At 40.9% G+C, this 61,603-nt stretch overlaps 1 protein-coding gene across 2 annotated transcripts; it reads left to right on the top strand.

Moving 5' to 3' along the window:
* Window positions 1–30,446: 30,446 nt before the first annotated feature.
* On the top strand, window positions 30,447–58,085 carry ANKRD29 (ankyrin repeat domain 29). Of its 2 annotated transcripts, XM_083873795.1 has the most exons (10): window positions 30,447–30,628; window positions 36,325–36,435; window positions 38,156–38,254; window positions 40,064–40,162; window positions 46,358–46,456; window positions 49,322–49,420; window positions 54,897–54,995; window positions 55,465–55,560; window positions 56,600–56,698; window positions 57,894–58,085. In XM_083873795.1, the coding sequence occupies exons 1-10, from the start codon at window positions 30,608–30,610 to the stop codon at window positions 57,975–57,977; spliced, it is 906 nt and encodes a 301-aa protein (XP_083729921.1). In that variant the 5' UTR covers window positions 30,447–30,607; the 3' UTR covers window positions 57,978–58,085. The 2 variants fall into 2 exon arrangements, with proteins under 2 accessions (XP_083729921.1, XP_083729922.1); XM_083873796.1 differs by lacking the exon at window positions 56,600–56,698.
* Window positions 58,086–61,603: the final 3,518 nt, after the last annotated feature.

Genomic DNA, 61,603 nt, shown 5'->3' with positions numbered 1-61,603 from the left:
TACTCAAGTGAAGCTGCACTGGAATTTCCCCCTCAACAACCTCAATTGAGAATCATCTGCTGGCAGGAGATTCTTACTTTCATGGGGGAGACTGCAGTCAGCAGTTTGTCAAGTAACTGCTACCACAGCCCCCACATCAAATACACCCTAACAGTTTATCTTTGCTCATACCTCATAAATGTCATAACCCTGGAGCTAATACTTTGCGAAGTTTATTAGACTCCAAACCACAAGTGCATACAAGCTCTCAACCACTAACTGGGAGCAGCATCTTTTGGCATGCCTGGCCCATTCAGCGGTCAGCTAGGAATAATTCAATAGCTGTCACACCAGCTGGGACCACCAAGAGGCAGATGCAAATGGTGAATAATGCAGTGAAACAGATACCTGGAAATACTTGTCCCTAACTAGCTCTGCACATGACAATCCCATGGCTACATGCAGCCTCCATGCTCACACACCTATTCCAGACATCAGCTTCTGAATATCTGTATACTGTATTCACTTTCTACTGTATTCACACTAGAAAGTAAAACCTTCTCATGGAAAAATGGGAGGAACTCAGGGACTTCATGGAGCATGTTCTCTTGATATACCTCACATCTCAGAAGAAAAAAAACCTGAAACTTTTTTGTTGTGCATTCATTTAATGTAGTATGTACAACCATTCTCCAGGGCAAGCCCCTGTTTTACACAAACACCAAGGTACCACTGCAGCAGGTATGATACCTCACAACCTACTTCAGAAACCTTTGCTTTGCTGAATGTTGCTGACTTAGGTCAGTGCAGAGAGAACCTGGAGGAAAATAACCCACCTTTTCTGTTAGTATTGAAATTTATCCTGCTATTTAACACAGCCTGACAAGCACCAGCTCCACTACCAGAGATACTAAATTAGGTACCTCAGCAAACAGACATTATCTCTATAGGAAAAATTACTTACTAAACAACAATACTGGCCACAGTACATGGCAGTCATTCTGTTGACAGAGCCATGGCAAACCCCAAACTTTTGCTCTATGACTGCACAGGGGGAGTTATGCCCTAAAATTGCTGATGGAGAGTCTGGTTTTAGCCATTGTCAGAAATAGGTGAATACTTTGGGGACAGCAGCAAGATTTGCCTTTACTGAGTTTCTGATACTCTTTGTCTGAGTAACTTCTGCTACTCCACTGTCAGGTTTCAGAGTAGAGATTCTGGCCATTCAGACATTACATGTCACCTGGTATAGCCACTCAGTGCAAAGATTAGAATCCTTCTAGGAAAGCATAATAGCTCTGAAACTCAAAAAAAAAAAAAAAAAAAAAAAAAAAAAAAAAAAAAAAAAAAGCTTCATGTTCTCATTTTTGGTCAGCAGAATCTCTCAAGGGTCATTTACCTGTTCAAACCAGGCAGGCAACATTAATATTTTGCCCTTCTTCCCCAATGTCTTAAGATTTTTGGAAGTCCTATCTTGACATGCATGTTTAGCAAGTGCTGATAACACTCCATGTGTTGACTGATACAGATTTAATCAAGACAAGTGGTTTAGAAAGCTCAAGAGGAAATAAAGGAATCATATAGACAATGTCCTGCCTTTTCCAGGGCTCCACTGCTTGTAGTCACGTTGTGGAGTGATTACAACAATGACCTTATTACCTACTCTTAAAAATACATATTTATCAGGAGTCAAGTCTCTGCAATGCTTGAAGAACTGCCACCCAGCACCACTCCTTGCATATTTCCATGCAAATAAAAAACAGAAAGGAAAAAACCCCAGTATTTCATATACTGTTGTATACGAAAACCTTCTATTCACATGATGCTCTCCTTACATGTCTAAGTTTGAAATACTGCTCAGGTTTGTACAGGCACATTCAGAAAGTCACAGGTCTGATAAAAATTAAATTAGTGTTAGTTAATGGCAACATATCACCAAAAGATAGTAACCAAGCCTATAATCTGTCCTGCTTCTGACTTCACAGGAATGCCTATGATTTGCTTTTGGCCTGGATCAGGGATGTAGAATGGCACTTGAACATCTAAACTTCCACAAAGATTAAATACTGACCAAGTTGATGAATGGTCTCTCTCCAGATCTGATGAGACAACAACAGAAGAAAAATAATCCTTGGCTTAGCAAATAAATCCCATCTGAAGATAAAAAGAATAACCTTGCTGACATAAGACCTAGAAAAGCAACCATTAAAGCCAATTTTAATCACATACTCTAAGCTGGCATTTCACTACTTTAAATCTTGATCCTGACCAAAGACCTACCCTGAAAAAAACACAGACTAAACTCAAAGCAATGTTTTCCTTCAGCCATTTAGTTCTGAGAGAAAAAAAGAAAGTGCCTTAATTGTTGAAAAAAATGTTTATTTGGTTGCTTTTAAGCCAAATTTGTTTCATAAAAACCCAACCATCTCTCGAAAGGATTGCTAAAACTCTAAGTAAGTGTTTTGGTATAATTATATAATAGTAAAATTTTTTCACAAAAAATAGCCCACAAATACTACTTAATCAAAATTCTGACCATTTTATTGTATGAGTAAAGAACTGTGGAAACAGCATTTTGTTTCCAGTAATGGAAACAATGCACTCTGGAAATGCATGCTTGAAATAAGATTTATTACTGTAAGAGTCGAACATCATATCCTGCTGTAATCCAGCACCACAGGTCAAACCTGATTGATTATCAACAGCTGGAATTTAATCAATTCCACATCGATGTGGCCTTTTTCCTGTTCACTCAGGTTTGCTCAGATTTAAAATGTTCTAGCAGCTAATGCCTTAAAGATTCACAAAAACCCAGAAAAAGATTTTTTTTAAATCATCCAGTAGAATGAACAAAATGCCCTCCTCATCTGAGAATGAAAATTAAAATTCAGTGTTATGCATTAACAATATTACATTCTACAGAGAGAGATTTCTATAAAAGCTCTTTCAGGTGAATTTAAGATGATATTAAAGGGTCATTTAAATTGAGAGCTATACTGCACCATTATTCTTAACAATATTCATAATTTCTAACAGCACGCACGCTACTTATTTTAAACCAACAGAAAGAAAACTTCTTGTTACCCATTGCATTCTCATGAGAATGCTAAAATTCTCAATAATATTATTTTAAAATCTTTTCCCTATTTTCTCCTTAAGAGTTTAAACAACTCTTTACATAGAGAAATTTCCAAGGTTTTTTTGAATCCTAGAAAGCATTAAAAATGGATAAAAGTTAGATATGCATATATAAAGGTATAGCAGATTTTCCTCCATTCCTGACACCAATAAACTCAAACCAGAATACTAAAATACCAAAATGACTTGATAGATGAATGCTGGACATAAACCAGCACAAAAGAAAAAACACACTATGTTCCAAACAATCATGATGTTGTGTGTGCTGCTTCTGTAGCAAAAGACTGTTCTTCTTTTTTGGCTCATGGAAGATTAAAAAGCCCTGGAATGTGGTAGTAGCAAGAACCCAACTAAATCCAGGTAGACCATCTATCTGAGGCATTCTGTAGATACCACAGCAATCTTTCTTCATGTAATTTGAATGTTTCCAGCAGGGTGAAATTTCCTCAGACTGTTATTGGCAGATACAGCTGCACCACCAGAATTTCCCTCAGCATGGTATGGTTGTTGTTTTAGATATCTTTGATTATCTTGAATAATGTGGTTGGTGTTGCAGATTGCTCAGAAGAGACAGAAATCTGATATGATTCAGTACACAAATTAAACTTTTCAAAGGGAGACTGATGCAAGAGAGGGATTCAAGGAGTGTGAACTGTGCTTAGCACCTGCTCCACAACACACCTCAGTGCCACTGACTGCATAGGGTTGGCGTGTGCATGCCCATTGGTTTCTTGGTCTAATGAAGCCTGAAGGTCTTGAGCATTGTTTCCTCTCAGAGACCAAGCCACAAAAGCATAAATCTGTTCAAATGAAACAAAAATCCCACATATTCTGGCTAAAATTAAAGGCTTTGATTTCTTGATGCTGCAAAGAGGGAAGCAGTCCTTTTATTCAAATATTCCAGTAGGACTTGAGGCACCCTGGCAGATCCAGGTACTGTATAAAGCACTCATGACAGCCAGTATTTGTCAATTCTCAACAATATATTTTGTAACATAAACAGTAATATAAAAAATGCCAACTAGAGAGGGCTGAGCCAGCATTTCTGGAGTTGCCAGCTACTCTTCTGAGTGTGTGGAAAAATGGCTGTAGCAGAAGTGCAGAGAAAATCGTGTGTGGGTAGTACATAAGAGGCACCAGACCTCCTGAGTGTGCTCCATCCAGCTTAATTGAGTACAGCAATGATTACACTGCATAAACAGTGCCAGCAGCTGCAGAGGTTCCCACTGCACAGCATGCTGAAGTCATTCCTTGTGTTCTGGCTTCCCAATCTAGGGTGCAGAAGCCAGGAAGAAGCACAGGATTTTCAATGTTGTTCAGTTATCCCTGCCCATGATGTATTCACATCATGCTTTCCTTCAACCAGCCACTGATGCCGAAAAACATCTTTAGTTACGTGAGTGCCTGTGAACAGGCCTCATAGACACATCTAGACATCTTTTTTCTGTTCCAGTTGATGGCAGCACCAGAAGGGAGAAGCTCTCCCTACACAGCATGGGCAGTACTCTGGAAGGAAGAACTGCATCTAGAAATGAAAGGGTAGTCCATTCTCCACATTCAACCAGTCTTTGGTCTTTTTGCCAAGGCTGCAGGCAGCTACATCAATGAGTCTTGGTCAGTTTCCTGAAATTTCTCATGCAGCCACTTTTCCATTAGAATTTGGACAAAGACCAAGTCAATTCTTGTAATTATTTCTTACATATGGCCTATTTCTTCACAGAACACTGAAGCTATTGATATGGGAAAAGATTTGTACGATTCAGCCCTCAGTTGTCCAGAAGAAAAATGTCTCCTTATAAGGGCTGCAGTCCAAAGTAGAAGGAACACAATAGGACTGTCAGCACTGGGAAGAAACCCAGGGAAGCGCAAAAGGTAAGAGGCAACCAGCAAAGGTTCTGCTTTTACTACACTGGGTTGAAACTGAGGTATTTGAAACAACGTATTACAAAATTAAAGTAACATGTAGGAATGAGCATAGAAAGGAAGATGAGGGAAGCAGAAGTACAGACATGAAGGGAGGGAAGTGAGATCAATGAATGGGAACCAAGACCTTCCTAAAGAGATGCTAAGGAAGAGCCAGAGGAAGACAGAGTCAGAAAAGCAAAGGAGAACAAGACTTGTGAGGTTTTCTCCTGTATATTTTCAGAATAACATCAAATTAGTATCAGAAATGCATTTTTAAACAATGACATACAACTACTAATGCAAACACAAGACAAAAATGCTTAGCCATTGAAATGGTCTTTAATGGTCTTAACTTAAAGGAAAACATATGAGCAAGAAAGAATGTATTTTAAGGTATTTCCCTTATTAAGGGTGGTAGCTCAACTCTGAATGAGTTGCTTGTAGTGTGACTCAGGAATAAATGAAACTTATGTTACCTGATACAACTTTTAGAAGATTCTATCACACAGGTGCTACTTCACCAGCTGAAGTGGTGTTACTCTAGAGTTCACAACTAGATGCACGTTCCTGTGATATGAGCCAAAAATCACAACTAACTTCAAAGCATACTGTTCTGTGGCATGATGCCAAATCAGCTTCCTAAACAAACTAAAATACTCAAAACCAGAGTTCTCTAATACAAAGGAACACTTTTGTGCAGTTAACATCCCCATTTTTGTCTGCTGTAGGAACAATATTGCACCTTCCCCAGACTTGAGCCCCTTTCTTCCCAATGGGAACCAAAACAGCAGAGTAGGGCTTGGTGCTGCTGTGGATTCAGAGCTGTGAAGAGGTTCCAGAGAAAGGGCTTTGTCTCACTGCAGGTAGAGCTCTGTAACACTGCAGAAGCCTCATGCACTGGTTCTCATGCCCTAATCTGTAGGACTTCCCAGTGTTATTACAGAGGTTATGCAACTTCGTGCTAGAGCTGGGTCTGATTCAGGGTCAGTGATAACAGAAAGTCTTCAAAAGCCAAGCACAATGAGTGCAAGGACTATTTTTGGAAGCCCAGTTCAATGCAGTTTGTGATAAATCTCCCACCACCTTGAGAGTTTCTCTCTACAGAAGTGAGCACAAGACACTTTATATTTTAGACACTTTATATTTTACAGAATGACACTTAAATTAACTGTAACTTCAGAAACATTTAACGTTATCATGTCAATCTTTTGTAAGTTAAGAACAATTGGTTTTAGTTCTCAACAATTAACCAAAGCTGAATAATATTCCAAACAACAAATATTGTTTGTAAAACAAAGGATTGCTACCAAATATAAAAATTAGACCTTTACCATATAAAAGCAACTCAGAAGATTTGCCAAACTGTGAGGCTATTTACAAAATTATTATAGGCTTTAACTGGTAGAAAACATAAAAGCATGAAGTCCTCCACAGGCCAAATCACTTAGCTTAAATTTATGGTTGAGTTGCCCTCCCTTCCTAATAAAAGAACTAATTTGGACATTACATTCCACTGTGTACCTTTAATTTACAACAGTTACTAATAATATCACTACATAAAAACTATTCAACATACTAGTGCACAAGACTTCACTGAGTTTAAGCCTTTCAGCACTGTACTATTGCCAAAAAGCACAGGAAAAGTAAAAAAAAAAACAAAAAAAAAAAAAAAACAAAAAAAAAAACACACAAAAAAACAAACAAACAAACAAAAAAACATAACTAAAAGCAACAATAAAATATATGGGCTATAGTTCTTTGAACAACTTTTTGTAGTTGGACATTTCTTTGTCATCATATGCTATCATGCTATCCTGAACTTTCATTTCTTCTGAAAAGAGAGTTCAGAAAAATACCTGGGGGGGTGTTACAGTAATATCTGCTGAGTACTAAGCAAGCCAAAGGTGAGGACACACCTGCTGAAATTAGGCAATCCAAAAAGTCAGGGGAAGGGCAATGAAATTCAGTCAGACATTCTGGATTCAGAAGTTTAAAATATGTTGAAAACTACATTGGGAAAAACATAACCAATTAGAGGAATAACTGAGATTTCATTTGATCCAAATATTTCAAACAAGTCAGGAACAGCCACTCTGTAAGCAGGTATGTTAACAGAATGGAGAATCTGCCTCAGGGATAAACATTATAATTGTTACTCGGAAGGGCTGTGATTGATTAGAAATGTAACTATAATACAGAAAGTCAGAAAGGGAAGTAAAGCAGGGGGTTTGCTTTAAGGTTTTTGCTTTTTCTCATATTACGAACTACAGCAAAATGAGCATTCTTCTTGCAAACAGATTTAACAGCCTGAAGGCATTTTGATTTTCAAAATCACCCAAGCCCTTATGAAACAGAAACAGCACCAGGTGGGTGTTCTGTTCCAACTCCATTGTAGTGAGCACTAAAACTTCCATCGTGGTGCAACTATTCAATTAAATATTGCCGTGAGACCATGGTAAGAGGCTCCGCTGGGACTCTGCTCTCAATGATAAAGATATAATGGCAGGAATGCAGAAAATTAAAAGCTTTTGACTTTGCACTACGTCCTTCTTCCTCCAATTGTGGATACTTGATGACCAGCTTACACTCAGTCATTGCTTCTCTGCACGCATTTGTATCTTACTCTTTGTCATGTTCTGCACACCCAAAAACTTTTCCATTTTTTGTTTGCAGAGAAAAAGTGCCTTGCATTAAAAAGAAACAAAACAACAAAACAAAAAAAAGGACAAATAATTAGTGAGGAAAACTACATTCCTGCTATCTTTTCAATATTACAGTATGTGATTCTGTATTCAGATACACGTCTAACTTTAAGAACATTTGTTTTTCCTTAAAACCCAAAACCTTAATTTCAGCTAAGTTGAGGGAGAATTGCACTCTGAAAATCTGTCTCTGTCAATTACTAAGAAAGTCTGCATCATTAAGACACACCAAGCTCTTAATATTTAGGACCATGAAATAAGGTAAGGCGAACTGAGATTTCAATGTTTACCTGTTCATTTGAGTAGACTTACTCTGTCACAGTACTTATGTTTTAAGTACTTATAATGTTTTTCATTATTAGTATTGTGTGCTATTGTATGAGTCTGGGAGTGAAAATAAAGCAAAATATCAAAAGTGAATCTCAAGTTGAAACAAATCCTGAGGTTAAGGTTTAACTGGATAAAATCAGATATGAGACAATGTCTGTGAAGTGGGAAAAAAAAATCATATGAATCTTACCAAACCCTCATCCATCCACCAGCTAAATTATTCACTCCTGATCAGAGGACATGGAGTAATTTTCACCTTCTTCTTGGATTACCTTCATTTCCAAGAAAGAGGATTCAGAGTCATCTTTCCAAGTAGTACCACAGTAATGAGAAACACGCAACCTCACTCTAAGAAATCCTTTAACTACAGAAATCTTAGCACATAGCTGCTGGTGTCCATGAAAACAGGGCACTTAAGTTCATATCCCTCCTCTCAAGGAAAGAGGCTTCTAAGAAGTTTACTCAACATATAAAAAGTAAGGTGTCTGTTAGTAGGCTCTCCAAAGAAGGTAAAAAGTTCATAGCAGGAAAAGAAGTTTAGTATGGCCTTTCTACACTGCGGCTCTACTGGATACAGAAATGCTGAATAAAGATATCCTCAAAATGACAACCATTCCAGCCATGGGAGGAACAAAGAGTATTAGAACACCATGTAAGACAAGAGGTAAAATAAGTTGCACCTGAATCTCCACCAAAAATGGCAGCTAAGTCTCACAGAGAAATACTTTCTTAGTTATCCCTCACAGAGAAATACTTTCTTAGTTATCCCTCACCTTGCTGTCAACTAAATTGAAGGTCTACTCAAAAAATCCTGTCCTATATAATCAGTCAATAAACAATTACTGCAGTCCAAAATATATATGCATGTGTATACATATATTTTGTAGGCCTACACATATATTTATAAATGTGTTTTCACGAGGTGTGAACTTGCATAGTGTAACTGACAGGATGAGCACCTAATTATGGCAGCTGAGAATCCATCCCTGTGACTTAAGAAACAGATACAGAAGCTTTACTCTTAGCTTGCCTATCACTTGCAGGGGAAATATGTGTGTTCTTGTTACTGTCTCATTACCAACTCATATTACACTGGTTTTGCTGTCCCTTCCCTTTTAGACCATTTTATCAGTATTTTTCTGTCTATCTTGAAGATCTTGCTGGATGACAGAGAAACCAGAAGGACCCCTGAGGCAAAAGCAGACTCCAAACATTATTCTCAAAACGTGTGCATGAACAGAGATCGTGAAAGCCTCTCTCTCTGAGCTCATGGAAAAGGGGAATATTAAACAGAACGCAGACCTTGAGTTTCAACTAAGAGGTCCTCCCATGTCACTTCAAATTAATGAGTTACAGTGTCTGTGCAAGAAAGAACACCATCACTAAATCTGTGTGGTCCCAGTGGCAAGAACCATCATCAAAATTCCTAAAGGAAAATAATAACTTTAAACAGTATACAGTCAACTTGGTAAAAAAATACAGAACATAAACCAGACAAAAAAGCTGTGATGTCAGGGAGTAAAAATCATCAGCTCAAAAGTCTCTCCCAACTTAAAGCATGATCACACCTCACCCCATACATAACTCAGGCACTTACCTGTCCCAGATCTAAGGTGACATTGACTTCATTGTACTTCAAGCCCAAGGAAAGAGGGGGACTTTGCCACCAGCGCTCGGTGCCATCAATGGCATTGGTTATCGGGTGAGCTTTGCTGGGATCAGCAGCATTGCAGTAATCACAAAACTGGCCCTGAAACACAATCCATCAAAAATATGGTCTCAGACAACATCTTAGGCATTGATGACACATATGGTTGTTAATGGAGATTCTGAACTAGAGTGTTGACTAAAAGCATGGATAATTTTTGTTCCTTTATACACCATAAGTTTTAATGTATAAATTATTCCCCTGGTAATGAAATTACACACTGAAACACACTAACTTTTATGTTACAAACTAAAACTTCAGAAATCTCAGTAAGGGAACTAGAGTAAATCTTTAGTAACTTATTGATACTTTGGTGAAATTACCTATATTATGTCTACAGTGGTGTCTGCAGGAAATCTGCAGAAAAATAATGCAATAACAATTCTTGGAACTGGATTAGGAACAACAAGCAATTTATCCTCAATTCTTCTAAAACACCATGAAATATCCACATATGCACACAGCCTGGTATAAATAAAACCATAACAAAAAAAAGCACTGTTACTTGGCCATAAGTTTGGTATTAGAATTTTATAACAGTGTTTCCATTTTTTTTTGTACCATTATAATACACTCTGAATCAGAGTTTTCTAAACAATATGTGTTTGTGGAAAATACAAGACTGTTCTCTTTAAGCTTCCCTTTAAAGAATGCCATTATATCTCCATTTCAAGAAATTATTGCCCAATGTCCAGTCCACAACTAAAGCCACAATCCAGAGATGCCCTTTGAAAGTCTCTTAAGCTCTTTGTATAATAATGATGAATAAACTTCAGGAAAATTGTCTTTTGATTTCATATCTTGGCTTGCCCCACAAGCTATTTTTATATCCAAGAAAAGAGATTTTACAGTCTACTAAGATTAGTGCTGAACTACTGAAATTCGTTATTAAGGGATCTTTTTAGTGTCCCATTCACTTCTTATTCCAATCACTAGGTGGAGATAATCAGTGAAAATGTTAAACTCTGCCAGCTACAGATCTTTGTAGAAAAATAACATTTTCATTGAATGGCAGCACATCCGCCACGGCTACTGGGACAGTTGCTTAATCCATCAGTCTGTGAACTGTGCTGGATTCCTGTTTAAAATAAAGGGAATGGGGCAACTGTTACCTTGTCAACTGAGCGTATGTTACCATCAAAAGCCTGTGACAAATCTTTTGTTGTTTCCACAATCCACACTGCCTGGCATGAAGCACATTCCTACCCTTTAAGAATTAAGAGACTCCTATCTAAGTGCCATCATTTGGTTCGTTGCTGCCGTCAGACTAACCAGAGTAAAGTAACTGGAGCAATCATAGTTGTCTGCTTTTTACAGAGAAGTAACAGAAGAGCTCTCACACTCTTGCTGGGTGCAGTCTTGCAAGCCTGGTGAGTTTAAGAATTTTAGCAAAATTTATTTAACATCTACTGTAGTTACTAACGGATTGGAAAATACTTAATCAATCTCACGTGATATGAATATACCATCCTGTGCCTTTCAAACACAAACCACAGATGTTCACTGAATTGAATATTTCTGCAGTATCAATAGCAGTAATTTCAGCATCTGCATCTAGCAATAGTTCCATCCTCATCCTCCTCTTCTAGAAAGCCCAGAATATGATGCAGTTTCCAGAAGACATGACTACCATTAGCTGCTCTGATTCAGCGCAGCCGATGCCAATCTGGCTGGGGGTTAACTCTTGACAATTCAAAGAGACTAAATACATACACAAGTTGGTTAACTACAGCTGGGGTCATGTTATAACACGATTCTCCTCCATCTCTGTTAGAGGAGATGGTTTGGCTGACTTTAATACAAACTACAATATGCCAGGGCTCTGCCTGACTCAGGTGGTTTGCTGCAGCAGATACACATCAGCCCATGTTAGCTACAGGCAACGCTGCCCGTTTGTGCAGTGACGACAAAAAACATCATGTCACTATCTGCAAAAATCCATACCCTGAGAAATCAATCTGTGCCCTGGCAACTGCAGCTGCTACCACATCAGAGCATCTTCCCTGACAAATGCATACCTGAGTTCTGACATATATGTTACAACAGGGCAAGCTTCCCCAAATAGCTTTATAATAGGCTTGAAACATAGTCTTTAGATCTAAATTACATCCACAATGATCAGGCTGGAAGTACACAGGAAACAGTTGCTGTTACAGCAGTTTCAGCTCTGATCTGGAAACAACCTCAAAGAAAGGTTGAATGAGAAGAAAACAATGGGGAGTATTAAACACAAGAGTTTAATTTACATGCACTTATGTGATTTCAGTATACCAGAGCACTTGATCTGAACTCAAGATACCATCTTTCTCTTTTTGGGCACATAATTCAAAGAATTTCATTGCAACAGCTGGAGTTTCAGTTATTTAAACTACATTCCAGCAACCCTGCCAACTAGGCAGCAAAACAAAAATGAAAGAAAAAAATTATTGGACAGAGCAGCCTTCCTTCCTTCCTTCTCATTGGCAGTATCTCAGGCACATCGTGCTCAGCCTGGCTGCTACAGGGCACGTCTCCATTCCAGTACACTGGGCCTTGAAACTTGGTTTGATTTTGGCTGCAGTTCATCAGACAGCCAGGTGTGCATTTGCTGGTGACCTTGTTACCCTCCTTTCCCCTGCTTCTGCTGAGCAGAGGAGAGTCCTGGAACTGCATGAAAGAGTTTGCTGAAATACACTAGTGTGGACCAGGGACACACAGGGATGAAAACGTCTCGCCTGTAAGTTATGGAAAGTGACAACAATGAAGGATTTGTTCACTATTTCATACCCAGAAGCTCTGTGCCCACTGGCAGGGCAGGACAGGTATGCAGGTAGACTTCAACTCACGCCCGCACACCACTGTGGACAGACTGGCAGGCAAAACCAGGCATGCCACTTATCTATCAGCTGCTGAAATATTTTATACTGTTGTGCATTTCTTCACTCAACACTGTTCTTATTAAGTCATTGTCCCACATGCCAGTGTGCTACATAAGGGAAACCCACTTCTTTCCACAGTGTATGTCCAGCACTGCCTAAAGAGCCTTGGTTGAGCTGCCCACAAAGGGACTGGCCACACCACTGACCACCTTTAAACAACATCCAAATGCTCTTTCTGGATTTGCTGGATATTACAGGCTTCATTAAAAGGCAAATCACTAAATGACAATCTGAACAAAAAACAACAAAAGGCAGAGCAATAGAAATGATGCTGGGGCTGCTCTTCTTCTTTGCTTTATTTTCAGATAGCACTGGCAACAGAGCTGTCTGCTCCCTTTGCCAGAATGAGGATCACATTGTGCACCTCCTTTCCAACCTCCCTATTCATAGAGCAACTCCTGCAATCCAGCATTGTAGAGTCCAAAAGAGAGTGACTCAAGTGTGTGGTATCACTTGAACTTGAACCAGCACAACACAGTGGCCATTACACCTATCACTTTGTAAAAGCTACATGACCTTCCCTCACACTCTTACGAAACAATGAATACTTCTGCTGATTTTAAATCCTTCTATGTAAGCTCATGTTCTGTAAAAGTTTAATGCGATTCTTTCCAATTTTCCATGAAAGAAGAAATTCTCTTATTTACGGGATCTTTGAACTTGAGAGGTGAAGTGGCTTGAGAATATACACATTGTGAGTTTTCCATGTCTGGATTTCCCTGGCCCTTTGAAAGATTTTCCAGCCCTTCTTGAACCACAATAACTACTGGTACACCACAGAAGTGTGCATGTTATGTATCTCAATGGGGCTTTGTTAAAACTGGAAAGGGACGCTGTGGTATCTGTGCTTACACAAGGCTCTGACAGGCACAACACGCTTCCTCCTGCCAGGGCTGAGCTATCAGTAGTCCTTCTGGGAACTCCAATTGGGCAGGGACCATAACAGCCCTCTAACCTAGGACCTGCAAGTCAAACATTTAAGAATTATTCCCCTTTCTAGCCTCCCTCTTCTTTTACACAGCAAACCCTCATTTCCAGCTGAGTGTTAGTATATAAAGGGAGCAACAACAAAAACCATCAATGGCAACACGCAGGCTTCATTCCGCTTGCTTGACAAGTTTATCTGATGTTTGCTTTGGCTGATTTTTATTACCCTGTGATTTCTGATATTTCAAGGCATGTCGGATTGAGATTTCAGTGCAGCAGTGAGCTGTAGCGAGTTGCTGAGAGATTGCTGGGTATGCAATTTACCTGGTGGCACGCTTGTTTCAGGCAACTTTAAACATGGATGTTGCATTTGGTATGAAAGGATGGGCGCCTAAACTTCAAAGCTGTATTAGAAACAGTAAACCAAGCAGTTTCCTCCTGATCATCACAACATTTTTTTAACCTCAGTTTAAGCACCTGTGTCCCAGTTTCCCTTTTACTAGAACTGTATACTACTCAGCCTGTAAGCATCTCCAAAGTACTTTGAGCTTTTTTTTATGACTGAAAGCACTACAGAGATAGAAGGTAATATAAAGAGAGAGATAAAAATATTTCATTGTGAGGCAGGGAGTTATGGCAGAGGGAAGTCCAGAGCAAAGCACACTGGTGGCTGTGGCTGCCCAATGAACTGTGAGGGCAGGTTACATGATGGTGCACGCTCCCTTCTGGCACATGGCAAGGAATACACATGCTGAACCTTCTTAGTCCTCTCCCTCTCTCGAGTGCTTGTTCTCATTTTAAAAATGATAACAACTCTGTTATCCATTGCAACCCCTTCTGAAATCATATCTTAAGGGTTATTTCACTTTTAAATATACAAATAACTCATAAGACTTTGAAACACTAGCTCTTCTTCCAAGATGCTAAAATTTTACTTGTATGCTTTCTGTATTGCCTAAAGTCAGACAGTGCACCTTTAAGCTTTCAAAATCCTTTTCAAATTGCAGTTTCTTTCTGGTTCTCCTCCCACGAAGAGAGAACACAATTAAAATAACTTTGGAAGGTCTGAGGCTTCAGGAAAGTCCCCTCTTTTAACAAAGCTTTGATCAAACAGATACCAAGCATCTATCGCAGTACAACAGTTTGGTGCATTTGTTTCTCCTTCCTTATCCTCAAATGAATGTGTAAGTACACGTTTCTTCCAAAGGAAACGTATATTTCCACTAATCCTTTTTCAGAAGTTTTGCAGCTTATTGTTATCGTTCTTGTGACTGGCACAAAACGTGTGTAGCAATCTTGTGCTCTGCTAGGACAGAACAGCATGATCCCCACTGCCCTCTGTGCTTATACTCCCTGTCAGAGTCCCAGGGAACCTCAGGCTTCCTCTCACCAGCGATGCCAGGCACAAACGATAAGCCTCACATTTAGTGCTTCTAAAATACCACAAAACATTTGACTAAAGCCAGTAGAAAAGAGCCAGCCGTTCATTTCGTGCCGCCTGCAGAGAGATGCCCGCTGTCCAGCCGGCAGCTGCCATTGAAGTTCCGTCCCATCCCTTCCCTCGGGCTCGCTGTACCCTCAGCAGAGCACAGGCCATGCGCTGAGGCCACAAAACATCACCCTGGGCACCCCCTGAGGCACCTCCAGGTGTGCCCGACGGCACGAGCAGCTCCCACACGGCGGGAGCGGGAGCAGCCCCGCGGCCCGGCCGGTGTGTGGGCTGTGGGTCCAGGAGGTGCCGGGACACCCGAGGGCAGGTGCGCGGGCAGAGGCAGGGCTGCCCGCCTCCATCTATCCATCCATCCCTCCCGCCCGGCGCTTCCCCGCCCGGGCTCCCGCCGATCCGCGCTCCCCTTCCATCCCCGCGGCGCACACCTGGCCGGGAGGAAACGAGACCGCGCACGGCAGGGTCACGTCAGACCCCCCCGAAAGACCCCCGCACCCGCCCCGGGGATGCCCCGCGGGGTCCCGGCCGCGCGGTTACCTGGATGGCGCGTCCCAGCGGGGCGGCGGCCGGGCCCCCCACCAGCTTGCAGAAGAGCTGCGGCCGCCCGGCCCCGCCCGGCGCCTCCCCGCAGGTGGCCGTGGCCCCGATGCGGGCGGCCGCCGCCAGGTTGAAGTAGGGCGGGTGGAGGCTGAGCCCCGTCCCGCGGGAGGCGCCGGGGCCCGGCTGCGCGGCGCTCAGGGCCAGCAGCAGCAGCGGCAGCAGCGGCAGCAGCGCGGCCATCCCGCCCCGGGACATCCTGCGCCCGGCTCTGCCCTCGGGCGGCGCCGCCGAGCGGGAGCGGGGCAGGACAAGGAGCGGCAGGGAGAAGGAGAAGGATAAGGAAGGAGCAGGCTGGGGGCTGCCCGCACCTCGCTGACGCCCTGCCTGCGCTGCGCGGTGCGGGATGGGGCGGGACGAGGCGCGGCCCCGTCCCCCGGGGCGTGCGGGGCGCTGGACGGGGCGGGACGGGGAAGGGGCCCGGGGCTGGGGGGTTGCCCAGGTGTGTGCCCAGTTCCGCGGGCGGGCCCAGCGCTGCCGCCCCCAGAGGCTCAGCTGGAGCTCTCTGATTCCCCGGTGAGTGCGCGGGTCGGTCTTTCTGACAGACCGTGAAGAAGTCCCGGAGCATGCCGCCCTCAAAGTCTGCCACAGCACGTCACGGTGTGGATGCCCCATTCCTGACAGTGTTCAAGGCCAGATGGATGGGGCTCTGAGCGACCTGGTCTAGAGGAAGGTGACCCTGCTCAGGGCAGGGGGTTGGAAAACTGGATGATCCATAAAGGCTCCTTCCAACCCAAACCATTCTATGATTCTCTGGTAACTCCTGACCTGTCATGTCTCATACAGGGAGTAAAGTTAGGGTGTCCAAGCTTTCTCCACGAGCAGGGATGTTACCCCACGCCTTTAGAGGGGCAACGTTGCGACGTGGGAGCGGACCCTCACAGAGGACAGCAGGCAGCAGCAGGATGAAACATGGAGGCTCTTTATTATCTGACTCCAATAGGCTTATATAGATTTTGTACAGAGGGCCAAGATTGGCCCAAGGAGGTTACAACCTTCTGACTCCATTGGTCAGTATGACCATCAGTCAAGTTCTCTCTCAGAGAACAAGAATGCAAAACATACTGATAAGTTCTAAGAATACGCATTGTTTACATGCAGCAGCCTGAGAATCAGGCTGCTAAAACTCAAACACTTGAAACCAAAAAATGCAGGGGTGACACAGGGACATCTCCACACAAGGTTTACCCTACTGCTCTGTGCAGGTCCTTAGGAAGACTCTGTGTGACTGTGCTGCAGAAATCGCAGCTCCTCTTGCCATTTTCAGTGCTCTGAGGCTGCTGGAAATGGTCAGCCCGGGCCACCCTCCTGCATGCACAGCCAGTGCTCGCAGCTCCTTGTGAAATGGGTGTTCCTGCTCATCCAGGGCAAACAATGAGTCTCCTGTCTTTTTGAAGCTATTTGGCACAGATTTTGGACAGCACAGGAGCTGGAGGGGTGAGGGAGAAGGTTGGGGAGGGAGAAGGAGGCCCAAGAACCATGTCATCTGTATCAGGATTTGCACTGATTAATGGCATTGCTATCCTAAGCTTCTTACCTATTCACATTTCCAATCCTACACGTGCTCGCACATCCAATGTTCTTTCAACAAAATTTGAAGGATTCAGACAAAAGATATGGGTTCAGACAAATGCTTACAATAGTTTAAGAGTGATTCATGTGAGTTGCAAAGCATTTCATAACCTTATGAAAGCTTTGCTACATGCCACTCAGCAGTGGCAAGAGAGATCCCTGGTGTACTGTTTCAGGAAGCACCAGCCTCAAGCTATTGATTTTGCCTACAAGAAAATCTCACCACCCTTGTTTGTTTGGCTATGGCTTTAGCACACCATAGAGACATATCTGTGGGAGACAATTTTTGTGTCCTCCTTAATAAAAGTTGACTTTCACAAATGTAGCATGCTGTCAATTCACATATATCAAATTTCATAAATGCTTTTGGCTTCTAGAGCACCTTAAAAATGTTCCCCTTTTCCAACTGTGACATCTTATTGCATGTGTACATCATTTCGCTTCATCAAATAGATTTCACTTCATAAGAAATATGAGAAGTTTGAATACAAACAAATGTTCCATTAACCAAGATGCCATGCTATCAGATAGGACAGCCACCGGTCATTTCAAACTATTATTTATTGAAAAACCATTAAATTCCCAGTATGTCCTGGAGTAAATCACTTTTTATAAATGGAGATCTGGAAGTAACTGATGGAAGTCCAGAGCAAGCAAGCTCTTAAAAAGGCCTGCCTACTTTTTTGGGTGGTTCAGGTAAGAAATCTAGCTTCAGAAGATTCTTTGCATCTCACTTTGAAGAGAAGATTATTATGAGCTTTTGGTGGGTTGCTCACAAGAGCTGCCCATTCTCAAATAGAGAGTATTCATTTACTGGTAAGCATCACATGAGAAAACACAACTTACATGAGCAACAACCTAATAGTTTAGTAAAATAATGGATCCTTGGTTTTTGATCTAGTTTCCTAAAAGTTAAAAACAGGGATGAAACTTTGTAAACATTCACAAAATTAGCCTATCAGATAGAAAAAGAGAGGGAGAAATTTTCCAGTTCTTTCCCTCATAAAATAATGTGCATTTCCCTTAATGTATACCTAGATTTAAAAACATTTTGTTGGCCTTCTAGGTGATTTTTCTGTCTTTTTGTAAATCACTTATGCCAAACAAGGGGTTTTTTTAAAAAAATCTTTTTATTTTCTAGAAATAGAGATCAAACTGCCACCTTTTAGATTTTCTTGAAAAATCTCTAGAGATCTCTCTAAATATGTGGGCAGATACTATGAAAAATGCAATAACAATTTTTGCCTTTGACTCAAAGTGGTTGGAAAAAATGTTTATAGTGGTGTTCCCAGCAGAGGTACTTGATAACTTGATTCCTACAAAAAGTGACCAAAAATTTTATGCAGAGACCCTGCAGCTATGCAGACTCAGAGACAATAATTTGAGTGAGGGAACAGAGCAGTAGTGTGAATGTGTACGTGGAGGTGATGATAACAGCATGGCCTCTCACTAGCAGATGGAAAACTGCAATTCTTCTGTGACTTCACTGAGTTTTGGCTCACCTCAACTAATGTAGAACTTCATCCTCTAAAAAGGTCACTATCAATAATTTATGTAATAGTACTTCATCTTCCCCACATGTCATCTTTTTTTTGTAATTACAGGTTCCAGAAACATAGGTAAGAGTTCATTAGCCGGCAGCTCTCTGCAATCGGCATTTATGAGACAGTGCCTTTCTGCAGAAAACACTTTTCTTCAGCTATCTGCCCTTTTTTCCTCCCACTAAAGCTTTTCCTCCTTTTTTCCTTCTGTTTTTATAAGGTTTGCTTTCCTTATTTTTTCCTGTCTGCAAGGAGTAAACTTTGTTAGTTGACTGATGTTAAGCACTTTATTGAATAAATGTAGGCAATTGGAAATGTTACTGTGTCTGTATTGTTATAACATAAGCAGATTAGATTACATTATGAGGCGTTTATGCTACTATGAGTATAGATCATTCTTCTATTTTAAAATACGTTCATTTAAAATTTCAAGTCAAGAATGTCTGTTGAAAATTGGCCTTGCTGATGTAACTCCTGTTTCACTCCCTTATTGATATGTGCAGTACAGCCTATCTTGCCTCATAATGCTGTTTCATGTATGTTATGTTTTAAACCTCCAGTGAAAATGAAACCATCAATAGATATTCCCAGTGAGTAATATTTTTTATTGCTCACTGAGTAATTAGTGGTAATATTTAGCTCCTACTTTACAATCACACATTGCCACACGTGATGTTATGGGAATTTGTCCTTTCTTTCTGAGATAATAGTGAATCAATATCCTACCAGGTAGCCAGAAAGTCTCTCCAATTAGATAGTCCTGAGTCTCTATTCAGTGATCATTAAAGATGAAATTGTGCATCTTGTTCCCCCATTAATGTTTCCTATCTGGCATTTATGTTTAAGCCAGTCTTAATAATTTTGAGGAGAGGCTCAATACTTTACAGGAAGACTCTTCCACAGACTAAATCTTTATCAGGTAAGCATGTCTGTAGCCTAGAGTGTAAATACCCAACCAGAAGCTTTCAAGCTCAAATAACGATCCCTACTTTTATCACAGAAATAAGCCATCTATCACATCCTGTCATAAATGCTTATGCATGACTAATACTCAGTTTGTGTCTATATGTAAACTCTCATTAGTTTAAATAACAACTTTTTGCAGGAAACCTAGAGTAAAATAGGGTTATTTGCAGGCGCTCTGGTGTAATAATAAAATGATGCAGTGTGCTGGCAAGACCAGTGTCCTCACTGAATATCATTAAATAAGATGCATTCTGTTTAAGATCATTTCAGTCTCTGCTTTTCTGACAAAAGTAGAAAAGTTAATCTATCAGAAATTCCTTTAGTATTTGAGGACCCTACCGTGTCACTTTTTTGAAAAAGATAAGTTATCCTCCTTGTAACTGGAATACAGGCATGCTGAGGCTAGGACTGAGGTCTAAAATGCAGTTCTATCTGCAGAAACAGTTTAGATGACTACATTACACTACTTAGTGTAATCCCAAACTCAGTTATTCAGAACTGCACTCTTTCTCTGTCCTTTGGTTTGAGTTAATTTTTTCTTGTTTGCTTCACCTGTCTCCTTCTGGATTTACACACTAGGATTACACCATCCTCCTTCATAGACTATCTTTTTCTGAATGTCCTTGTACTATGCCTGCTAGATCTTGTTATCCATCCAATTGAAGCCTCTCTTATTGTCCGTCCTATCATCTCACATGATTCAGGTATTTCAGCTGATGATTATTGAACTTTTTTGTAATTAGATGGCTGCATAATGTTGCTGTGCCATGCAACTGTGCTTGTTGCATGGCAGTTTAGTTGCTACCATTTACTTAGCATTGTTCTATAGCCTGATATGAGGTCTGTCTTTCCTTCTGCCAGACAGCATTCTCATGTACAAAGATTTTCCTGTACATTCTGCTTCCTAAGTTTACTTGACATAGTCTTATAATAGAAAACCACGGTGAATACTTTCAGTTTTTAAGGGCCCTCAAGTTAAATTACAACATCTGAAGAGCATTCTCATCATAGCTCTTATATTGTTTCCTATCTTTTGTCTTTCCAGTCTCTTGTCTTTCTTGAAATGTCCTGGCTACAAACAACTTACTAGTAAGCACTCCTGGCTTGATGGGATTGTGGATCAAGAAACTTTAAAGTAGCTTTGTGGCAGATTGATATTTCATGCTCTTTCACTGCAGAGAAGTGCTAAGCCAAAAGAGGAGAGAAGGTGAATGTTTGCTACTTTACAAGACTTGCCCCATTTATGGGAAGGCAAATTGCATTTTCCTGAGAAGGCAAATTACACTTCCAAGGCACAAACATGACGTCTCATCCCCAGCCAGTGTGTTGAACTCATGACAGTCCATTCCAGTTTTGATCTTTTTATGTTTACTCAGTGAGTATCCTGGGGCCAGAACAACCCTGGAAGTGAGGCACAACTTCCTTGCCATCCAATTCCAAAGAATAAGTCCAGAGGAACATTCTCTGTAGTTAAAGGTATAGCTAAGACTCCCTAAGCAAACTACACTTGACCATAACTCATGTTAACTACAAAAGCAGATGTATATTTTTTTTTCCTTGAATAAACTTTCTAATGGACAACATTAAAATCCATCCACTTTATTGTTTTGTTTCTTAATGGATTTCCTTCTTATTCTTGGCTTCCTGTACTTTTTAATAGAGTTGCTCATGGACTTCAAAGTTCAAAAAGAAGAAAACAAGTCTTGGTCATAAAATGGCTGGTGTTTTGTGAAGAAGCACATGATCCCTTTGGTCAGTACCCGATGACTTGTCCGTCAAACATCTGGGGAAAACTAAAATGTCAGCTCTTGTAATTTTTACATCCTGTTTTTCTATTTGCTGACATTGGTGCTATTACTGCTACTTTGGCCATCATAATAGGGGAAAACAGCACTCCACAGACTCTCTGCCACAGTATACCAAGCAGCTACTCATGGAAACCACTTCTTTGTAGACCGCTTTTCCTAAGAGGCTTTTTTAGCCATTGACATTTGAATTTCATATTTTTCTCTGCCAGAATTGTCTTTGATCTGATCTCTAATAATAAGACAGTGTTTTTTTCTGGGACCTGTTTCCAGAAAGGTTTTAGTTAGTGTTGCTTTTACAAACTGCCTCAGGTTTACTTCAATCTCAGCTCTAGCCTGACCATAGTCTCATCAAGGTCTTAATTTTTAAATAGAACCTTATGTTTAAATGTGATAGGAAGCCAGACTTTCAGCAGTATAAACTGAGGAGACTCCAGTGCTACATCAGTTTATTCCAGATGAGGATCAGGAAAAAAATCTAAGTGAAAATTCAAACAGATGTAGTTTAAGAATAGTCATCTATTTATTTTAATTTTTGAAACTCAGAAAATATAGTAAATTTAAAACAAATCCCTTGTGAAAGTGCCAAAAATTTAGTGAGAATACTTTCACTATTTTTTTTGAGCACAATTACAAATTTCTGTGACACAAACAATGCATTGCAAAAAATCTCCATGGAAGAGAATTTATAAGACTTACTGATCTTATAAATTATTTTATTTTATTTTATTTTATTTTATTTTATTTTATGTTATGTTATGTTATTGTTACTGGTTTTTTAGTAGTAGTAATTGGTTTCAGTCATGTTAATTACCAGGAGCTTCATTAGGAGATGTGATTGTGCTTGGTAACCCTACTCTGGTATTATTTTGTCATTTGGGTATTTTATCATACAGTTGTATGTGTATGTTCTGTAGCCAAATCCTTTCTTTTCAATTAGTGGACTGATTTTCTGACCAGCAGAGCATAAGACAGAGAAATTGAACTGGCTGAGCTGTAGCCAGTAATTAATTTTTTTTACCTGGCAAGACATGTAATTTCTCTCTCACATGCATAGAGTTGACTCCTATTGAACTTGCTTGTGCCTTGTCATCCATATCCTCAGCCCAGGGTCTCACTCCCTTCCTTTGAGGACCTCCACTCTCTCCAAGTGAGGATGAAATTAATATGCCAGATCAGTTTTGCTGGGTGGGGTGAGCTCTGAGGTCTCAGAGAGGCATCTCAGAGTCTGGACTCTGAAAGTAATGCTCCACAGCAGCTTCTGTTGTCCTCAGACAGAGCTCTTGGGACAGAGAAGAAATAGCCAAACACACCCAGTTCAGCTGGTCAGAATGGCTCATGTGAACAAGACGGCGAAAATCTTACACTTCCATGCTAAATACAGAGCAGTTTTGTGGTTCCTGTGCAGGGCTAATGAGGTGTGTCCCACTTCAACAAATCTGTTTAGTTAGGCTTAGGTGGATAACTAGAGTTTGGCCTGATATCTTACACTGAGGTTTTTCTATCTTAGTAAATGTACACAAATCTTCCATTTACAAAAAGTTAGTTTTATTCTGTGGGAAAAAGAAAATAGCAAGCCTTGGATAATCTGCTGTTTTTCCTACCTAGTAGCATATGGGATATATCATACATTGTTCTCACACTCATGTGACACGTGTGTTTTCAGATCCACAACACTTCTCACAGTGAAGTTATACACAATAATATACAAACAATGGGTGGGAAAAATGGATATGATATTATTTGATTTGAATATGCCTTTCTGTTTAGAGAACTTCATTACCCATCAAGTTTAGATTCTTCATGAACTCAGTTTCATCTATGTGCACCATTGTCCATTAGCATTTATGTGCCAGGTAAAGGGTTAGAAAGACTGCAAACTTGAACACAGGCCCACAGGTAAACAATTCATTTCAGACTGAGTCATAAAATCAGCATATACAGAGGGTAAGCAGGGAAGTAAAAGGAAATGACAGATGGAGAAAACATACAGTCACAACCTGTACACACTGTCTTAAAGCAATATGACTTGAAGAGAGCAAAATTCCAAGACTGGGAGGAGAAGGATAAAAAAACATTTGAGTGTGATGTACCTGTACAGATGCTAACATAGTGATGTTTAGTTGAGCTGTTTGAAGGTTGGAAGGCATTTGCACTTAAGTGAAAATGGCATGCTGATGCTTATACTGGACTAGAAATTGGTCTTACGTGGTAGTTGTCATCCTTTCATCAATTTGCTTGACCTGTCTGTGACAAAAGTCATCAATTTGCTGTGAACAAATGGAAAAGAGGAAGGAAAAGAGCAAGCTCATTGAAAAATTCAAATGAGAATTTGCGGGATTTGTTCTCTACTACTTATTCAAGTGCAAGTGCCAACTTCTCTCTGATTCCCTGGTCATTAGCCCAGGCATCAGTTCACAAGTTCACATGAAGGAGGTTAAAAACACTTGTGGTGCCCAGCAGCTACATGTCCTTACACCAGCTTATACCAGGAAATTGGATATGAAGTTGGATGTCACAGGAGGCCTCAGCAAAAAGGCTGTGTAGTAAAAAGAAAGATTCAAGGTAAGAGTTCCCTAGAAGGACGAGTGAATAGTTACCAAAATGTTGGGTAAACTATTTCTATTAATACGTAAACTTTTCCATTTTAAGGTCCAGTTTTGTAAATCCCCCATGCTATTTTTAAAAGGTTTATGGGACACATAAATACTTAGTACAGTTTTCCTGAAGAGTTTGCAAGATTTATTTTCAAAGTAACTTTTACTGTTTCTAATGTTATCCCTGTTCATTTCCAGGAGTACCTTCCAAAGTAAAGAGTAACTCAAAGTACTTTCTTCATGCACTAGTTTTTGTAAAATGGACATGTGTTTTTCAATATTATGGAAATAAGGAATAGGCCATGTAGCTATTTATTCTATAGTTTAGCAAGGGAAAGACTAATGGAAATGGTAGAACAGATGGAAAATCTTTTTGTTTCTAGACTGTTTTATCAATGTTATTGCTGATGATTTAAATGCATTTTTTTTCAACATGAAGAATTTAAATTAACAGTAAAAGAAAATGAAAAGTGCAATATACAACTTGAAGACTATAATGTTCCCGATAATTGCAAAATTGAAGTCAGTCTATTAGCTTAGTTTTCCTTAAATTTTGCAATATTCCATCTTAAAATTAAGGTAGGTCCTGCAATAAAGAAATCAACAAAACCAGGTAGTGTCCCTTAAAGAACCACACAAAAGGGCTTCCCAAATCCTGAAATCAGGCTCACAACACAAGGTGAAAATGTACTGGAAAGGCATGACAGCATGAATTAACCTGATGCAATCCTGTGAATTAATCCTTGGAGTTGTCACAATGTGATAGGATGTACTGATTTCAGTGTCTCAAGTAGCAGATCTCCTCGAAGCTATGTTATTGAAATCTTTTTCTATGGAGTTCCAGAAAGAATTAGATTTTTTGGCTTGAAATGAGCAGCACCTTTTTTGTTCATAAAGAGAAAAAATTAGGGGATTAGATACCACCTCAGCAGCAAGGCTGTGTGTATTTCTGTGCACTTTCATAGTGACACATTCATGGATCTGCTCTAGTGCTTTCCTGATTTGAAACTCCTCGTGCACACCAGGAAAGGCTGGAAGTAAAATTCCAGTTTGCTGAATTAATTTAGAAATGCCTCTCAGATCTGCTACTATTCCTCTTTTTAGTCAAAAGACAGTTTGAATTGCAGTCAGATTAATATCCACCTCATAATGTCCTAGCATTTTGCGTGCAAACTTTGGCTAAGTACATAAGTAATAACCAATCTGAGACAGGCAGGGGGTTTTCTCTGTGGCTGTTCAAGTGTTTCAACATGAGATGAGTAGTGCCACTCTCATTGAAAGAAGCAAACCCAGTTACTCAACTCTAAGTGCTGTGAAGGAGCCAAAGGGCATCAGACCAAGAATTCCTTTTGGGCTGAAGACTATTCCTATGTGGTATAACCTACTAGATTAGGAATGATTAATACTCCCAGGCAGGGGATGGGCAAGCCCAGGCACTCCGAGGTGTATCACTCTTGTTGGACATGTACAAGCCAATGACACAAGCTGTTGTCAGTAGACACAGCATGCTTAGAAAGTATCACATTTATTGTGTATGTTATGTACCATGAATTTGCATTGTTCACCTTGAAAAAGGTCGGGCTTACAATATCCTTGAAATGGGTTGATGAAGCACACATACATGAACCCCACAGTAAACTGCAGTGGACAGGCCTAGGATTTCCTGATGGTTTGTGTCCCATTTATAGGGGCTGCAGAACATCTGTAAGTCCTGGGCAAATAGTGAGACTTCCCAGATTCTCACTGAATGAGAGAACACATGCAGGGTAAAGAGAAGGAGCCAAGACTTTGGCTACTTTTCAGGCAGAAGAGGAGGGCCAACATGGCTGTAGAAGACATCTTATAAGGTACGTTTTCTGTATCAAAGGTTGCACTGCAGTTTAGAGATATCTTAGCTAGCTTTGGTAGTAGTAGCACAACACAGGCTGTCTACATTTGCAAATACTGCAGCCTGACAGGAGTGAATCTGTAGAGCAAATGGTGCTGAGGACCTAAAGTCTACATTGTACCCATTTCATGTTGAGTTTGTTTTAATTCAGATTAGCTGTTTCAATCCCAGTTGGCAGCTGCAATCCATTGAGTCTGCTCCCAGAGTTGTTCTTTGAGTTTGGTACAAACTGCATCCAGTTTGCACGTTACAGGATCCCTTCACAATAAGCAAAGAGCAACATAGGGGGAGACAATCAGGGGATTCACTTCAGCTGTGTACTCCTCATCCAGACTAGAGCACTGAAGTAGCTGTCCCAGAGAGGTCAGCATGAACTGATTTAGCCAGCCAAGCAGTTAGATTTGCTGGTCTGTGCAGATGTCCATGCTGGCACAGCAGAACTGCTGGTGGTATCTGAGCTTGCCAGCTCAGTTCATTCCACAGCACAGTGCAGGATTTAGCCAAGATCAAGAATGATTTCAGCAACATAAAGAGTCCAAAGACTGAGAAAGAGACAAGAGTTTTAGAGCTGCTCTCTTACTGTGTGCTGGTATTGAATCTTGCTGACAAAAACTGATGCGCCAAAACCTTATGCTGATGGTTTCAAAAGTAGTCTCTGTCTTGGTGTCGTCATTTTGAGTCACAAGGCAAAAGAACGTAAGGAAGCCAAACTGAGAAGTTATTTTTAAAGATTTTCCACAAAACGCTTCCATGGGCCCGCACAGGAGGTCATAGGCAGAAACATACAGTTGTCTAAGAGGCAATGATCCAGGATTTTGAAATCTTGCAGAGAGAACTAGAGTAGTAAAGAGGATTTCTACCTTTAGTAAAGTAGAAATAGAATTGTCTATTCATGGTAGCCAGGCTTATTACTGTTGTTGTCTGGGTAAAATCAGTCTTCAAAATTTGTAACTTTACAAATGTAAAATTTGCTGAAGATTGCTCCATTTTGCATTTTAATTTGCCTTTTTTTTCATTACTTTTGGATAAAGTAATTTATTTCTAGAAAAACATAGAAACTATTTACATTTTTAAAATATTTAAATCACTAAATGTTAATGGAAGCAAATGTCCAAGGAAAGAAGACCATGCAGATACAGCTGAAATCAATAACATTATATTAAGATCTCCACCATTTGCAAAGCTTCAGGAAAAAAAAAAAAAGTAAGTTACAATCAGAGAATAAATGTCACGGACCTTCATCAATGATCTTTATACAGGTGATATTGAAAGCAGAAGCACTGACATTATTGACATGCAGCCATATGGGAAATGACAAAAGCTATTGCAGAAATGTATTTGTCAATGCAATATCATCTGAGTTACACAGATGCAGTTGTGTGGCACACCCTGCAGTAAAGAGCTCTGGAGTTTGGAAGATGGCAGGCAAATTTAACAACAGGTTTTTGAGATAGGGGCAGAATCTCATGTCAGAGTTTACAGAACACACATTCTCCATCTTGTCTGCTGAAATATATTTATTCTTTTCCATACACAGCTGGCAAAGTTATATTGGTCTCTATTCACATTTCTAAATAGGTATTTGTTTGTTTATTGCTGTTTTTTAAAGCAAATGGGAATTCATGTCATCTTTGCATTAAAAAATGTAGAGGTTTAGATCACAATCTCTGAAGGAATGTTTTATCTAACCCAAAATTTGTGCTACTTCTCTTGATCATCCATATATAGATGTGCCTGAACTTTTCTGACTCAGGTAAGGTTTTTCTGTGACTTACACAGAATGGTTGGATCAGCTTGTAAACACAATAATTTTATTTGTTCGTGCAATTCATTTTAAGTCGCCTTCAGATTTGAACAAAACAACATGACTCAGGATATTTGAAATAATTGCTGTGATGAAATATTAGGTGAGGAATGCAGCCTGCTGCCCTGCAGATGAATTCTGCCAAGCAGCTAGCAAATCCCAACCAGTCCGAGTATCTTGCAATCTTAAATAGTCTGCCAAGACTAAAGAATAGGGGAGAAGTGTAGCCCTAAAATACAGTATTCCCATGATAGTAACAGGCATTGAGTTTGCAGAGCCTCAGGACTGAGCCTTGCCAGGGTTGCTCTCTTTAAACTTTTCTTGACCTTCCTCAATTTTGTTTTACATGGCTTATCTCTAACAGCAGCTTTTCTAATTGAACTGAGAATTAGTTTGGTTGTAATAGGGAGCTGCAGACCAGTGAAAAAAGAGTCAGAGGTAAAAGCATGTTAGCAAACGTATAAAACAGAATTATTCCAGATCCTGGAAGGAAGAAAAAGAAGAAGAAGCCATTAACATGAACATCATAGACCCTGCAATGACCAATTCCAGATGCTACAGCTCACCATAACATCCCAAACCACCACCAGAATGAAACCATCAACTCTGGGATCTAACAGAACGGGGAAAGGTGAAGATAACATCCAGAAAAGGAGTGAAAAGTAGGAAGTGCATATAAGTTTTAACTGTGATGTTATCAATACTAATTTTTTTCTCTGTATAGACTTTTTTTCTTTTTCTGCTATAATTACATCTGGTCTAGTAATGGTTCTTATATTAGACTGTTAAGATTCAGTTATAATAATTATAAATTCTTGGGTTTATATATATATATATATGAGGTGCATGCCCTCTTTGCCCATAAACAAGTGTAACAATAGGCAGAGGTCTGCATCAAAAAACTTGTTTCTACATGCTTTCTGGGATAAACTTTCAAAAGATCACTAAAAAGGAGCATACCTTATATATGTATTTCTGTATTCAGCTGTTCTGACAAATTATTGTGCCTAAATATGAAAACAGAAAAGTCACAGGAGACCATGTGCAACCGAAAAGAGGTGCAGTTTCAGATTTTGTGGGGATATTAAGAAAAGCACTTTAAATTTTTCCCCTGACACATAAGATAAATATAGACCCCAAAAAACGATACTGCTTTCATCTCCTTTTTTATTGTTCATCCAGATAATTCTTTGGGGTTTTTCTAGTAATAAAATTTAATATCTGGGCTGATGAATGCGAAAAGTTTAGCATGTTATTCACAATAGATCGAATAAACACAGGGATTTTCCAAGGGTGGGGTAGGGAGTGTGTACAGAATAGTAATATTTTCCTCTTTCAATGGACAGTCATCACTGTGCAACTGGATCAGAGCAAGGATGACCCTCAGCTATACAATTGGCTGAGTTTATTCGGTATTTTTAAGTTTAAGAAGCAACCTGAGTGATCATCCAGGATTGTATGATCTCAGTAATTAAGGTTCACACCAGGCCATGCATTCTGAGATGAGCTGGTGCTATTAGCAGCTTTCATCTGCTTGCCTCCTGTTTGTTTTACTGTGTGCACAGATGCACAGATGAACATTGCCTCAGGAAAAAGATCTGCAGAAACCCCTTCACTTGCAGATTTGTAGAATAAGCTATTTGGATCTCAGCACAAGTATTTTCTCTCAATGCACACGCATAATTTTCCCATGAATGGGATTTATGTGTGCACATCAAAAGAGGAAAATCCCTAAGGGCTCAGTTTAAACCAACAATAGCAAAGAAATTCAGGAATCTCTCACCAGAGCATGCCCTGCTTTGCCTACTTTATATCACGAAGACTTTGAATGAAATCTGTGGCAGCCAGGCAAAACAGGACATGAATTGGCTTTATGGTTGTTCATTTTTAAAGGCTTAAAATTAAGCCCTTAAGAACTTACTGGCTTCCTAATGAGAGCACATCAGCCGTAGGAGATAAGTGTTGGTGATAGCTGGATGCTTGCAAGATGAAGGAATGCTCACCCCCAGCACAGGTTTGGGTGGCAACACCTCGGGTGTACCCACAACAGAATCTCTGAACAGGTTTTTCCTAAATACGAAGGGAAGAGGCTGTGAAATACAGAAGTGGTGCTATGCAGGTGGCATTAGCACCGTGATGAGCCATGGGCTGGGGTGAGGGTGCTTGGGGTTTGGACCATTCCAGTGCTATTCCTGAGCTGCACAGGCCTGATCTGTAGCTCTGAACCAGAGGCTGAGTGATGTGGGTTCCCCCACCATGGGGCCTGCCCTCTCAGGATGCTGCTGGAGCAGGGGCCCATTTTAAATACTACTGCCACAACTAACAATAATAATAACAACAACAAGAATAGAACGGTAATAATGAAAAGCCACAAAAATAACGCTAAAATACCATTTTCTGTAATTACACGAAATTGTACGCTGATATTAATAAGTATGTGTTCGAATAGAATTAATTCTATTCGGAATAATAATAATAATACCATAATAATAATAATATACCACAATAATGATAATAATATATCATAAAAATAAATAAATATAAATATAATAATAATAATAATAATAATAATAATAATAATAATAATAATAATATATTCCCTTCCCGCCCCAAAAAGATCCTTTAAAGAGCAATAGTAGTGGGAAGCCCATGAGCCCAAAGATGCTGCGGGAGGAGGCGCCGGCCCCGCCCCTGCCCGGCCCCGCAGCCCCGGGCGCGGAGCGGTGCGGACGGGGCTGCGCGGGCGGGCGCGGAGCGGAGCGGGGCGGAGGCGGAGCGCGGAGATGTGCAGGATGTCGTTCAAGGTGAGCCGGGCGCCTCAAGGGGAGAGGGGCGGGGGGATGCGCCTCTGGGTTCCCGCTTTGCGCTTGTCGTGCCGGCAGCCCGTGGAGTGCTCTGTGGTATCCGGGGATTTGGGGATTGATTTGTAATATTTTTTTTTTTTTTTTTTTTTTTTTTTTTTTTTTTTTTTTTTTAGGAAAAACGAGGGTAGTGTAGGGCGGAAAGAAAGAAAACAGTCCTTCCCGGGCTTTGGGGTGCCCCGGGAGTGCTGTGGGGGCAGGTGATGGAGCGGGCGCTTCTCACAGCTGCCAGCCCCAGAGGGGTGCGTGCCTTGTGTTACATAAACTGCGAGCTCTGGGGTGGCCGGGCTCCGTGTTGTGGGTTTTGGTGCAGTCAGGAGCCTCCTCCTCACTTCTACGACCATCTCTGCCGGTGCCGGTTGTGTAATAGTTAGGAGGCAGTCTTTATCCCTGCTCTTCCTTGCAGGCTGTGGTGGGCACTGAAGCCAGACTGGTTCGTTCCCTTTGCCAGCTGTGATTCCTGTCACTTTTTGTACTTCTTCCATCCAAACCCACGCAAGAGCAGTCATTTTAAAAGATTTTTAATCTAAGGACAGCATTAATAAGATTATTTGGCAATGAGGGAAGCAAGCAGCAATTTACTAATGATGTTAACAGATAATATTTATGATGGAGGTACATCTTCTCTTATGCACTTCCTGGATGCTGTGCTTGCCCTTCTCTTATTGATCAGCAGCTCAGTGCCAGTCCTTTGCCATACTGCTTGTGTTGCGTTTTTTGATCTGGTGGATTATTCCCTGTACTTGCCTCACTCCTGTCAGGGTATCTCCCCCTGGAATGCAGGTGTTTCAGTGGCACCGTGTCAGTTCAGTGGTGGTGCAGCAGGTGGTTCCCACCTGCAGTTAAAGCCCTCCCATGGCAGGCAGCAGAGAACCTTTGCTCCAAGGGCAGCTCTGTCTTACACTTGGTGGTGAAATCATGGAATGCCTTGGGTTGGAAGGGACCTTAAAGATCCTCATGTTCCAGCCCCCTGCCATAAGCAAGGACACCTTCTACTAGACCAGGTTGCTCAAAGCCCCATCCAGCCTGACCGTGGACACTTCAAGGGGTGGAGCATCCACAGCTTCTCTGGACAACCTGTTCCAGTGGCTCACCACCTTCATAGTAAAGAATGTCTTCCTAATATCCACTCTAAGCCTACCTCCTTTCAGTTTAAAGCCATTTGTCCTTGTCCTATCACTACATGCCCTTATAAAAAAGTCTCCATTCTCCATCTCTCTTGCAGGTCCTGTTTAGCCACTGGAAGGCTGCTGTAAGGTCTCCTCGGAGCCTTCTCTTTTCCAGGCTGAACAACCTCAATTCCCTCAGCTCGTCTTCATAGGAGAGGTGCTCTAGCCCTCTGATCATCTTCATGGTCCTCTTCTGGATTTGCTCCAGCAGGTCCACATCTTTGTGTTGGGGGCCCCAGAGCTGAACATAGTACTCCAGGTGTGGTCTTACCAGAGCAGAATTGAGGGAGAGAATCACTTTCCTCAATCTGCTGGTCTTTTTGATGTAGTCCAGGAAACACTTGGCTTTCTGGACTGCAGTCTCTGTGGTCATCCCCTTTTTGTTCCTGCATTGGTCTCACACCTTGCTTTTTTTTTCCTCAGTTTTTCTGCCTCTTCATTCTGTCTCTTTGAGTTTTTTCCCACCTTCATTATTCACAAGCATCCACCCTAACAGCCCCATGTTCCGAGTGATGCCAGCTTCTTCTTGGTTTCTTATCCTTTTTTGGCCTCCTTGTTTATTTAACTTGTTCTTCAGGTGTTACTTTCTGTTCTGTCCCTATCAGCTCCTTTTCCGTGCCCTATTTCTCACATTGAATTCCCTGAAGTATTCCTGTTCAAAGTAGCTCACTGCTTTCTCCTCCCTCTGAAGAATTGCAGACCATGCCTTTCTCTCTGTTTTCTCTCCCTTTTCTGTCACATTTTGTTTGGCATTTTCTCTTTCTCTCAGGAGATCATGAATGTAACTTGGATTCTTACTATCTGTTTGCCACTGGCTGTTCACATTTCCTATCTTATTATTCTTCTTACCCATGGCATTGCATTTATCTTTCTTTCTCACACAAATATCCTCTCTTCTACCACCTTTTGCCTGACTAAACATTTATATATTGAACTACCTTTCCTTTTTATCAGGATCTTTCATGTAGGATATATTGCTATCTGATAAAGGACTCTTCTCCTGAGTTGCACTAGCCTTTTCCATCATGCTTGATTCTGATTTCCAGTTCTTCTTCTTCTTCTTCTTCTTCTTAAAACTTTTTACTCAATTCCTCCTTCCCATTAGGACTGGAAACTAAGAAAGAAAAGGGAATTTTCTTGTATTTTGCCAGCATAAGGAACAAGCTAGGGTGAACTAGCATTTTCTTTCTCCTTTCTTTCCTTTCTCTTTGTCTATTGCCTCGTTTCTTTCATCTGCAAGGTCCCTGTTTAAGAACTGCACTCTTCCTCCTCCTGTTCAGTCATCCCACTGTCACCTGCCTTTTCTCTGCAAACAGCAAGTGAAAGGTAGGGCAGGGAGCAGGAGCTGGTGGTCACAGCATTTAAATTATACTTTCCCCCTCAATATTCCTGAAATGACACAGATACATTAGCACAATTCATTTTTTCTGTATCCCTGCAGAGAAACGGTTTTGTCAGATACATAATATATATTTTCCACCAGGCCATTTTTGAAAAAGTGTTTTTTCTAATGTCAATACAGCATGAATATAATGCCAGTTTTTCATCTTTGGGCTCTCATAAAAGCATACAAACAATCAAAATTATTAGCACAGCTAGATTTTAAAATAAAGCTTTAGAGAACTTGATGAAGTGAAGGAATTTTTATCCTGAAAGTTGCTTAGGCTGGCACAAGTGACATAATGAAACAAGCAATTTTCATGGAAGCTATTAGCTAATCATTTTCAAATGTTTATTACATTCTGCTCCCAGACTGTCAGTGCTGAGGGCCAGTTGTTTACTTAGAGGATGCTTTGGGAGCAGACTAGCTTTATGATAAGAATTACATGAAAATTTTGTCCAACTAATCTCTTGAAATTCAGCATTACCTCTCCCTAGGAAGTATCTGGTGAGACAAGGCTGAATTCATAACCAAATGACAGCAGTCACATCCTGCAGCTATAAACCCATTTATTGCTCAAAAATAATTCAATTAATTGGATTATTAACCCCAAAGTGCTGTCTTACATTTTGCCTACCAGTGATGTCAGTGTTGCTGATGAAAATGAAGAGCACAGAGCTACAGATCCAGAGCTATAAACTACCACATGGTACACAATGAGGCTGTTCTTGTAAGGTGCCCAGATCATCTACGTGATTTTGCACTTTCATTCACAGTAGCAGGTAAAATAGCTCAGATTTGCATCTGATTTTTTAATCTAATCACTGGATGGTTGATGGTCTGGGTGTGCTGTATACTCTACTTTCATACAAGGAATCCCAAACAATTCAGGGGCACAAGGGAAAGTTGAAGTTCTTAACAGGAGTCAGTACAAATGGGGAAAAAACTTAGTTTTATGTCCTTGGTGCACTGAAGAGTTCTTCCATTCCTTGGATCTGATCCAAAGTATAAGGACAACTCTGCTGGAGAGCTACTGTAGGACTTACAGAGGAGAAAAAAAGAGGTAGGAATTTATGACTCATAAGGCCAAAGCCTTTGAATTTCTTCTTCCCATTTAGGGTCACACTGGACATTTAGTTCTTTTCTTTTTCTCACATGAACCAGTGAAGGCAGGTAAGGAATTCCTGAATATGGGTTCCAGTTCCTGCCTACCTGACCAATGAAAGGAGTGGTTTATGATGAGCCATAATAAAATTCAGTCTGCTACTGTGCCCTTGTAGTGAAAAGTGGGGTGGATTACATAAATCTTCCCCTTTATGGATGTATTGCCATACCTCTAAACTTTCAAAAACTTTAAGGGATAGTTCGGGACAATAAAAGGTAAGGAATTTGATTGTCCATTCTGTAAGGGCTAAACATAATTCTTTTGCAATAGCTTTCCAGTGAATATCATAATAACAAAGCTGATGAGACAATATTCCTAACTGCTAGCTCTATAAATAAGTATCTATCTAATAAATCAGAGCAGAAAGGGCAATGTGGACTTCCGTGTGTTTAGGTCAATTGTTTGCTTTTATGTAAAATTTTATTGGTTCTAAGGGTAAAGATAGGAAGACACTACGGTGTTGCCAGCAAGGAGGGTATAAACTGCTGTCTCTAATCAACATTATCTACAGATTCTCTAGGGAGATGCAATAGCTGTGAAAAGAAGATCAGAATTTAGCTTATTGTGCTTGATAAAATTTTCAGACTCCTGCCCCTGTGTGTGCTGGTACAAGAAATACCACTATCAATTTAAAGGAAGTGACTTATAATTTATTGAATGGTTGGAACATCTCTCGTCTGAAACAGCTGCCAATTTTCCAACCTATTAGTATTAAAAATGCAACCCATGCAAAATGCTCACTGTGACAGATCTGAGATAGATTCAAATTCATGATTTTTGTGTCTGCTGGTTTCAGCAAAGTTTATTGTCTTCATCTCAGTGAAGGAAGCAATTTAAACTGTGCTGGATATATGCATTTTAATTATAAAGCATAAAACTATTGAATCCTGATTCCCTGCCACATTACATGTGTGCATTGACATTTAGACAAGAAGTGCCTATGTCACTTCTGAAGCTGAATGATTGACTTTTATATCCACTTTGCACTCTCTTTGGGTTATCCTGAAGTCAGGGTTCGCTGGAAAGCAACACCCCTGGGTGTTTTTGACTCTGCTTTGGTGTGACTATTGGTGAAGTGATGCTTTACTCCTTTGTAGGTGGTTTAGGCCCTTATTAAAAAATCAGCAGCATGAGCCTGCTCTAGGATATGTATCATTGCCATCACAGTGTTTCCCCCTACACTTCACCCTTGACAGTGTTTACCTGTCAAGGCAGAATATTGGCAGCTGTCTGCATTGATTAGATAAAGAGGGTAGGAGCAAAGTCCGTGTCTTTTTTTCTGTCCTTTTCCTGTGGAGCAGTCATCATCATTCACTCCTACCCAGGAGAGCACATGCCCACAGTCACAGAGTGTTAATTCTAGGCGGGATGTAGAACAAGCATCTGGGAGATGCATGAGCAGTACTTTTCCTGTATTGGAACTTTGCATGCAGAAAAGAAGGAGATGACAGAGAGCTAATCTGAAACCCAAGGGAATGTCCTGCAGCAAGATGTGGCAGCAGGATGCTTCAGCCTAGCTGTGGCCAGCCCCACCACAGAAGCAGATAATACAGGCATCCCTGAGTATGTTGTTTTCTGTGATGTTTCCCTGTGGATGTGGCCTAGCATCATCATTTCTCATTACAAAGCAATCTAAGAGACATAGGCTGCCATGGACACAAGGAAGACTTGAAATAATATGAGGAAGCACAGGAAGACTGGTCTCTTTAATTGCATAAGGAAATTAAATTAGCTTCCTTTCCATGCTCTGGGTTTGAAAGAACAGCACACTAAGCTGAAACTTGCCTCACTTGAATGCAGAATGTATGCAATGTGTATGCTTGCCCAATGTATTTTCCAAAGTGATTTATTTCTGCTTTTTTTTTTTTTTTTTTTTTTTTTTTTTTTTTTTTTTTTTTTTTTTCCTTTTCCTTTTTTCCACCAGAAAGAAACACCACTTGCCAATGCTGCATTTTGGGCTGCAAGAAAAGGAAACCTGGCTCTCCTCCAGCTGCTGCTGAACAGTGGGCGAGTAGATGTGGACTGCAAAGACAGCGTATGCACACAATGCACCCACAGCCACAGCTCTCATTCTGCATCACTTTCCATGGCCCACCATGCAGAGGGTGTAGTAGAGATCTAACATGAAACATATGAATGTCTTGTGGTACTTCAGGATGATTTAAAACCTTCTCCTGTCAGTAATCAATCTTGAAATGTAGGATAAAATAGTGTGATGATTTACATCAGTGGCAAGGGGTTAAGAATTCGCCAGCACTCAAAAATGTGTCTTACATAGTTATTTGTGGTGCTGACATTAAATACACAGATCCTAGCACCTCGGGCTTCTCTTTGCAAAGAAATGTCATTGTAGTAATAGATCACAGTGAAGAGTTGGCTCAACTGAGCCCAGGTAGCAATGATTCTGTCAGCTAGCAGACCTTCTTATAATTAGAACAACTGCTGGCCTTCTAAATTCCTCCTCCTCCACCCAATCTCTGGACTGGGTACCAACATGAAGGCACAAGATTGCCAAAGCAAGAGGAGCCCAAACATGGGCATGACAGATGTTATGGGAATTTCCTTACTGTAATTGACATGGGTTGAAATTAGTTTTGAGATTAGAAATGGGTTGATAACACAGGTAATGAATAGTTCTTTCTATTCTGCCTACAACACATGGTGAGATACTTGATTGTGCTAAGCTGTGTCAAAGAGCAGGGGAAAAGGAGGTTGAGAAATTCCAGGTTTCTTTTGTTTGGCATTGGGACTGACTGACATGGAGTCATGCTGGTGTTGGCAAGGATTAATGCCACTTCCAGCCCAAAACATGAACTTGCTGCAGCTTCTCTCACTTTGAGTACCTTCAAAGTGTAAGAGATTTTCTAAACCCATTAACTTTAACCTGTCTTTTCATTTTCATTTCATTTTTGCCCTGTAGGCAAGTATTTGTCCTACAGTAATTCTGGAGCTGGCGCTATGACTGTCCTTCTGACAAGGGAGGGAATGTTGTTCAAATGGAGGCTTGTAGTAAACAGGACAGAGATCGATGTGAAAAAATAAGTCACTATTGTTCATTTTTCTCAAAAGAAGGCTAAATTTGGACAAGAACTTTCACACTGCACTGCATTAATAGTTGTATCAGACATACACACATTTTTCTAGACTAAATTATATTTCTACAATGAAGACAACATGTTTCTTTTTTGCAATGTCACCCGTTCCTTCTTTAAATTGAGCTGTTGTGTGTGAATGGTTTTGAAGGATGTGTTTCATCCTTATGCATGTGGTTTCTGCATATTGTCCATACACTACATACATATAAATCCTACTTGGTTCACTGGAAGTGACCTTATAGTGTACTGAGGGAGTTGAACACAGATTTCTGTACAGAAAGTTCTCTCTTATAATGTGAAGAGTCACTGAGTTTGCTCTCATTATTTGGATAGGGAATTGCTGTTCAAATCACCCAGCCCCTTCTCCTGACTATGACTCAGAGTTCTAAGTGACTCAGCTGATTCACAGCTCCTGTGTCTGAGGTTATTCTTCTGGAAATGATGCAAACAACTTTGGGATTCTCTGATTAAAAAGAGAGGGAAAAAAAGCTGTTTGGAAACAAAATCCATTATTTTTATACTTGTTGCAGATATTTTGGGACAATAAGGTATCATAAGCTCCCTCCAGCTTTTTGGCAGAGATGCTGCCTCATCCAGACAGCCTGATTCATTGCTGTAGGTGTCTGTTGAAGGTACTGACTTGTTTTTCCTTACTCCCAGCTTGGCACAACAGCTCTGATGGTAGCATCTTACTATGGCCACATAGATTGTGTACGGGAATTGGTGTTGCAAGGAGCAGATATCAATCTGCAGAGAGAGGTAGGATTCAAACAGGGCTTGTTAAAGTGACTGTTGGTTTGCTACAAATAATAAGAGTGTTGTCTGCTGCTTGTTGCCAATTGTTTCTTTGTCACTTGCTGTATAGTGTATTTATAACAGGTATGCCAGGCTCTGTTCTGAGGACATCAGGGAATCAGCTATCTGGAGTTTACAATAGAAAATCAGATGCCAGAGGTACATTTATAATAACTCATCAAACATTTTCAGCACACCTGGTTGGTGAGGGTCAATTACATCTGGGATGTAAGCCCCCAGGGTTATGCCATTTATGTATTTGCAGTTTTACTTTTTGGCACAACAATTCACAGATCTCCAGATGGGATCAATAAGAAGAAGACCTTTACCTTTTGATTTGCAGCCTGGTCATTAAAATGGAGTGGATACCATTGCTAGCACAGGGGTTATTTTCTGACTCTGTATGTTTTGGAGTTTCTGCCTTTTGGTCTGAGCCAACTCATCTGTAGCAGTCACACAGCTTTATCACCCATACCCTTCCCTGCATCTCTGCTTGGCATTCAAGGCATGTCTTGCACCATGACATCAGCGTGGAAGGGACATCAGCAACTGATTTTTTGGGAAATTGCCTTTCACTCATACTCCATGCAGATGGTTGTAAGGATTGCAGTTGCTCTGGTTTGCATATTGGCTGTGTGAAGAGCAGAACTGCTCTGGGACAACCAGTGGTTTTAAGAGAAGAGCAGTTTAAGGAGGACATGAAGTTACATGGGACAGTGGCAGGTTGTGCAGGATAGCACTGTGCTCATTGCTCCAACAGTACAAGCCAATGTTTCTTACTTTCCTTGGTTACCTGGAACCAGAGCATTAATCCCATGCTGACATTTGCAAGTTACTGAGTCAGTGAATGCCGCGTTTGATGATGTAGGTGCCTTTGCACTTACTGGCCTAAACTTGCTCTAACCATGATTGTCAGTGTCTTTTAGTGGGGTCCTGTTCTAACAAAACATGTACTAAAATATGTCCCTTCCCTTAGGTAAACATGGCTTGGAAAGAAGCAACAAAAGAAAAAGTTAAGACAGCTTTATGGAGCTGCTCTTGATTATCATTCAGGAAATACTGATTCAACAGGCCAACAAAAAGAAAAACACTGAAAGCCTCCAAACCACTCTGTTGCAGAAAGGAAGCAAAACAGATGACGTTTAAGCACCTAAGACCAATGGCACTGTTCTGCAACTAAGTGCAGTTACTCCAACCAGTGCTCTTGTGCTCTGAAGTTGTTGTGGAGCTTGGGGAAGTGAGTCCCATAAATGTGCCCAGGAGAGCAGGCTCTGAAATGCTCTACATTGGGCCACATGCTATTGTAAGGGCTTTGGGCACTGGAGTGAATTTCAAATGTAGCTCCCATTTCCTCTACTTTCTGCATGGGGTGAGAGAGCCCAAAGTTAGCAAAGCCTGCTCCTTCCTTCCTTCCTTCCTTCCTTCCTTCCTTCCTTCCTTCCTTCCTTCCTTCCTTCCTTCCTTCCTTCCTCCCTTCCTCCCTTCCTCCCTTCCTCCCTTCCTCCCTCCCTCCCTCCCTTCCTCCCTTCCTCCCTTCCTCCCTCCTTCCCTCCCTCCCTCCCTCTCAGATGTATGATGCTGGACAGATTGTTCAGTGCAGTGGGAAGAAGATTGAGTTAAGATACCTGGTGTCCTCTAGAGTCTTCAAATTCACCATGTCTTTTCAGCTGATATTCAACTGATTGAGATTGATACTTTTTAATTTGAAATGTCTGTACTTCAGTCAAGTGTGTTATGTGTTTGTTATTCTTTTAATCCATTTTTCCTTTACAGTCAGGTGCAACTTCTCTATTCTTTGCTGCACAGCAAGGCCACAACGATGTAGTGAAGTTTCTCTTTTCATTTGGAGCCTCCACTGAATTTAAGAATAAAGTAAGATGATTGGTCTATTTTTGCATGCTGGTACATTCTGACAGTCAAGGCTGAGTTTTTTGTATTCATGTGAAACATGACAGGGTAGTGTTAAATTTCCTCATATGAACATTTTTTGAGTAGTATGAGTAATGCAACACGTTGTGAAATATTAGCTTTGGACTAGCTTTGCCTAACTAGACTTAGTGGCATAAGTTCATCAAGGTCCCTTGACAATGATATCAGTCTTTACTCAGAAGCCATCCTCCAGTACAAGATCCAAAGGTCTTTTTGTACATACCAGGTAAGATCCTGATTTAGGTGTTTATGTACTCTGGTTGCATAGAACTTACATTTTATCAACGTTGGGATGTCTCTGCATGCCACCATAGGAGACATAAGGATATAAGGATACATAAGATCATAATGCCTTCAGTCCTCCCTAAATTCCAACTTTGCCATCTGGGACAAGAAGATGAAATGCACCTCAGAGCTTTTATTTCTTTGTTTAGGCAGGTCCTTTTCCACAATCTTCTTAGAATAGCCAAAAGCCCAAAAGCACAGGCAGGGCCTGGGTTCCTCACCCCTCATGGGGTCAACAGCAGCAAGATCAAGTTCATCACTGACAGCAGTACATCAACCCAGTTTCTTTGCCTCAGGCAGTATTAGCACCTCTGCTTTCAGCAAACAGGAGGGAAAGTAACATATTTATCCTAGACATTCTGGCTACATTTTGAAGCATTGCCATAGTATGGGAGGAGGACACTTGCTGTTCACTTGCCCTGGATCCCTAGTGATATCTTTGAAGAAGCAATAGTTCTTTACTCCACAATAATAATTTTCTCAAGATATTTTAGTCTGTGGTTTGAATGATTGTCTCAATCCATACCCGCTTTCTGGAGTCCCTGCAAAATACAGGCTCTAAATACTAAGGGAATTGGTGGAACATCAGAAACTCAGCTCCTTATGCTCCAGGGGCTAAAAATCCTGATGTTTTGTGGCCTGAGTTCACACATGCCCATAGAGTAGGATTCTGATACACCAGGGAACTGTGCTTGTGGTGAGCCACTCTCTGACCACAGCAGCAATCAGTAATAAAAGCATGAATGAAATTGTGGCTGTTTAACACAACATGGAGTGCAGCTGTGAAAGTTGGCAATGCAGGAAGCTGCAGTGTTAAATACAACAGCTGTATCTTAAAGTATTGGATAATCTCATGTGGGACCGATTTATTGGGTAAGGTTGCACATTAAAATAAATGTCGCTTCTCTGCCTTTTATTTCAGGGTATGGGTGGGGGTTAGTGAGATTCAGAGGGATCATCTTCCCTTGAATTCAGCTGGCAAGTCAGAGGTTCAGTACCTTATTCTGTCTAGAGGGACAGTTACATCTTCACTCAGTCTTTCCACAGCCTGTGAACTAGGAGTTTGTGAAGAGGCCAAGATTTGATCCAGAAGGTGAACAGCAGGCTTGAAATAGTCTGATCCTTCATGACAATATACAATCTTCTATGAAGCATGCAAAATACATTGATGTGAAACACTAGGACAGATATAGGAGAGCAAAGGTCTAAATTATAAAAGAATATTTGTGTGTTCAGCTGCTCCAAATGGCTTCCATCTTTGAACAAGTGCAAGTTTGGTGTCTACTGTTGCTCACCTTGAAACTTTAATTCTAGCCCCTCTTTTCCTGCCTGCCTCTGCTTCCAAACCCAGACCCGGCCCATATGCCAGTCCTAAGTATTTTTTTAAGTTGCTGGTTGCTGTTCCTTTCCAGCCCACAGCTTTCTGCTATGTCCAGACAAGCTGGTTGAAAGATAACACCAGCTCCCAATGGATGTAACATGGGAAACTGGCATGTGATGTGCATGTGAGATGATTTTCCAGCAGCATCACCCAGCATTTGCCTGAGCAGGAGGCACCAGTCAGGTGAAGTGCATGGACAGTCCACACCTTCCACTGGCCCACTAGTGTGGCTTTATATCACTCAGTCTTCTGATTTAATAATGTGGTTTTTCATAGCCTGGAATAATTCCATCCATCTCCTCCATCCCAGGACAGGCTCCTCTATCCCTCCCAAACTCCAGGTTAGGGACAAAGCATTTTCTCACAAAGACAATCATCTGGGAGCAGCACTGGAAAAAAAATATGACTGATCATGTTTTTAAAGGGCAGTGCAAAATAAATCCATTTGCAAAGAATATATATATTTCTATTATAAATTACAACATGGATTTGGAATGAGCACACAAATTGAATGCATCCCAGAAAACAGAGACTTAACTAAGGAAATACAAAACCCAACATCTTTTTCATGCACTTGTCTGTATTACTACATTTGTTACTCATATATGAGAATTCTGGAGAACTGTCTTAATACAGGCATGCAATTCTTGTTAAGCCTTGCATCATTAGAATTGATATTTGCTATGGCAGGCAAAGTAAAACTATTCTAAATAGTGTAATAAAGTAATTAGCAATAAATGCTGATGTTCTAAAGAGAATAAATAGTACTATTGATGATTAATTATTATATCATTCTTACATATAATATTAATCATTAATATTATTCTTCATTGTACCAGTCTGACAACCATAGAAATATTTAACATACATTGAAACTTTTTTTCTTTTGTTCTGATAGATGTGATAAGCATGTGTGTTCTTAAAAAGCCTGGTGGCACATTTTCCAAGCAGTACTGCAGGTTGAACAGTATGTCAGAGACTGTTTTTCAGCAGACAGTGATTGCAGAAGATAAGTTCTCCTCCTCTGTACCATATTTAAGAGATAGTAAAGCAATAATTCTAACCTAATTTCTGGTGATGATGACAAAAGAGAGGGGTCAGCAAATAGGTAGGGAAGTCTACACCACTTAGCGTGGCCTTACCCAGTGCTGCTGTTCCAAGTATTTTCACTGCAGATCAGCAGCTGCTGTTATGTGCTGGTGGTGAGGAGGAAAGGCTCTGGGGAGGGCAGAAAAATGGTTTCAGGGGAAGAATTGCAGAGGTAGCTGAGAAAAGTCCAGCTCCTATCTGAGAAGGGAATATTTGCAGTGCAAGATTAATAGAGGCTTCATTATGTCAGGAAAACAGGATATGAGCAAGAAGTGAACCAACCCAAGGCAATGAGCCATCTCTAAGAGGTTGCACAGTGGCCTCCTGCCCACTGCAGAAGGGGTGATAGTCCCAGGAGCACCTCAGTGCTTGCTAACCTGTCCAGCTCCCACTTGCTGCCCTGCTCAAAATTTCCAAGGGGCTTGCCAGTACCAAAGATGCTACTTCAGCTTTTTACTTATCTCAGCTGAAGCCAAAAAGGAAAGAGGTAATCACGTGGCTGAAAGGGATGTTAAAACTCTGTCATTTACTACTTTTTGTTGTTGTTGTTGTTGTTGTTTTGTTTTTTGGGTTTTTTTTTTAATCCCCCGCAATTTATCTGCTTTTCCTTTGGTCTGTAAAACATTGGAGTCTTCAGCTAGAGCTTGCTGGAGTAAAGTGTAAGAGAAAACCAGTTGGAAGCTCAATAGGGCAAGAGGGGGACTGAGTTTCCTCCTAATAATAAATAGTGGACCTTTGCACTATTTGGCAATCCCATGATTTAACTAAGTGCTGTCTTATCACATGGTCAGTGGAAAAGTTTCCTGCCCCCAGCTGCCCTTTCTTACAGAAAGATATACATCTGATTTTTCACAGTGATGCCCCCAGCTCAGAGAATGCAGAGGAGATCCCAATCCCTTCTGTTGAATGTATTCAGCTTCATGTATGAGACAGACACTAGAGCAGGTCTCAGAGCTCAGTTGTCTTCCTGATCAGGGACCACATCTCTGAGTCCAGGAATTGTTACCCAGTTCTCTCTGCCCCAGTAAATATTTGATTCAGACTGGACAGATAAAATTGGAGACCATCCTCTTCTAATCCCTGGACTCTGTTCAGACTGATCTAGGAAAACTTGGTCACTTTAGTCTGAAGGATCCAAATGGTGTATTTGGGAATTTTGTAATTCTTCCAAAAAAATGTGTCTGTCTAAAACTGTTCACTGGATTGAACCAAACACTTGGTCAGGAACCCCTTTTTGAAGTAATTAGATATGTCTTGAGAAAGTGTTGCCATTCTTAAACCCCAAGCTGCCACATCTCCCAAGGTGGGAATCACACATTGGGATTCCAAGCATTTGGCTTCAGCTCTGCTGTGACGGCTGTGGTTAGCTTTGCAGGCCCGCCTTTTGTTTGGGACCTGTCACTTGGTTCCTTACAGGAATTATGATAATAACCAAACAATCTTCTAAAAATAATAGAAGTTTGTGGAGAACACAAGAATTTTAGAAAACAAAAGCCAGACCATAAAGCAATAAACAAACTTTTGCCATGTGCAACCAACTGAGCATGTCTATAGACCCTCCATACACAGAACTTTAATAGTTTTAATCTTTCTAAAACTTTTCCTTGCTTGCCTCTCCACAGCAGACCTTCAGTCTGGATAGCACAGTTTCTTAATTCACTAACCTTTCTCTCTCAACTTTGTTCAGGGAAAAAGTATTTGAAAATGTCTCTGGTTTTTTTTTGTTGTTGTTGTTTGTAGCCCTTTGATCTGGTAAGTCACCACTTGAGCAAAGTGGCTTTCACCTGGTTGGGGAGAGGAAATAGGTTTAATTAAGCTATTAGCTTTCCCATTGTCTTTTAAATGTGTATATGGTGCTTTTTAATCCAAGCACAATTGTGATTGCTTTTGTGTTCTGTTCAAGCAGTAGTTTAATTTGGCAGGAAAATCTAATTTCTCATAAGGGAAACTTAACTCCACTGACCTAATTATACACTGTGTTTACTCAAATAATCCAGAATTAATAGGCAATTCTTAGACTGTCACACAACAGCCTCACATCTCTGGCTTTGCTGACACCCCAGCCTTCTTTTCTTTTCAATGTTGTAGCAGGAGGGGTGAATATGAGGTTTTGGGGTAGCCATAAACAGTGCCTCTGGGTTAGTTCATTCAGAACTTGAGTTTTCACAAGGCTATTAAATTGCACCATTGATTAATAAATCTGATTTATACTTCTCATTATAAAAGATCTATTTGGTCACTCAAGCTATAACTTCTTTTGTGGATATCTGTCTATGTGGAAAATTTAAGACAACTTTGTAGTTGTTTCAGAGAACAAGTAGGCCAAAGCAGAGTCTTGTGTCCATATTAATAACAGCTCTAGAAACCATTTATCTGAAATACTTTAGATAGCTTAGCTGGTGGAGGAGAGGCTTGAGACTGGGAGAAGGCAGAGGAGGAGAGAGAACACCTGTGGTGGGGACAATTTGGGGTGTGCATCATCTTTGCACAATGGCATGCATACCATCCCAGGCAGAAGATAAGAACTTCCTCTCCATATCTGTGTCTGAAATACTGGTAATTTTTGAGAGGGGCACATTTAAGATGGCAAGACCCATGTTTGCTGTCTCAGTTGTTTCAGCTGGTTTGGAGTCAATCACCAGTGACATTGAGGTGTTTCCCTTCTCAGTTGGCTCCCAAGGGAATGTTTCTACAAGCAGAGATTGATGCATGTGCCTAGGTCTCCCTTTAGTGGTGATGTGCAGCAACTCTGACTGCCTGGGGTTGATCCTACCTGCAGGGATCACTTCTCAAGCAGAAGTAACCGTGCGTTCACTGGGGGTCATGTTCTTTGGTTGGACTCATACTTCCACAGTCAGCTAGCACACTTTAAAATACTTCCTCTCTGCTCAGCTTCAGGCCAACAACCCACTGATGAGAGGCAGGACAAAACAGGGCACGAGGTTCTGGCCACAGAAGAGCAGATGATGAATAGACTCTGGAGCAGTGGAAAGGTGTGCTGTCCATCCATCAGTGGAGGAGTTTGGCAGGCATGAGGAATTTGGCTGTAAAAGGAAGAGACGTGGAGGAGCTTGGAGTTGTGAAGGGAACAAAGCTTCTAATGGCAAGGCAGAAGATGAGGAACAAAAACCAGAATTTTCTTAGCTCCTTTCCCTCCCTAAAAAAACTCAGGAGAAAAAATTTATATAGTGACTGAGCCAAGTTGAAAGATTTACATGTCAACACTTGGCATTAAAGTTATGAAAGATTCAGTAGCTACTCATTACAGAACTGTTGTGAGCCAAATTCTGAAAAGTCTTAAAGTTTGGTTCTTTTTTTATGGTGATGTTCAGCCCAGCACCTTACCTCTCACCTGACTGTACCCATTCTTTGCTTTTTCACAGGATGGAGGCACAGCTCTCCTGGCTGCCTGTCAGTATGGGCATGCAAAAGTAGTGGAAACTCTGCTGAAGCACGGCGCCAATATTCACGATCAACTCTATGTGAGTTATTTGAAACACACAATATTGACAATGGTGGTGGTGGAACAAATGTGCTGTTGCTTGGACAACAGCAGACACCCTGGCTCCAGCACAGACAGGCATTTGCCAAATGCTGCAGTTTTATAGTACTCTGTTCCTCTAAGATGTAGATTTTGTTAACTGTCTGCTTTTCATGATGCTGAGAGAAGTAGCACAGAATCAGAAAAAATTCTTTGGCTGCCTTTTGGCTCATGATCTGTATGGAAGATATATAGAAATCTGGAACAGATTTGTGCTACCCATTAGCCTTGGACAGAAGAGCATATCATGTTCTACCACAATTTGCAGAAGAATTAGTAGTTCTACAGCCTCTGAAGTACGTTAGTTTTCTGCCAGAAAAAATAATAAAAATAAAAATCTTTAAATTACTTCAAAGCATTTTTTTTAATATCAGTTAAAATTATGTTATTTGGTACTTGGGAATCTCCAGTTTGCCAGTGTTTTGGGCAAAGTAAGGTTAAAATGGCTGAACTGATGTTGTTTAGTTGACTTTTCAGAAAGTTGGATTGAACCAATGAAGCTCTGGATTTAATTTACTCAAACAGAGACACAGATAAGTTGAGCTTTTCGGCATTTAATAGAAACGAGTAGCAGATTTTGCCTCTGCTTCCCACCACTCTTTCCTACCCCAGGGCACTCAAGACTGACAAAGAGGAAGTTGTTTCTCCAAGATATATGGGTTTTTCCAGCTGTTTCTTGGATCTGCAGGGTGCTGTTGCACTCTCAGTCCCTACTGGCTTGCAGGGGAGCTGAGAGCTGGTGACTGCAGAAGTGGCCATAGGGGGATCTCCACCTCAGTGCTGCCTCACCCCTCATTTATAAAGAAGGTTGTTCCACCCTTGCTGTTGTGCAAATAGGAATTGTCTTTCTGATCTGAGGGCAGTGATTCATCCCTCTGCAGGGTAATCCCAGGGGCTGCCACTCAGTTTAAAAATAGCTATGCTGCCACACCTGCAGACTCTAACCCAGAGGTCAAGGCAGTAAAATAACTTCCTTGTTGTCTCTCCTGGAAATGAGCAATATTAGCAATTGGATTTTAAAATGTACTTTTATTGCTCATAGACATTGGGCAAAGCCAGTCAGAAACGGTTGTGCAATAAAGTAACAATACAATCTCTTGAAAAAAGTGTTGTCTAGCTCTTCTTGTGGGCCAAGCTGCATTTGTCATGGTACCTGGATAGCAGTTTCACTGGCAGCCAGATGAGAGGGATTCTGAGCATACATTTGGATACTCTTCCCAAAACCATCAAGATCAATGTTTTAATCTAAAATTGACTCATATGAGGGGTCAGGAGAGCAAGAGACGAAAGAATACCCTAATTAAATAGTATTTTTTGCAGAAATGTGTTACAGCCTCAAAACAGCATTCTCGTTACAGCATCAATTCAAATCAAATAGGTATCAGTGAATGCAAGATTCTCCATCTTCATTGATCCTACAATAAAGAGCTTTTTTTTAATATTACACAACCTTGTTTACTTTCTAAATTGAAGTGTTCTCTGTCTCTGGAGGAAGCCTGCAAAGGCTCTGGTACTGCCAGATTTTTTCATATACACACACAGCAACCAGAGAAAACAGCCCATCAGAGGGCCCAGGGACGGGCATTATTAGTTCCAGCAGACACCTCTTTTGTTTACCAGGACATTTGTCTTGAAATCAATGTCAAACATCCTAAATTCAGTCCCTGGGGCACTATATTCAGCTCATGCTTCACCAAGTCTGTGCTGCGTTTTTCAGTTAGAGGAGTAGCTGAGCACACTCTCTCTGCAGATAACAGCATTTAGTCCCAACATAGTGATATGCCAACAAGGTCAACAGCAGGTCTTCACCAAAATGCCTGTATTTTGTGATAAGCACCTGCCTGAGCTGGCATGAGAGGTGTACTTGCACATCTGAAGTGCAGTAAAGGGGTTAATTCCTGTCTCTGTTTAAACTAAAAGATTCTTGTCTTCTGGGAAAACTTGTCCCAGCACATCCTGTGCTTAGTGCTGTGGATGTAGGATGGGTAAACACCTGTCCCACCCTCAAAACAGATTTCTACTTATAGTTGGTTAGATGGATTATAATGCTGTTTGAAAATTTTCAATCAAAAACTTAATGAAATATGACTTTTAAATTTTTTTCCTATGGAAGAGGTTTCTCTGAAGTAAAAATCTGAGAACATCTGCACATGAAAGACATGTCAAAGAAAAATAAAACCCTGTATTTGTTCACAATTTATTCTTTCACAAGCTTTTTGCAGGAAAATTCTGGTTTCTGATATGGGTACAAAATAGTTTTGGATTACTATATTAGAGGTGAAGTCTCCTCTACAGGATGTGCCAGAGCAGAAGCATGGTGGTTTCTGGGGTGGCACAGTAGTATGGCACAGACCTTACTCCTTCAGCCTCAAAGTCAGACTTCAGCACTGGGGTTTGCAGTCTTGCAAAGTACCTAATATGTTTCCACCATGTATGCATGTAGCAGAACACTTCTCCATGAACATATAAAAGCTAAATGAACCTATATTGCTTTACAGGAATTAATTTCTAGTTATGTAGCTCAGTGTCTCAATGAACTAGACTCTTAGTATTCCAGACACAGGATTTAATGCTGGATTTGATGTATGATGGGAGCCAGTATTTGTGCATATTGAATGAAAATGTTGCCACAGTTTATTATGAACTAGACTTTAAATTTTGGTAGTTGTTTCTTGAGCATGGCTGTATATCTGCTGTTACAAAGCATAATGACTAAAGACTGAGAACTTAATTCAGTTTGATTTGTTTTTGCATGGAAAAATGGCATCACTTCAATGCAGTGTAAGACAGATGTGTTTGTTCTTAGGATGGAGCTTCTGCAATTTTCCTGGCGGCACAGGGAGGATATCTGGATGTCATCCGATTGCTGCTTTCTTCAGGAGCAAAGGTTAACCAGCCACGACAGGTATGGTCAACATTTCAGGGCAGAGCTGGGTTCTAATATTATAGTTATGAAAATTAACACTGGAATTTTCTCCAGGCATTGGGTTCCTGTGGAGGCAATTTATGGCTGTGACAACATTCTGTGTTTTAGCTGAGATTGGTAATATGGTTTTGAAGTCAATACTTCAGTCATTTCTGAAAGAATTGAAACTGAGAGCTCTGCTCTAGATCTACATGTTACACGCTATGAGCCACCATCCTTGGAGGTTTTTCAAAGACAGTGTAGATGTGGCACTTAGGAACATGATTTAGTGGTGGACTTGGCAGTGCTGGGTTAACAGTTGGACTCAGAGGTCTTTTTCAGCCAAAATGATTCTATGATTCTAGACTATGACTGCTTCTTTAAATGGGTTTGAACCACATGCATGTTTGGGTCAGGCACCAAACTGAATCAAAATAAAACCCTCCAGCTGTATGAAATGTTCATGTAAAGGCCTTGCACTACCTCTTGCAACTACTGATCTGTCTGCTTGTGTTGTACCACATTACTTTTGAGCCTACAACATCCCTGAGTGCTTTTGAAAATTGTTTGAAGAGCTTTTGAAAATTTGGGAGCTCTAGGAGGAAGCAGTACTAAATTCTATTTTTTGAAATCTCCAGACCTTCAGACGTGGCTTTGGTGTCAAAGTTTAGCTTTGACAAATGTTTTTATTTTTAGTTTTATTTTTGTTTATTTGTTTGTTTTACTTTGTGTCGTTCCCATGCACTCTGAAATTCAAGTATGAGTATTGCCTTCATCTCTGGAAGTTCTTGATACATATGGAAAGCTTTTCTCCCCATTTCCATCCAGTCACTCTAGTGGGCCTGATATTGCAAACATATACAACCAGTAGCAGTTGTAAGCATGAAATTAGCTCCTCTGCAAGCAGACCTGCTGTTTGATCATTAAATGGGAAGTGTGAGCTAGATTTGTGGCTGGTTCAGAGATCCCTGCTAGGGGGTTAGGGACTGGATCCACTGTGCACCACTGGATGCTGGAATTAGCCAGGCTGCAAGAGGCTTTCTAGGTTTTAAACTAACTATGAGATACATACATGGTATACAGAGACTTGTATGAAAGTTCTCTTCCTTTCCAAATAAGAATTGCTTAATTGTTAAGCTGTTTCTTGACTCTAAAATCAGTGCCTAAACAGCCAGAGGTGGAATTGCACAGCCAGCTTTACACCCAGCACATAGAAATGTCTGGTTTCTCTACTCGCTTTGAGAGACCCTCGCCTGTGGTCTGCTGAAACCCTCCAGGCACGGTAGCTATCCTGGATCTTCACTGCACATTTGAAATTGATGGGGTAAGGTCTTGTCCTTGTAATTGGTCATTCCTGTCAGCCAGGTGGCTGTGATCACTGACTGCAGCAAGTGAAAAAGCAGCAGGCAAGAGCAAAGGAGCGCAAAAACTCTAATAACAGTGGACAACGTGGCGTGAGACAAGCTCTGCCAGGTATTTTCAATATTTCCTTTCATCTGTACCAAAAGCCTGCCAAATCATAGCCTGGCAACAGACACTGATCTATATGCTTCTGCTGCATGTGTGTACACTCCTAGCTGTGGTGTAAGGAAAGACGATTAGTATTTTAAGTGCCTTAACTGAGACAGTTTTCCTGCTGCCCCTAGCCCCACCTCTGAGCACCAGAGCTGTGCTGGCAGTTACCCCCTGGATTGATGCCTTAGCTGCTTCTGGGTTACCTCCACACTGTCTCCCTAGAAAAAGCTTAAGAAATGTTAAAAGCTGTTAATTAAGTCTAAAATCTCAATGTAGGAGAGGCCAAGGTATTCATTAATGCCTTTTAAGTAAGTCAAAATAGGGTTGGGGAGCTTTAGGTCTGACTGAACCCTGCTGCCATCAAAACTGCATTCTGCTATCTGTAATTATGGTGCAGCTAATTCTTTCTGACACTATTTTTTTAGGTCTCTAATCCAATTTCTACAACACAATGTTTCACAAGGCATTTTTAAATCTTAGTTGAGGCAAAGACTTGTCTCTGTATGAATGTTCCTCCTGACTCCTGTGTTTCATCTCCAGCAGGACAGACCTTCTTTGCTTGAGGGTACCTCCGATCCCTGCTAAGATTATGCCTGGATAAGTGCGTGGCATTTTTATTTGGGCCCACTGTAATCTGAAACATTTCCTTAACAAATGGAACATTTTTAGTGTTTAATTAGTCAAGTAATGGTTGGATGGACTTCAGTCTCTTTCTTACTAACAAATGGATTTGTACTTTGTTAGAAGGTGGTGTGTTGGTCATGAGGAATGCAGCTCCAGAAGGGGCAGTTTCAATGCCAGACAACTCTCACTCTCATTTACAAGCTACATTGCTCTCACTGTGGTAGAAAGCTTTTCCAGGCAACATCACCTCAAATAAAGGGCTGCAGAGTGCCAGGTGTGAGTTCATCTTCTCCTTCCACATGGTGTCCAAGTTTTCCATTCTACCTTGGGAATTTGGTGGCTTAATCCATGAACCTGCAAACATGTCTGCCTTCTACATCTCCTCCTGCTGCTGTAGTGGGTACCAGTTCCCTCTCAGTCTTGTGTCCCACCTCCTGTCCATGGGGCTATTTCTGACACCACAGAGAATTTTGGATGGTCCTGGCTGTGCAAGCCCTTCAGCTCCGCACTCACAAGACCAAATAGTGAAACTTCCTGGAAAGTTTCTCCCTGGCAATGTCCTTTCTCTTGGGTTGTAATTACCTTCTGCTCTTGCCAATGTTGAGGAGCTGGGCAGGAATTCTTTTGTCATCTTTTTGTCTAGACAGAGCTGGGGGCAATGTCTGAAGCCTGCTACAGGAGACATTTCTGTGCTTCTTCAACTTACAAAACAAAGCTGTAAGATTCTTTGCCAATGCTGTTTTGGCAGTATATGTCCCAACATAGACCTACAGGCTTTATTCTGGCTGGCTAAGCAGATTCAAAATAATCTGAAAATTAATGACTTTTTTCTTAGTACATGATATGCAATTACACATACATGTAAGTCAGTAAATCTATATAGGGTGCACTTCAGCAAGCAAGCGAATTGCTATTGGCAAATTAGGTGTAGCAGTGCAAGTGGACTAATGGGCAGAGCAGTGGAGGAGATGACACTGAGTAGACTGACAGTAGGGGTTGTCTGCCCCTGGAAATACCTACTGGAAATTTGAGGGGTCTTTCACCTCCCACCCTAATCTGGCCTTTTCTACAACTTCAAGCCATAAGCAAAAGTTGAGATTCAAAGATGAAAAATGAAGTCATTAGTTAATGGGTTAGTTAAGTTAAGAGAAAGAGCATTAATAATTTCAGTTAGAGTATATTTGGAACTTCTGGCTGCTGGATATAATGTGTTGTCCATATATACTAGCTTGTAACCAAATGTGGAAAAAGAACACCTTGCAGACATATGGGATGTTTAAAATTATTCTAGGAATGTAGTGATCTGTATATCTATCTATCTATCTATCTATCTATCTATATATATATATATGTAGATATCTTCACTATCTTTCTTCTCTTCATGCTAAGTCCTTCAATACAGCCAGTCTTCTTCATAATGTACTTTTGTCTCTATCCTATAGCTGAGGTGCTGAGGATAATGTCTGACAGAAGTGATACTACCCAACATTTGTATTTCCTTTTGCTCCTTTTCATTTATACCTGAAAATGGGGGTTATTTCTACAAACTTCACTGTGAGTGAGCAAAAGCTGCTTTGTTTCCTATGCTGAGCTTGTGTTTTCATTGCTTGTGTAAATACAAGTGCGGATTTGCACAGCATTGGTTCTTCAAGCAGATTAAATTGTCTAGGCTACTCTCAGATATTTTCCAAGTTTTACAGGCTTTTTCAATGCACCTATTGCTATTTTCTAGAGCCCTCTGGTGGGGGAAGATTAGAAAAATATGAAGTGTCAGCTTGCTGGTAGGGAAAACACTAAAATAAATAAATTGGAGAGGGGCAGTTTTTGCCATCAAACTAGCATCATATATTCTGTATACAAGACAGCTTTTGTTATTTTTGAATCACAAAGAACACTCATATTAACAGGATATATACCAGAGTGAGTACAGTCACTAATTTCCATGAGTTAACTTATAGAGAAATTATACAAGGGTAGGCAAAGATCATGTTCCTCAACATCTGAGAATACTGAAAATCTCAGGATGCACATTTATTCCTTCTCAGAATCAGAAAAAGGGGATCCCAGATCATTATATCATAGGAAGAAATAATTTTTCTCTTTCTTTGAAAGGATTAATGCACTACATCATGGAAAGTAGAGAACTGATTCAACAATGGTTTTCTGGGTTGCATGAGCAAGTCATAGGAAGCTTCAGCTGGCACTGGGAAGCAAGACTATTTATTTCATCAAGGTGGAAATATCTTATTTAATGTAAAAAGCTGACTTCTCCTGAAGCTTCTCATTAAGGCTGTTTTTGAAGTCTCACTTTAGTTTGTCTTCCTCTTTCAAGCCAAGTCTTCAGGCTGTGGAGGGTGGTGAGGGGAACTGGCAAGCCCTAAAGGCAGAAGCAGGCACCCTGCTTTGTGGGGCCTCACTTCTGTGTTAAAGTCCTTACAGGCAAAGCCTTTTTTAAAGGCTCATGAGAATCAGTTTGGCACCACATAACTGCTGTTGTGCTCCTGTAGTCTGGAGAACCAGACCATCTAGAATCAAAAAGAGGAAAAGACACAAAAATAAATTCTACTTGCAATGAGAAATACTTTTAGTGGTTCAACTCACTTTTGCCTTTGGGAGGTAAATCCACCACAAACTTTAGCTTACTCTGAATGTGCATTTTATTTTCTTAGGTTTTGTGCTCAAATAATGATTACATAGGACAACTTTTCCAAAGCAGATTGTCTCATGCTGGATCCCTTGATAATTGCCTTGTTTTCTAGTGGAGTTTTGAAGATAAAATTTGTGAAATATTCACCTTCACTGTAAGGCAGGATGTTTTCACCAGATTCCCTGAGGGTGAATAATGCAATTTAATACTAAAAGTTAGTGATCACCTTGCATTGATCCCTAGCTTCTGTAAACAACTTTCACTCCTTATGTGCAGGCACCCAGCTGCAGAATCTGCCTGTGCATGCTGAGGTTTGTCTGTGTCCTCTGTCCCATTTAATCACCTAGAGTACAAAGTACACAGGCTACCTTTAGCCCTTACGTTTCAAACTTCCCTGTGTATTTTAGGCATGGCTGGTGCCTTACTTAGCTTTAATTTCACAGAGCAATGCACATTTCTGGCAAACTACACAAGAGAAGGCAGTAAAGGGGGCTCTACTCCACAAACTGAAGCAGTTCTAACTTGATACACCAAGCTACCACATGGGTTTGGACACAGCTTTGCATTTGTCTCCCTGTAGGATTTGACTGAGTAGTTGAAACACATCGATTCCAGTAGGCTTGGGCAGTAAAATATCAGAGGGCACAGGGCACTGAAGTGAAGGCATCAGCAGTCATATTTTGTTTGCAGGATGGGACAGCTCCCTTGTGGATTGCCTCACAGATGGGTCACAGCGAAGTGGTGCGAGTGATGCTGCTCCGGGGAGCAGAGCGAGATGCCGCGCGGGATGTGAGTAGCACTTTCTCCTGCTCTCTGCCTGCAGCTTAATGTCTCATCTGGGGGCTGTAAGTCAGCCTGGATGGAAGCTTGGTGCCTCCAGAGTCCATGCTGTTTGTCAAGTTGCAAAGTCCCACCACAGGTTTCCTTTTTCCCATTGTGTCTGGGACAGCTTCCTGGAGGGGACCTTGTGGAATAAGGGAATGGAAATGTCCACATAATCGAGAGACAAAGATGGTGTATAGTGTCACTGGTTCGTTTTATCCTGACTTTTCACCCTCCAGAGGAACAATCCTCCAGGTACCCTAAAACCAGCAGGATGTGCTGTGGAGGTGTCCCCTCAAAGTTGATGAGCAGAGGAGACTCTCCTCTCAGATACATGGGGACAGCTGGCATTTCCCTCCAGCTTTTTCTTCCCCTCCAGCTTCCCCTGCAAGGGGAATGCAGGCAAGGCATTTATGACATTCCTCTTTTTTTAAAGGATGGTACAACTGCTTTACTGAAGGCTGCCATTAAAGGCTACAACAATGTTATAGAAGAGTTGCTGAAATTCTCTCCCACACTTGGCCTGCTGAAGGTTAGTAGTGAAACACAGAACAAAAGAAGAAAAAGGGTCTGATGAAAGACCTGGCATTTACAACTACTCTAGTAGAAGACAGTAGGAGTTTGAGCCAAAAAAAGTCAAGACAAAAAATGAAATTATCTCTTTTAGCCTTAATGCCAGCCACAAATCTTTTTAAACTAAATGGTGAATTTAATTCTTGGAATGATGAAGCACATTGTGTCATAGAAGAAATTCTGCTTTTTGTCACTTGATTTTATTTCTACTGTAAGCAGATTACTCTTGAATGTACAGATTTAACACTAGACCCAGCCTTCTACTGCATTTAGTCAGCAAAATTGTTGTCATAAAAGATCTGTTGTGAGCAGATTCTCAACTTGATTTTGTTTTCCTCTGAATTCATAAAGTGGCTTGAAAAATAGCAGCTATTTGGAAGATGCTTTTTAATGGCTGACCTAATTTTATGTGTCCATAAATCACATACTTTGATAGCCTCTGTGCATGCAAATGATTGGCAAACATAATGTACTTAAAAATGTAGGTGGCATCAACTTAGTTATTAATTTTGAGTATGAAATACTTCTGCACATATTTGAACTGTCACTTTGCAACCACAAACAAAAGGCCAGCCATAAAAAACCCCACCAATCAGCTGCCTGACACTGAAGCCATTAATCATCAGAGAGAGAAGATGAAATGCAGAGATGGCTTTCATTACTGCTTGTGTTTCTGTTTCACTTGTTAATAACTGATTTTGCCAGGCAGACACAAGTGCTGTGTTCATGTCACCTCTGATCTATTGACAAGGGTGATTATTAAAAGGAAATACTGCTGTGGTAGAGTGAACTTGACTCTCATTTTTTATTAAAGCATTCAAAATCTCCTCCTTCACATCACACCAGGCTGCCAGCACCCTAAATCAGACCCTATGCTGTTGATGACCCAATCTCTTCCATCTTACTTCTTTCTCACTTGTAGGTCTGTTCTTTGTGTTTCACTGCCTTTTTCTTTTCTTCTCATGCATGGTACAAACACCTCCACTGGCATTTCCTAGAATGGGACCTCTGCTCTCCATGCAGCCGTCCTGAGTGGCAACGTGAGGACAGTGGCGCTGCTCCTCGAGGCAGGAGCAGATCCATGCCTGAGGAACAAGGTATGTCCTGGCACACCATCCTCCCAGCTGAGGAGCATAGGAGGAGTGCTCAGTGATAGATCTGTGTGTGACACCGAGGTGGGGGTAGCCCATGTTTCTGTGCAGAATTCAGGGCATTTCTAATACAAAAAAAAAAAAAAAAAATCCCAAATTACACACATCTGTTTGAAAGCAGCAATTTTTCTATAGAAAACTTACCACGGTTTTATCCCATTAAGTGTTTTAACATCACATGTTTGATAATTCTGTGAATATTCTTCTGACATGTTTCTGAACTATTTGCTGCTAGGGTTTGATATGGGTTTGTTAAGCTGTAAATGAATGGTCTGGCACTGACTTCTGGTTTATGACTGAGTGAGTGAAAGTTTGTAAAACAAGCAATCCAACATATATCTTGTAAATATCTTGGTCATTTAATATAAAATCTGTGGCTGTTAATTTCTGCATCATTCCACTTGATGGCAGCACAGTTAATGCCACTCACACAGTAGTCTCTGTTAATAGACAGTTTGGGTTTATACTGTAACCTGAAACTGTACAAGATTTTTCTGCTACTGAAAATGATCTGCAGCAGCAGAGTGTGCAGTAGAAGAAAGTGTGTGGCGGAAATCTCTCTTACTATTTTTTTTTTTTTTTTTAATTTTTGCAAATGACATGCCATTTGGCATGACAGAGTATATTTGCAGGACAGAATTACTGATTTTCAGAAGCAACTTCATCATAAATACTTTGTACTACCAAAATTGTATTCAATAAATAAAAAACCAATTACAAACTCATGTTCTGTTACCAGCCTTACAGCATAACACTATTTCATAGCAATTTAAATTGTCCCTTGGAATTTTATGGATATTAGTACATAAGGACCTGCCTCATCTCCCCCGAAAAATCAACAGCTATGCTCTCCTTTATTTCTGTGGCAGAAACACAGGGAGCCCAAGGGCGCTTAGCCTGGGCAGTCAGCACAAAATAAGCTGTCACTCAAATTCCATTCTGGGATTGTTTTGAAGACTTAAGTGAGACTTGAATACTGAAAGATGGTTTCCTAAAGTATCTTCAACAGTGGTGGAGACAACACTGGAAAAAACACGTCATTATAATGACCAGTATGATCTTCTGTAGAGTGTAATGCTTTCAACCATGATTGGGAAATATTTGTTCATTTCTGCTAACCTCAAGGGGTTTTTTGTTCCAGGCAAATGAATTGCCAGCAGAACTAACAAAAAATGAACGCATCCTCCGACTCCTCCGTGCAAAGGAAAAGCAAAGGAAAAGCTAATGCAGCCCTCTGACAGATGCAGTTTGACAGAGTTGTGCCCTGACCACAAGTAGCATGACAGTAATCCTAGGTTGGAACAGTTTGCAGAACTGATTAGCCTGTACAGTACACGCTCCCTGAATGCACCAGGCCCTTGCCAGAGGGTTGCCACGGGCTGGGACCTTCGCCCGGCATCGCTGAACGTGGGACCGTGACCAGAACAGGGGTGCCCCAGGAGCTGCGATTGCACCGCAGCCCTGCCTGTCCTCCAGGATCCCAGCAATCCCAGCACTGACGTCTGCTGCCCATGCATCCCGGCACAGGCAAGCATCTCTGCTGCTTCAGACACGCCACATGTCATGGCCACACCTGTAACAGTGTGGGTAGGGAGCACTCGGCCCTTGTGCCAGGATACCCGGACCTTGCAGCTGTTTGGATTCAGCAGGTCATGGAGCAGCCCCATGATGCCCCTGCCCTCCCTTTGCTGACAGTGACCATTCCTCTCTACCTCCAAGTGCCATGTGACACTAGAGGTGAGATGCTGCCTGAGCCATCACAACTGCAAAAGTTCTCCTGTCAGCCCAGGGCTGAGGCAACATTTTTGCTACTACATGAAGCTCCATAAAAATGATCAAGAGTACTACAAATGATGCCAAAAGCTACCAACCAAACAAAAAGCAAGGAGATGACCTCGCAATTGCAGCAGCTTGATCTGCCAATCTGTCTAGCAACAGAAACAGCGTTGGAGCAGTGATTTTGGGATGCCTATGCAGCTTATGAGGATCCCTCCCCAGCCTTGTGCTCATTTTTGTGGGTAGAGGAGGACTGGTTGCTGAGCAAACCAACCATGCCCAACAAGGTATTTTTCCACAGGTACAAGTACACCAGAAAATCAGCTGTCAGGCACAACAAACTGCACACATGCTACGCAAGTGGTATTTGTATGTTCTGCACCCAGATATGTGACACTATGGTTTAGTACCCACAGCTACTATGCAAAGCACTTCATTCCCCAGGTCTGTGGCAGGAGCTGAGGGAGAAGTGCACAGTGTACAGGTGTTTCAACAGTTGGTGAGAGAGTTACACGTAGTCATACCTGAACAGGCCCACTAATTATTGCAAACATGGAAAATGAAGTCTGAACAGTAGTTTTGGCCTTTGTTGTGGTTAAGACACTTAGACATGGCACTAGAGCCTGTGTGGGGAAGGCAGTGCAAATTGCAGGTGGTTTGTGAGGAGCTATGTTTTAACCATATTGCTCTAAGACACCCCATTAAAACCCAGTCATTTCTGCAGTATAAACAGTATGTACCATGTCCTGTTAGCCACAAAAGCATTAGAGATTAATTTACAGTGAGTTGAGGTAACAATTCAGTACATAAATCCAGGCACTTCACCGACTTTCAAACCTTGGCAAATTACTGAAGAATTGCTTTAAAAGTTGAAGACAAGGAAGATTGTAAGGACACAAAACAATTCTTGCTTAAGAAATGTCTGCCGAGGATTCAGCTGAACTGCTGCACTTTTGCTTTGGTGAGTTAAAAGGAAATATGTAGATGAACTAACACAAATGAATGTAGTTTATGTATTGCAAATTATCCATATGAATTATCAAATTATAAAGTTATTCTTTTTGTGAGTAAGTTAGGTAAGAAGTCAGTGTTCTGGTGAGGAGAACAGAACTAAGTGTACCTTTTCTTGCATGCTGGAATTCCTATTCAATTTCTATTCTGCATTAAATAGGAAAGCTTTAAGTTTTCCAATAATGTAATAAGAAAAAATTATTTGTTTAGGTAATTTATGCTGCTGTATTTTTAAATTAAAATAATGTTGTGCCTAACAGAAACTTGCAGATGAACTGGTACAGAACCAAAGAATTATGCAAGATGCTTAGAGGATGACTGTATCTAGGGTTAAGTTCTGCAAAAGACTGAAAAATACTGAGCATGCAGAAATCTCAAGAGCCTTATTGGGATCTTAAATTACACAGCATAACAAGGGACTGCACTTTAACTTCTTTAAAAAACAACACTGGAGAGGACAGGTTTATTTGGAGCCTCCAGTGAGCTGAAGATGAACATACTATTTTGGAGAATAGTAGAGGGACTCTGATCAGCCTGTCCTCAATTTTGCACTTTCACCCTAAATTTTCTACAAATTAACAACTGGCAACAACCACACTCTCAAGGTGAAAAGCCCGTTCATATTTGTAAAGAAGGTGAGTAATCATTAGAAGGTCTTCAGTAGCTATGCAATAAATACCCTTAATATCAGACAGCCTGTAGTTATCACACAGTCCTCCTTCAAAATGTGGAAGCATCCATTGTTGGTGAGGGTCTCCTATTTCTTCCTGATAGCAGAGGACAGGAGAGAGGACAAGACAACCCAACAGTGGTCCTGCAAAAGCTGAAGTAAGGAAGCTGAGACAACAAGTGCAGATATCTACAGGTGGCCCTTCCTTTCTGCCGGGTGTATTTTCTTGAGAGAGTTGTCTCGTCCCAAAAGGAGCAGTTACTCAACAAAGAGCTTCTTCAGCTATGCTTGTCCATGGGAAGATGCATGTCTGCTCCTCACCACTTAGAGTAGGACTTTCTAAGTCCTGTGTCCAGCTGCCTCTGTGAATGGTCACTACTGCAGCTGGGGAATCTCTTGAAATGTGAAGAACACTTGGGTGCCTGTGATCCATACAGAGCATCTGCTGACCTTCTGAGAGGATGCAGTTACCAGGTCTTTTTTGTTGTTGTTTTCTTGGTTTTTGTGGTTTTTTGGGTTTTTTTTGTTTGTTTGTTTGTTTGTTTGTTTTGTGGGTTTTTGTGGGATGTTTGTTTGTTTATTTTGTTTTTGTTTTTTGTTGTTTGGGTTTTTTTGAGTGATCTTTTGCTATAATGGGCTTTTCGCATTTCTGAACAACATTTGAAATGTGGGGCTAGCACAGGTTGAAAGGAGAGATTTGTTGGTCTCTTCTACCTCTTATTAGTGCTGGCTGATACAACACACAGGCTGTCTGGGGAGATCTGTCATGGAGAACTCTCTGAAGTCTTTCTCTGCCTGATTCAGGCTGAAGATGAATCCAGCTTCAGCAAAGACACTATTCAACCAAAATGAGACTTCTGGCATGGAAGCTTTCTTTTTGGGAGCATTTGTTTCATCTTGGAACCTTTGAAGAGAGAGATGGTTTCAGTTTTGGGCTCCCTGTAACCCAAAGGTGCTTAAATCTGCCTGTATGTGGGCTCTAAAGTTGCAATACTGTTTATCACCATGCAATTAATGTTTTCACAAAGGAACCTTAATAATTATTAGTATTTATGTAGCTGTTGTTATCTTTAAAGTGTTCAGTAAATATTGCTGTGGTTTGTTTCTTGTATTAAAACAGAAGCCCATTTTCCTTTGGTGGCTGAAGTGATTCACTAATACTGACAGTTCTTCTTTGCATAGTTCTGGTGCCTTTTGTGTAAAGTTTTCCAAGGGCTCTACAGACACTATTATCTTGGTAAATTCCAAAATACATCGCTGAGGTAAGCAAGGAAGTAAATTATTTCATTCACAGACCAGTGAAATACAGCAGCTCTTCATCAGTTCACATCAACAGAAAAGAGTAAATTGAGACATTTAGATTTAGAAATTATGGGACACTAAACTAATTTCAT

Source organism: Zosterops lateralis (assembly GCF_965231275.1).
Source record: "Zosterops lateralis genome assembly, chromosome: 1".
NCBI lineage: Eukaryota > Metazoa > Chordata > Aves > Passeriformes > Zosteropidae > Zosterops > Zosterops lateralis.
The sequence above is the reverse complement of the archived record's forward strand: the minus strand, read 5'-3'. Positions and strand labels throughout refer to the sequence as shown.

Coding starts and splice junctions, on each gene's coding strand:
- ANKRD29 (XM_083873795.1), top strand. CDS start 30,608: ATGTGCAGGATGTCGTTCAAG. Junction 36,436..38,155: donor ATGTGGACTGCAAAGACAGC/GTATGCACACAA, acceptor CCTTACTCCCAG/CTTGGCACAACAGCTCTGAT. Junction 54,996..55,464: donor AGCGAGATGCCGCGCGGGAT/GTGAGTAGCACT, acceptor CTTTTTTTAAAG/GATGGTACAACTGCTTTACT.